The 60948-nt window shown below is 40.3% G+C and overlaps 3 protein-coding genes and 1 pseudogene across 4 annotated transcripts in view; all 4 read left to right on the top strand.

Annotated features, from left to right (window-relative positions):
• Nucleotides 1-843: 843 nt before the first annotated feature.
• LOC114685121 (zinc finger protein 124-like) lies at nucleotides 844-27732 on the top strand. Its single transcript, XM_028859740.2, has 4 exons — nucleotides 844-1143; nucleotides 22048-22174; nucleotides 22386-22443; nucleotides 26226-27732. The coding sequence occupies exons 1-4, from the start codon at nucleotides 1072-1074 to the stop codon at nucleotides 26281-26283; spliced, it is 315 nt and encodes a 104-aa protein (XP_028715573.1). The 5' UTR covers nucleotides 844-1071; the 3' UTR covers nucleotides 26284-27732.
• LOC114685120 (zinc finger protein 431-like) lies at nucleotides 22968-25205 on the top strand. The gene has a single exon (XM_028859738.2). The coding sequence runs from the start codon at nucleotides 23334-23336 to the stop codon at nucleotides 24591-24593; it is 1260 nt and encodes a 419-aa protein (XP_028715571.1). The 5' UTR covers nucleotides 22968-23333; the 3' UTR covers nucleotides 24594-25205.
• A 506-nt stretch (nucleotides 27733-28238) lies between the features above and the next one.
• LOC114685125 lies at nucleotides 28239-29329 on the top strand (annotated as a pseudogene).
• A 10328-nt stretch (nucleotides 29330-39657) lies between these two features.
• Nucleotides 39658-60948, top strand: part of LOC114685119 (zinc finger protein 136-like) — a 25180-nt gene continuing 3889 nt past the window's right edge. Inside the window, exons 1-3 of one of the 2 annotated variants that reach the window (XM_028859737.2) lie at nucleotides 39658-39819; nucleotides 58876-59002; nucleotides 59189-59246. In XM_028859737.2, the coding sequence (XP_028715570.1) occupies nucleotides 39817-39819; nucleotides 58876-59002; nucleotides 59189-59246 (188 nt within the window). In that variant the 5' untranslated portion in view covers nucleotides 39658-39816. Of the gene's footprint in view, nucleotides 39820-44610; nucleotides 47643-58875; nucleotides 59003-59188; nucleotides 59247-60948 lie in introns of those variants that run through there. The other variant, XM_028859736.2, reaches the window with a different exon arrangement.

Below are 60948 nucleotides of genomic sequence, written 5' to 3'. Positions count from 1 at the left end.
CAGCAGTATATTGAATAATAGTGGAAAAAGTAAACACCCTTGTCTAGTTTTAGAGAAAACACTTTATTTTTTCATCATTTAGTTTAATGTCTATTGGATTGTCATATTTATCCCTTATGTTGATGCTGCAAGTCACAGGAAAATGTAATAGAATTCAACTACTATCACTAAAGCTACTACTTGGAAAAGTCAAGGACTTTTCTAAAGGTCAAGGCATGCCTTAAGTCTTGGTGATATTTTACCTTTTGTATATATATATATTAGATGGTTCCTACAGTGATTTTCTTGTAATGCTATGCATGCTTCCAAGAACTCCTAATTGTATTATCTAAAATACCTATCAAGCATCCAAGGCCAAATGAAACAACACCTGTCTACTATGTCAGGCAGATAGCTTTATTTCTTGTGCAATTTAGGGTGAGACCCTCCTTCCTTACAGCCTTACTAATAGATCTTTAGATTTTGGGTTTTGTTGTTTCTTTATGTGGCTTCATGATCAATGTTTAATCAGTGAACCACGAATTCAAGGCCAGCCTTAGATATTAATTATGAGTTCCAGGCCAGCTTGAGCTGGAGGAGGTAGGAGATGCATAGAGCGTTAAAACCCTGTCTGGGGAGTTCTGCTCTAAGAGAGAAATCCTGGGATGAGAAAAGCTGTGGATGGAATGTGAGTTTATAATTTTTTTTTATTTATTTGGTTGGAGATTACACATTCCTTCACTCAAAATTATTAGCGTGGTTTCTAAGTGCTAGCCAATCAGGGATGCATGGGCGTACACAGTTATAAAATGTCCAATCAGAAGCTCCGGTGGGCGGAGCGAAAAGTCCTCCGCCAACCATCTTTCTCTCTGGCGCCATGGCACATAGTGGCCGCTGTCCTGTTGAGTTTATTAGTCCGCGCGGCTCAGACACTGGAGCTTTGAGAATGCCAACTCTGGGAGCAGTCATTGCGGCCTCAGGAGAGATCAACAAGAGCTGTCCTATCTGGAGCACGGGAGTGGGGCGGAAGTTCCTCACCCGCCATTTTTCTTCCTGGCGCCGAGGCATTCGCAATGCAGTTTTGTCAGCTGAATGTGTCTGGGTTGGCTGAGCCTCCGAGGCGGTGAGACGGCCGCGCACACGGGAGAGTTGGGTGTAGACTTGGTGAGATGCGAGTGCTCGAGGTGGGAGGGCAGGCCTGCAGGGGCGTCCCGATTCCTCTGCTCCCGGTATCCCTGCAGCCTGGCATGCTTTCCCAGCCCAGGTTTCCTCTTTTAGAGAGATCCGGGTTCTCTCTCCTCTGCACAGCTGTGCCCGGGGCTCCCAGCTGCGCTGCCCCCGGTGTGTGTGTGTGTGTGTGTGTGTGTGTGTGTGTGTGTGTGTGTGTGTGTGTGTGTGCCCCCGGGTGTGTGTGTGTGTGTGTGTGTGTGTGTGTGTGTCTCGTGTGTGTGTGTGTGTGTGTGTGTGTGTGTGTGTGTGTGTGTGTGCCCCCGGGTGTGTGTGTGTGTGTGTGTGTGTGTGTGTGTCTCGGCTTTCCTGTCTTTCGGGTTCAGGGGAAGCATCGTGTAAAAATCCACCACCCAGTTCCTTCAGCACAGTGCCTTTTAGGTTGGTAATCCCTAAATTTCCAGGAACTTGCCCAAACTGCCAAACTCAAGGGACCTACATACAGCTGTGTGCTCAGGAGGAGAGAAATGACCTGTTGTGACCAAATATTTTTCTAAAATCTTTGTGATTTTAAGAACGTGGTGCTGAATCTACAAACATGTCAGTGGTTAGGCACAAACAGCAGTGGAAAGAGGATGGTAGAAAAGACTTGATAAATGTTGGCACAGTCATTTCCTAGAGCAGAGTGTGTTCTAGGAAAGCGAGTTGTGTGCTGGCTCAAGTTTAAGTTTGGCGATGTTGAGAAAGGAGAGAAACAATGCAGTTTGAGTAGTAATTTTGTTTCTCTTGATCACTTCATCTAAATATTTGTCCATATCCCCAAAAGGAAAGTTTGTGTCAAGCCAAGAGCTTAAAACTGGGACCAGGAGGTGAGATTCATTTAAATGTAGGGAAAATGAGTGCTCTCAAAAACAAAAAGCATTGAGGGATGGGAGGTTACAGTCACTAAAAATAAAGCACCTAGGTAGAATTCAACATCTGCTGCTTTTACTTCGTACCCAAGCGGTTGTTGTCTGTATGTATTTTGTACTCGTTGAGAATGTCTGTGAATCTGTCAGAAAAGAACATTTCAGTTTCTTTCTCCCTGGTACAGAGAACCTAACTCCCATCGAATTTTCTGAGCAATAACGGTGTTTGGGAGTCTTTCTCCTAAACACCCTTTAAGCAATATTAAAATTACATCGTAAAAATACATAGTTAATAGATGGCTCGGGGTCCAAACCCTTCATCACTTCTTAATGGAAACTGGCTACCAGAAAGAGCAAACGGGCTTTGAACTAGCACTACAAATAGCATAGTAAGACTACCCGGTTTTCAGGACTGTTCTAAGGATGGACCACCGGAATTGAATAGAGGGACACCCAGCTGGTATTGAAGAATCTGTTAGTGTTCAAAAAAGAGCACTGATTTGCATTGAGATGTAATGTCAGAAAATGACAAATCTGAACCTTCAACTAACTAGGTGTTTCTTCACTTGCCAGTATTGATCCTGTGGAAGAGAGAGGTTGATACAGAAGAGTTGAAAGGGAGGTGTTTGGAGATCCCAGAATGAAATTTCCATTGAGCTCTTGTTTCTCTTACTGCCTGAAGTTGAACCACCCTGGGACATTATATGGTCTCTAAGCAAAAGAACATTTTTAACTTTTTGGATGTGGGTTCCCTTGTGAATTCTGGGTGGAGAAGATTGCTTCTATGAGCTGCTTTATTTAAGTTTCCTTGATAAAGACTTGTTAACAATATGTCATATCCATGGAGTCACCATATTGGTGAATCAGTTGGCTTCTATTGTGCCTCCCATCTTCAGCACGTCACCAAGAGTTTACCAGTGCATAGATGTTTTTAGACATTCTTCATAAATTTGTCATTTGTTTATCAGTAAACTAAAGTTTTTTTAAAAAATTTGAATAAGTTAATAGTGTTTTTTCTATATAATTAAAAAAAAAATATTGTATCCAGGTGTGGTGTCACATACCTGCACTCAAGAAGCAGAAGCAGGTGACTGAGTTGTAGACCAGCTTGGTCTGTATAGCAAGTTCCAAGCCAATCAGGGCAACATAGTAAGACCAGTCTCAAAAATGATTACTATTGTGTGAGTGTATAATATGTGTGTTGTGGGGAGAGCATGCATGCTATGGCTTGAGTGTGGAGATAAGGGAACTATCATATGGAGTTCCCGCTCCTATGTGTGAGTTCCAAGGATTGAATTCAGGTCACAAGACCACTGAAGCAACCATCTCTGTTGCTTCTAATATAACTTTTTTAATAGTATTTTTACTTTACTTTGTATGTATGTGTGCTTGTGTGAGTTTATGCATCCAGAAGCTCAAGGAAGCCAGAAGAGGGCATCAGATCTCCTGGAATAGGATGGTTTTGAGCCGCCACCATGTGGTTACTGGGAACTGAACCTAAGTCCTGAAGGAGCATTTACTGCTCTTTACTCCTGAGGTATCTTTCCAGTTCCTAAAATAACGTTTGTATTATTTTTATACATGCTTTTTTATACAAAGCTATGAAAGCTTTTTATGAGGATTCTTTGACTCAATATCTTTCACATATGATGGTAGATAAAATTTTGGTTAAGTCAGTTCAACTACTACTTTCTCTGCTTGTGGGACTTAGCTTGTTTTGAATCTTTTTTTAAATAATTTATTTTATTTTATGTGCACAGATATTTTGCCTGCATGTATATGTGTGTGTGCCTTGGACCTGGAGTTACAGACTTGAGCTGCTATGTGGGTGCTAGGGATTGAGCCACCTCCTTGGCCCCTGTTTGGAAACTTTTTACTGTGTTGATAATATCCTGACTTTTATGCTTGTGTCCATAAATTTTTTTTCACAAATTTTTATACACAGTGGAATTTGAAAAAAAAAAAAAAAAAGGTGGATTTTTGATGACGTAATTAAAGTTTAGTAGAAATTTTTAATAGTCATTGAAGTTATCTGATCTTCCATTGATATAGATAGATAGATAGATAGATAGATAGATAGATAATGTGTGTGTATGTGTCATTTTCTAACACTTAAAAAAATAGTGTATGTGTGATTTTTTTAAACACTTGAAATAATCTATTTTGTCTATCTGTCATTAAACATAATTCAATTGTAATTTATCTTGCTTTTACTGATTATTTTTGGCGTTCAGTAACCTGCTTATGTGGCCCTTTATGGTTTATGAAATTCTCTTTTTCCATTTCTGCCCCTCTCCCTCCCTCTTTCTCCTTATACTATGGTATTGTATTTTTAATTTCAGATTTAATCACTTACGGTTTTTATGCAACAAAATTAATATATATATGTATATATACATATATATGTAGTCCTTTGTAATCTCAGAACAACCACACTATTTTTCAGAGTTCTTATTTTTTGACATATTCTATGTAAATAATATGAAGGAAGACTGTCTTATTCCTATCCAATACTGATGCCTTTTATTATTCCTTGCCTTATACTTTCTTGGAGTTTTAAATTTTGTATATGTGTGTTTCTGTGTGTGATTGTATGCACATGTGAGTGCAAGTACCTAAAAGTCCAGATGATGGGACTGGATCCTCCAGAGCTGGAATTACAGGCTGTTCTGAGCCAACTGGTCTGGGTACTGGAAAACAGACTCTGGTCCTCTGGAAGAGTAGAATGTAATCTTAACCACTGAACAATCTGTCCATCTCTCTCTACAGTCATCTGATCTTAGAATTTTTGTGCATCTATACGATTAGATGATGGATTCCATACATTTATTTTTATGTATTTCTCTATCTCACATAATTGTGTAATTCTTATTTGGCTGTGGTATGTAATTCTGTTTAAACAATGTATGGCATCTGGAATTATTGAGATTTTTTTTCATATGTATTTACAAGAAGTATGGGTTCTTTGTAATGCCTATGTATAGCCTAAGTTTCTCCTGTCCCATCCAGCCCCACGGTCCTGCAGCCTCTTATAAAATAATCATTCAGGGACTTAATATTAATTGCAAATTATATAACCTGTGGCAGGCTTCTTGCTAGCTAGCTCTTATAACTTAACCCATTTCTATTAATCTATGTTTTGCCATGTGGCCATAGCATTACTGGTCTGCTGGCATCTTGCTGTTCCTTGGGCGGCAACTGGCATCTCTCTCTCTCTCCTCCTTTCTTCTCTCCATATATCTGTATCGGGGACTATGGGGGTCCAGCCCCTCGATAGTCCCCTCCCAGGGTCCAGGAAGAATCTACAACCAGCTGAAAATTAATCTTCGATGAAAAGAAATGAATCTATATACACAAAACTCCTTAGTTCATACACTTTATTTTTCTGTGATAGTTCTCTCTCTACACCGCTTCTATTCTGCTCTCATGTCTAGCTCCTTTCTTGCCTGATTTCTCTATATTCATCTACTGTCCCCTCTAGGTTCTATCTTAATTCCTTCATCTAGTTCTGTCCCTTCTAGGTTCTCATCTATCTAGTTCTTTCCCCTATCAGCTCCTTTCCCATCTCCTCCTCTGTCATCTGGCTCTTCCTCATCTTGTTCTTCCCCATCTGGCTCTTCCTCATCTTCCATCTCATTCCTCTAGTCCTCTCTTCTAGCCTTTCAATCTAGTTCTTCCCCATCTCAGTTTGTTCCTCTCAAGTTCTTACCCATCTAGTTCTTCCATTCTCTTTTCTCTTCTCCTCCCTGTACCCTGGAAGTCCCGGTATATAAAGGGAGGGTCCAAGCTAAATTGTGTAAAGCTATTACCTAACATCCACCTCTCCTAGGCGGTGTCTCCTTGTGGAATTTACCTTAAATCAGGAGACTTGCCTGTGGGCTGCTATCATTGTTAGTCCTCTGAAGTTGGGCACCTTCCTGGGCGGTGTCTCCTTGTGGAATTTAGGTCAGGAGACTCACAGTTGGGCTGTTATCATTGTTAAGTTGGGCGCCCACCTGGGTGGTGTTTCCTGTAGTCCTTGAAAGTGGCTAAGGGAGATAATCTGATTCCAGAGAAAGCCTTTCCTGAGGCTGTTCTCCATTTGGTATTTACCTGGAATGTGTATGTCCAGAGAGTGATCAGTCCACACTGTTAGCCCTTCTTAAGGAAAAGTAAACTGGAAAAACTATGAAGGCACACATGATTTTCATAACAAAATACAGCTGATATATAACAAGCCAAGTAACACCAAAAATTCCTTGGGATTTGGCTTCCTCTGGAGGAATTCCCTGATTCCTCCAGGTAGTGACTTTGCCATAACCAGCTGAGTTCTTATGATATATTCCTGCGGCCTGCAGCATATCTGTTTGGATTTCCTGCCTGCCTCTAAGCTGCCTTGCCATAGACCAATGCAACTTCATTCATCAACCAATCAGAGCAACACATATTCACAACATACAGAAAGAGATCTCACAACACCTATGCTTTGTTTTAGTGTTGAGGCAGTATGGGATTCACAGTATAAATTAGTCATTGTTACCTCTCTATGTCCTGGGAGGGGCTTGGTCACAACTGCCTAGGGTAATTACTTACAATTATTTCTGTTTTTTTTTAAATAAGGTTTTTTTTAAACATACATACATACATACATATATATATATATATATATATATATATATATATATCTGTGTATGGGATTGTGCCCATTCATGTAGTTGTCAACTGAATCTAGAAGAGGATATTAGCTCCCCTAAAGCTGTAGTTACAGCTGCCTGTAAGCTGTCTTGTGTGGTTGCTAGGAACCATACTCAGGTACTCTGGAAGAGCAGCAAGCTCTCCTAACCACTGAGCCATTTCTCCCTCTCCCAGTTTTTTTAATGTGTATACTCTTATATTCTTTGACTGCTTATGAGTTTTTGTTGTATCCTTGTTTGTTTTTGTTTGTTGAGACAGGATCTTTTGTAACTCATGTTGGCCTTGAACTCTGGAAACTCTTCCCTCTCCTGAAAGCTGAGATTACAAGTGTGCACAGCCATACCTTTCTTGCCTACGATTTCTTACCAGGAATTGTTTGATTTTTGCCCCATTTATATATCTTTTTTTAGTTACTTTAGCCAAATGAGGCTTATCAATATTTTTAAAGGTTCCCTTAAATATATATGTGTTTTACCTGCATGTATGTATGTGTACTGTAGCTGAAGTTTTCTCTGGTCCCGCCCAGGCCTGCAGCTGCTCAGACCCAAATAAACACACAAGGCTTATATTATTTTCAAACTATATGGCCTAATGGCTCAGGCTTCTCACTAGCTAGCTCTTACATCTTAAATTAACCCATTTCTATAATTATATACTTTTGCCACATGGCTTGTGGCTTATTGGTACTTTAATCTTGCTTCTCCTGGCAGTGGCTAGCAGCATCTCCTCAGCTCTGCCTTTCTCCTTCCTCTCTGTCTAGTTGGAATATCCTGCCTAACCTTATTTTGCCTCACCCTTGGTGAAACAGCTTTATTTATCAACCAATCAGAGCAACACATATTCACAGCATACAGAACAACATCCTAAAGCAGTGTACTATGCACATGTCTAATCCCAATAGAGGACAGAAGGGTCTTGGATAGACTGTAACTGGAGTTACAGATGGTTGTGAACTGCCATGTTGATTCTGGGAACTGAATCCAGGTCTTCTGGAAGAACAGCATATTCTCTTAACCCGAGTCATCTCTTCATCCCCCGCCCCTGTATTTGTTGTTGTTTGGTTTGGTTTGGTTTGAGTTTTTATGTTTGCTTGTGCTTTTGATTTATTTATTTTTTTAAATAGGCTCTCTGTATATAGCCCTCACTGACCTGGACTGACTCACAGAGATTGGTTTGCCTCTGTCTTCTGAGTGCTGATCATTTTTTTTTATTTTTTATTTTTTTATTTTTTTTTTTTTTTTGCAAAACTTTCCCTGGAGAGATATGAGCAAATATCTGTTCATCCCAGATAGGGCACCAACAGCAAGACCAAAATGATGATGGTGAGGAGGAGGAGGAGGAGGACGATGATGATGATGATGATGATGATGATTCCAACCAAGTCTGCCTTGGTGAACCACTAGGTTTTCTGGGATTATTTATAGAAGTGTATAAGTAGTATATTGGGATTACTTATATAAGTGTACAAGTAAGCTGCCAGACCCTGGCTGCTTTATCACCAAAAAGTCCTGTCACAACTTGAGTGACATTTCATGAAAGCTGCATCACTCTAGTTCCCAGCAGATCTTGTTGTAAGTGGCTCCATACCAATGTCTCTTCTCTGCAGCATTTGTTTACTACTCACATAACCTCAGAGAGGGGCCTATTGAACCTTGTAAGGTCCTGTAGTTTGCTGAGTCATTTCTTATGAGTTTCCTGGATCTTACTCCTCTCCCCTAGAGGATATTTCCAATCCCAGGAAACGGCTGGATAACACTCAATTCTTCATAATTTGGCATTATTTTCTTCTTTCTCTCAACTTCTAAAGTAGAAGGTTAATCATTGTGTCAATATCTTTTCTTGAATTCACTTACTACTTTAGGTTTCATTTTCAGCTTTTCTTTTTCTGAATCCCACAAGTTCTGGTAATACACTGAATTTCATGTTGTTTGGCATACTTCAATTTTTCATGAGGTTTTTCTTTTCTGTTATTTAGAAGTTGACAGTTTAATCTCTACTTCATTTAGGTTTTCCCAGTTGTTGAAACTGGTTAAATTTCAGGGTTGAATGAGAAGATACACTTCACAATTTCTTTTTTTTTTTTTTTTTACATTTGCTTAAGAGTGATTATTAGTTCCAAGTTGTCTATCTTAGGGGAGATTCCCTGTGATCTTGAGAAGAATGTGTACTCTACCCTTGTTGATGGAGCAGTCTGAACTATCAGATGATACTAGTTCACAGATAACACTGTTGGTTTTTACTGTTTTGTTACTCATGCCCTGCTTTAGTTAGCTGTCACTTACTGATACAGATATGTTGAAGTCTCCATGTATAGTTGTGTATCTATAATTTCCTTGCTATTCTATGTATTTTTTACCACTTGTATAAAGGGGGTTATATTTTAAAAATTATATGTCTTCTTGGATAATTGTTGTATTATTATTTGATCCTTATATTTCTTGTAATTTTCCTTGAGCTACTAATGCATGTTTAATCTACAATTAATATATCTACCCCATGGGGCTGGAGATATGGCTCAGTGACAAAGAATCCTGGTAATTCTCCCAGAAGACCCAGATTTGATTCCAAGTACCCACATGGTGTTCACAACCATCTGAAACTCCAGTTCTAGGGCATTCAATACCTTCTTCTAGCTTCCTCAGGCACTTGGTATGCTTGAAGTACACAGACATACATGCAGGCAAAACAGTACACATGTACACATACACACACACACACACTCCAACTGTTTTTACTTATGTCTTGAAGTATAGCTCTGTATTATTATGGGTAGTATAGCTTAATCCATAAAACAAGACTCAGTTGTGGTGATATTTTGTTTGTAATCTAAGACATAAAGCTTGCCTGAAGATCAGAATGCAGAGCTAAGCCACTAGTTAGCCATAGAGGACAGGCAGTGGTGGCACATACCTTTAATCCCAGCACTTGGGAGGCAGAGCCAGATAGATCTCTGTGAGTTCAAGGCCACCCTGGGCTACACAATATTAATCCAGTCTAACAGAACCAAGGAAACAGAGAAATTGATTCAGAAACACAGAGCCAGTCTGTGATGGCACACACCTTTGATCCCAGCACTTGGGATCTCATGCCTTTAATCTAAGCACTAGGGAGTTAGAGACAGGAAGTGATATGGCTGGGCAGAGAGAGGAACTGTAGGCATAAGTTTCTCTCCAGCCTGCCTGTTCCCAAATAACTAGCAGCTGCTTCCCAAATAATTTTGTGTTGGGCATTTACTGCTGGGCATGCTACCCCTAAGTGTAGTTTCTATATCCAATGAGACTCCATTGGAGAACACTAAGTGGTTATCAATTGGAGATACCTTCTTTGTTAGGGATGGGGGATCATGTCCACTTCTCCTTCTCAGCACTGGGACTCCTTCTGGCTTGAACCTGTACAGACCCTGGGCATGCTACCCCAGTGTCTGTGAGTACATAGCTGCATCAGTCCTGTTGTGTCTGGAGAACACTGTTTCCTTGGTTTCTGTTTGCTTGTTTTCTAAAGAGAAATCAACAGATGGAAAAAGAACCTAAGAGAAGAGATAAGAATCAGAGGCCCAGTCATTCACAAACTTTGGAATCCCATAAAAATACTAAACTGAAAGCTGTAATTTATACACAGAGGAACTGCTATAGACCTGTGCAGGCCCTGTGCTTGCTGCTTCAATCTCTGTGAGTTCAAATGTATGAGCCTTGCTCAGTTGATTCAAAGGGCCTTATCTATTGACCTCCATCCCCTCTGGTTCTTACACTCTTTCCACCTGCTCTTCCATGAGGTTTTCTGAGCTCTGAGGGGAAGAATTTGATGAAGACATCCATCCCATTTAGGGCTGTGTATACCAGCGTATCTGTTTGTCTCTCCTCTTCCTCTCTTCCTCTCTTCCTCTCTTCCTCTCTTTCTCTCTCTCTCTCTCTCTCTCTCTCTCTCTCGCTCTCTCTCTCTCTCTCTAAAATGTCTGGCTGTGGATCTCCGTTTGTTCCCATCTGCCACAGAGGAACCTTCTCTGATTATGGCTGAATAAAGCGTTAATCTATGAGTATCACTACTTTTATTTTTTAAAGACTAGTTGTATTTGGTTTTACCCTACATCTCTGGGCTACCTAGTCTTTGGTTCTTATTCACCCAAGTAGTGTCAGGTATGGGTTCCAGAAGTTGGTTGGTTACTCCCAGAAGCTTTTGCCACCATTGCCCTAGCATATTTTTCAGGCAAGACAGCATTGTAGATCAAAAGTTTTGTGCTGTGGATTATGCTCATTGTTAATAATAAATAAATAAATAAATAAATAAATAAATAAATAAATAATCTGATTGGCCAGTAGCAGGGCAAGAAGAGATTGGGTAAGACAGCCTACACAGGAAGAATGATTGGAGGAAGAAGGGTGGAGTCAGGAGAGATGCCAGCCAGCTGTCCAGGAAGCAAGAAATGCTAGAGGATAGGTAAAGCCATAAGCCATGTGGAAATACATAAATTAATAGAAATTAGATAATTTAAGAGTTAGCTAGTAACAAGCCTGAACTATCACCAGAGCATACTAAGTCTCTATGTGGTAATTTGGAAGCAGCTGTAGGAGGAACAGGTGGTCAGGACAGGAAATCTCTGCCTACAGTTTAATGGCTGAGTTGGTGCTTACATTTCTTTTTTGGTAGCCTGAAGAGTACCTTCCCATACCAAAAGACACTACAATGTAGGGGTGAAGGTTCAATGTAGACACCAACTCGACCTTTCCATGTTCAGTGAATTGTGTGGGTGTTGTCTTCAGCAATAGGGCCCTGTTCTCAGTTTGTAGAGAGCAACCTATTGTCTTGGCAACAGCCTGGGTTGTTTGGGGATTTATTTCCATGAGACCCCTTTGGCCAACAACTCGATTGGATGTAACCCAGTCCCAATACTGAAAGCTTCATTTAGTGACAAGAGGTGGGCATTTGTGATGCCATCTCCCCATTTTGGAGACTTCTTTAGGATCACCTTCATATATTTTAGCAGTTTCCACTGTACTAGGATTCCACACTACCCCACAAATGCTCCTGAATTCTAGTTGTCTCTTCCAAAATGTACTCCTTCAACCCTATCTTCTCTTCCCCTCCCCAACCTGATCCTCTCATTCTTGAACCCCTGCCCCCAAGAAAAAGTTCTCTTCAATTAAAAACATATAGTATGAAATTTTTTAATAAAAACAAATAATTTTCAAACAAGGCTTTTAATTAACTGTAGTTATGATGTTGTGTAATAGATTATTGAATTTCTTCTTTCATCCCACTGAAATCTTCACTTCTTTGCACATCTCCCCACCTTGTGCCCACATCACTATATATTTAATGGTGCTTCATGTAGAGAACAAGCGGTTGTTACCACCTTCTAAATTAATTCCATACTTTTAAAATTAATGCAATCGGATAATTAACCTCAAATTTCTGTAGCTGTGGGTATGTCTGTGTGTGTGTGTGTATGTGTGTGTGTGTGTGTTTGTGCATGTATGAATGGGGGAAATTTGCTTCAGTGCATGATTGAAGGTCAGAGGATAACTTGGAGAAGTCAAGTTTTTCCTTCTACATCCAGAATATCAAACTCTGGTTTTCAGGCTTGACAGCAAGCACATTTACCCACTCAGCTGTCTCATTGGGCATAGACTATTAGTATTTGATTGCTGTAGTTGAGTGAATATATATATTTACAATAATCTGCTGATAGACATCTTTGCTGACTCATAGCTTGATTATTGTAAATAAAGTTATAATATGCATTTATATATAGATATAATATATTGTATATATTACTATAACTATTTTCTATTGAGTTTTTGTGTGTGTGACATCACTTCTCTTTATTACCTTAGAACCTGGTAGGGTTTGTAGATTTAAAATATTCAGTTAGTGCCAGGTGGTGATGACACATGCCTTTAGTCATAGCACTTGAGAGACAGAAGCAGGCTGATCTCTGAGTTTGAGGCCAGCGTGATCTACAGAGCAAGTTCCAGGACAGCCAACGATGAATAGAGAAACTCTGTCTCACGCCGCCCCCCCCCCCCGCCCCACCACCACCACCACCAAAAAAAGTCAGTTATGTGGAAACATCTAAAGCTAACCCTTTTGGAGTTTATACCTTTTAAACTAGTCCTCACTTAGCCTCCAGGAACTCATCAGGTATTACTTAGGTTTTTCTTTCATTGTTTTTGTTACAAATTTATTTCTATAAGTTCTGATTCTTCAGGTCTACCTCTTTATCTCCCCAAGTTTTGGACAGTAACTTACTTCTTGTCTGAAGTTGTTTTGGGTTTTGTTTAACTTTCTCATCAATTTCTGCATTTTATGTTCCCATTTTCTCTGCTCTGTTTAGATGCAACAAGTGAACTTGTTAACAGAAATACTTATGGATTTTCCAGTGTCAATAATGCCATTTACATTTAATCTAAACGCAGCTTGAAATAGCATTGCATGGTCACCGAGGCTATTCCTGACACCCTTTCTATGATTGAAAGTTATTATAGGAAATCAGGGGGAAAAAATACTTCAAGATACAGACACATTCAGTTTACTCCAAAAGCTCAGAAGTAATAGCAAGAATTGACAGTTGGGATTACATGGTACTGGAAAGAGAGCCAAAGTAGAGAGAGAGCCTACAGAATGACAGGAAATTTTGTCAGCTGTCTCGGAATTTGCTGATAGGACAAAAGGGTCTACTATATAACACACCGAGGCTGAATGTAGAGGAAGGAATGAATGCAGAGGTGTTGGAGAGGAGGGAAAGGAGAAATGAAGAGGGTTTTTGTTTTCATTGGGGGGGGGCACTGCAGGGATGAGAGGAGGATATGGGGGACTGGGAGGTAGGTGGCATTGGGGCACATGATGTAAAACTCCCAAAGAATCAATAAAGAAGTTAAACTTTAAAAAATATCTCCCTCTCTCTCCCTCTCCCTCCCCCTCTCCGTCTCCCTCCCCCTCCCCCTTCCCCCTCCCTCTCCCTCCCCCTTCCCCTCCTCTCTCTCTCTCTCTCTCTCTCTCTCTCTCTCTCTCTCTCTCTCTCTCTCTCGTGTGTGTGTTTGTGTGTGCGTGTGTATGTGTGTGTGTGTGTGTAGGAAAAAGAACAATTCTTGAGAGTTACTGCTACCTGCCATCTTCTGGGATCTGGGGACTAAATTCAGGTTGTCCGGCCTGTACACAAGCACTTGCACCTGCTGAGCTATCTTGCCAGACCTCAAGAACTCTTGAAACAGCCTCCTTGTTGAGCCTACCTTAAGCTCTTATTTCTCTTCTAACTGTTCATTTGAAACTATCTTCCAAGATAGGTCATGATTCCTAAGGACCATGTTCCCCTTTTTAAGACAACGAACCATCACCTTTTGTAAATACTGGAGGGCTCAACACAACTCTGAAAGATACACATTTAAATCAGGAGGTGTGGGTGCTGGTGGATTCTTCACAAGAGTGAGCACGATCAACTGTATATTTCTGGATACTTTCTCAACACATGTTTTGAGAATGACAATGGAATTTACATTCTTTTTCTTACTACTTAACTCCTCATAGATTTTTTTTAAAAAAAGATTTATTCCTGTGTGTGTGTGTGTGTGTGTGTGTGTGTGCATGTGTGTGTGAGTGTCCAACAAGTCTAGAGAAGAGCATTGGATTCCCTGGTCCTAGAGTTACGACAATTTACACTTTTTTGTTTGGCTTTCATAGTTCTTTATATACTTCTAGAAACTGATTCCCTGAGACAGCTGACAAAATTTCCTGTCATTCTGTAGGCTCTCTCTCTACATTTTTCTCTTACATTTTCTCCCTTACATTTTTCTCTACCTATATTCATGTGACTGAGTTTGAGTGGCTTTGCTAGAGTCTTCAAATGAAAAGTAGTTTTTCTTTTTAGAAGTAACTTACTGAACTTGACTGGGCACCAGAGACCCATGCCCTATGACTTCAGATGAAGGCCTTAGGTGGCTTGGAAAAGGAAGTCATGGAATGTCTTTGATTCTTCTTGAATTTAGCCCTGTAAGCATCCATGTGTGCCCACTGGGCACAGAAAGACCCTTGGTACTGAGAGACTGGAATATTGAATCCACATGCACTTGTGAGCGTGGTTATAGTAGAAGTGTTTAACCTTTCTTAGGTTGTAGCTATTCTTGCAGATAATTCTAGACATTGTACTGAAATGACAAATGCTTTCTTTTTGTTTTTGAAGATAATCACATGCAGAAAAGTAGATGATAATCATACTGTAAATGATGAAGGGGAAGGAGACGTTTATATGAGAAGCCATCTCAAACTTGAGCTGTCAGCTCCCTTGCTATAGCTTGAATACAGTTTGCCTCCTTATAGCTGGTGCTGACCTTGAACCCCTGACCACCTACCTGCCTGTGCTCCTAAATGCTAGGTTTAGAGGCTTCCACCAACAACATTGGCTTAAACATGTTCCAAACAAGAAATGCTGCTTGAAGTAAGACATGACAGGGACTAGTAAGATAGCTCAGTAGTTTAGAGCACCTCTTGCTCTTGCTGAGGACCCAAGTTCAATTGATAGCACCCATATGCTGGCTTAAAACCATCTGTAACTCCGGTTCCAGAGGATCTGACACCTGCTTCTAGCCTCTGTGGGCACCACCAACAGGACATATACACACTAACAAAATACCTTTTGCAGTTTCATTTCCTCCTGCCCCCACAACTCACTAAATAAATACATACTTGCAGACAAAACATACATATAAAATAAAACAAGTCTTGTTAAAAAATGCTGAAGATCATGACATTGTTTGGCAGGTGGGAAAGCCTCAACTGCCAAGTGTCTTAAAGCTTAAGCAGAAAGTTTTCTTTGTTAGGAGGTTCAAGTCAGAGTAAGAAAACAGTTGTGAGAGAAGAGGGAATGATTAGAGGGTGATGAAATCAGATCCTGCACCAGATACCATTTCCACCTATGGTCAGCCTGTTCTTAGGATAATGATAAAGAAGGGGAAGGGTGGGTCAAATATTCCAGGTCTGGAGGAAGGGAAGAGACTTAAGTGTGCTTAATAAGTGCTTTGTCTGTAGTGATCCATTAATCATTTTTGAGGCAAAATGTAGGAAGTTAGAAAGTATGCGTCTCACTCAGATATAGGTTTAAAAGGGTTGCAATAAGGCTGAGAAAGGTGGAGAATACTTTTAATCCCAGCACTGGGGAGGCAGAGGTAGACAGAGTTCTAAGCCAGCCAGAGCTATATAGTGAGACCTATCTTAAGTGTGGGAAAGATTAAATAACAATCTAAACATAATGAAAACAGTGCAGTTTTTCTTCTCTCCCTCTTTGGTTTTTGAGACAGAGTCTTCCTACATAGCCTGCACTGGGCTTTAACGTGAGATTCTTTCTGCCTTTGCCTCCTCTGTGCCAAGATTACATGTATGTGTCACTATGCCTGCCATGCTACATTGTTTAATAAAGTTTTTTGTATGAATTTTAACCAAATGTATACTCAGTATTAGTTTACTACTATTTTTGCAATGCATTTGGCAATCCCTTTAATATTTAAAGACTAGATATTATAAATTTTTTATTCATTTGTCATGTATACATTTGTACAGTGTGCAGTCCAACAGAGTGATCTATCCATAGCATACAGGACAATGGGGGTGCAGAAATTTTCAAGCACATACTAGCAAAATACCTCTTGCAGTTTTATTTCCTCTTGCTTCCCAAAACTCATTAAATAATATAGAGAATACACTTTCTCAAAGGTGATTTAATACTTCCAAACTAAGTATTTCCAAATTTCTAGAAGCTTTTTACACAAAACATTATGCCATTGCTACTATTAAATGTATCAAGCACTTCTAAACCTCCTGAAAGAATCGATTTTTTTATAAACATTTTTTTAAAGATTTATTTATTTATTATGTATAAAGAAGAGGGCGCCAGATCTCATTACAGATGGTTGTGAGCCACCATGTGGTTGCTGGGAATTGAACTCAGGACCTCTGGAAGAGCAGTCAGTGCTCTTAACCTCTGAGCCATCTCTCCAGCCCCAGAATCGATTTTATATATAATAAATTGTGTACTATGTACACAGAACTGATAAATAAGATCATATATGTAGCAGTGGTTGTAATATGATATGGTTTGTAAATGACATTTGGGCCTCTTCACTTCCTTTCTCTATACCTTCATACCACAAGATAAGTATAGGCATATAAGTAATGGTTATAAATAACTGAAAAAAAAATCATATCAAAAACTTCCTTATGAAAGATGAGCTTGCCTATGAATTTAAACACAAAATGCACAAAAGGTACCAATTTGGGGGCTGGAGAAATAGTTGAGTAGTTAACAGACCTTATTGCTCCTACAGGGGACGTGAAGTTAGTTCACAGCATTCATGTCAGGTGGCTCACAGTCATGTATAATTTTAGCTCCTAGAGCTCCAAAACCACCTTCTGGACATTGAGGACACCTGTACATATGTGCATATTTACACACACGTGCACACACACAATTAAATTTTGGTTGTTTTTTTTTTTTTTCAGAGAGCGAGGGTTCAAGACCCTGTGTATCCCTGGCTGTCCTGGAACTCACTTTGTAAACCAGGCTGGCCTTGAACTCAGAGGTCTGCCTGTTTCTGCCTCCCAAGTTCTGAGATTCAAGGCATGTGCCACTACTGCCTGACTTTAAAAAAAAAATGAAGTACTTGCTTTACTACTTTATCATACACTGGCAACCTTTTTATTATCTAGTGAAAATTTGAGCTTGCCCTGTATATATAGTATATGTACAGCAAAACAAAATGAATAAAACATTGAGAAAAAGATGGCATCCAAAAATGTCCAACTATAAGCACACTAGCATATCGCATTTTGCAAATAACTGAGCAAGTAGAGATCATATTGCTCACAGGGGTAGCTTCATGGTTCCACTCCCAAAAGAGCATATCCCATAGGACTTTTAACAAAAAGATTATTAAAAAGTGGCATTTAACATATGACGAGTACTTTTAAACTTCAAAACAGACCAGCTCTTTCTAGTAAGGACAGCAACCTTAAGTATGTACAACATATTAGTAATCACTTGAAAGTATCTTCAAAATACGAACATTCTAGTCTAGAAACCCACCATTCCACCAGCCCACAAAGGTTTTAAGGGTTTGGTCAAAAGTTTTAGAAGATAGTCTTTCCTAGAAATTTTGACACAAAATACAAGAAGTATTTACTGACTCTACTTTTGTTGCACACCAGCAACTTTTTTAGTATCTAAAAACATTAGATGTAAGTTTAGACTACTTTGTCTATGCTTACCTACACCCAAAATCACTGTATTGTCTGGTCTGCCTGGGACTTCAAAGGTCTAGGCTCTACAGGATTAAGATCAGGATCCTGCAGCCTGTGATGTCTGAGCTCTGAGAAGCCTCCAGATTGTTGGGAGAGTTCAGGGGAAAGGTTCATTGGTGCTTTGAGGCCTTTGCCTGGGCTCAAATTCAAAATTACTATAAGATGCACTTCTGTCCAGGATTTTCTCAGTTGAAATCTACCAGGTCTGGAGAGAAGGGTGTTGATTAAGAGCTTTAGATTGTTATAATTTCTCTCAGTTTTCGCCAAAATGGTCATAGCAGAATGCATGTTCTACAGTGCCTGCTTTACTAATATTGAACACTGCAAACGTATTTAATCTCTGGAGACTTCTTAGAATACCTATTTAGTCTGTGTTGTGTGTCAGAACATTGACCCAAATTTTGGCAGTGTGTACTCTACACTGATTAAGTAAATAGTTGCTTCATATGTTTTTAGTCATTACCTAGGGATTTAGGAAAATTCCAAACTTCTGTGGATTTCTGGAATGTTCTAGGCATATGAGGAGCAACTGAACCACTCAATTTTGTACTTATCAAGATGTTATGGGGACCTAGTGATTTGCTGTCCTTTATCCTGAATGGCCTCAAGATCTGTCTGTCTGAAGAAATGAAACACAATTAATGTTGCTTCACATGACATAGGACAGGACTGATGGCTCTCTTTTCCCTTCACTCTCCCCTCTCTCCATGCTACTTGAAAAATGAACTTTTCAGAATGCTTGTTTCAGACACACTGCCAAAAACCACAACTCTTTCATGTGGCAGAACCTATTCAGTAAGTGGAGAGGTGTACAGTGATACTCTAACAAGTGACTGAAGTTTTCTCAGTTCTTACCTTCTATTTTGGGAGGGTGGAAAGAGGAGTAGTATGACCAAAATGACTTTTTTATTAGTTCTTTAGAATCTTATACAATGTTCATATTCACCCCCCCCCCAGTTCCTGCCAGATCCACCACCACCACTTCACTACTGACCCAAAACTTTGTGTCCTCTTTTTTTTAAATGATCAAGTTCAGTTTATGCTGCCCATATATTCTTGGGCCCTTGGCCTTCAATTGCAGTGTGGTCAGCTTACCAGGGGATGCACTCTTAAAGAATCTTCTTCTACCAGAAGGAGAGCTAATATCTCCTTTGATAGGGGTAGGACTTAATTCTCACCTTTCCAACCATATTGAGATTTCATCTGGGTTGAGCTTGCACAAGTTTTGTGCATGCTGCCACAACCAAAGTAAAGTTGTATGCTCAGCTTGTCTGTTATGTCAGGAAGACATTGTTTCTTTATAGTCACCCACCACCTCTGTCTCTTACACTCTTTCTGCCCCCTTTTCCAAACTGACCCTAAGCCTTAGGAGGAGGGAGTGCAATTTAGATGTCCCATTTAGGGCTGAGCACTGATATATAGATATAGATAGATAGATAGATAGATAGATAGATAGATAGATAGATATAGATAAATCATTACAAGTCAGTTTAAACAGTGTCATTTAGCAGAATAATAGTAGGTTCTCCACTAGGGCCTATAAACTTTCTATACACAGGTTCTTGGTCCAATAATGGTGCAAAGTATAGCTTTTATCTTGTGGATTAAGACCTAAAACCAGTCAGAAAGTGGTTGGTGAGTCATATGTTTGTGCCACTATTGCACCATTGGGCATGTCTGGTTAAGCAAGTCCTTACTGCAGGTGGCAGTCCTCACACCGGGCTAAGATTAATGATTACTTTTCTGCTCTGGTAGAATGCATAGTACCTGCCAGTACTATGAAAGCTATCCTACAGGGATAAAGCTTCCAGGTCAGTACTAATTGATATCTCCCTCTTCTATGACTCAAGTATCTGGTATCTTCAGTCATTTTGCCTTACTGTCAAGTTTTGAAGGGTAAGCAATAGCATTGGCAACAGCCTGTAATGTTTGGAAGTCTATGGGACCTTACTGACCAAAAAACTCCAAAAGAAATAACCCAAGGCCTGGAGAGATGTATCTCCGGTTATGAGTACTGGCTGCTGTTCAGAGTACCCAGGTTCAGTTCTGAGCACCCACATGGTAGCTCACAACCATTTGTTACACTAGTTCCAGAGAAGCTGACACTTCTGCCTGGCCTCTTCAGACACTGCATGGCACCTGATACACAGACATATGTGCAAGCAAAACACCCATACACATAAAGTAAAAATAAATAAAATCTCAAGAAACAAAAATGAAGACACATTCCTGGCACTGTGCTTTTTATTTGTTAGTCTGAGATGTCTAGTAGGGGTATTGTTGCCCCATTGTACAATGACTCAATTGTAACTTAAAAAAATTATGAATATGAGTGTGTGTGTGTGTGTGTGTGTGTGTTATATGGTGTGTGTTCAGGTGCCCCAGGAGGTCAGAGAATCTGGAGTTAGTTTGTTGGCTCAGTTTTTCTTTGTGTTTTCTATTCAGGTCATCTTTCTTCTTTTAACAAAGGTTTAAAATGTTCAGGAGGGGCTAATCTATAGCAGGGTTGAGATATGATCTCCTCTGTTTATCTGGAAGTTAATAGTTGTTAAAGCTGCAGCCACTATTCTAGCTCTTCTGCTTTTTAGCCACAGTCTGGTACACAGACTGGCTTGTTTGAGGGGCTTGAAACAAGATTTCCCTGGTAGTATCAACTTATCCTGGGTCTCAAGGCTGAATAGGGCAACTGGAGGGTCCCAGTCAGGTAGCTGGAAGAACTTATCAAGCATCCATGGATCTTTGGAGTAACCCATATTAGAGGGGTTTGGAAGGAGAATACAGGTAATCTATCTGGGCAGTCTGGAAGGTCTGGTAGGGAGCAGTACCGTGAGATGTAATTGAGCAAGTATGAGATGGAAGGAGAGGGACCAGTTCTTATATTCTTGAAGAAGAGAATTCAGGAGATCCAGTTTCGGGACAGCCAAGCTTAGGTAATGAAGAACAGGAAGCTGGTAAAGATGTAATTGAACGGGGGCAGCAAAACTTGACAGCTTTGGCCACATGGTTCTGGAGTTAAAGATAGAAGAAAGGGGCTATGAAATTTGCCTCTGAGACTAAGGAAAGCTACTGAGGCCAGGCATGTGTCAGGGGTGTCTCTGAATGGAGGCTTAGAGAGGCCATTTCGTGAAGCTGTGAAGTTGAAGACTGGATTGCCTTGGAGAACCTAAAATGTTGGAGATGCCAGAGCCATGGGATACCTGCTGAGGAGAGCTGCTAATGGGGAGTGGACCCAGCCCAAGAGAAAGAAGTGTGTTGCAGGCAACAGAACTGAAAGGAGTTGGCGATCCGAAGAGTGTTTTAACATCAGACATGGAATTGCAGAGTTTGGAGTGTGCCAAGCTGGGTTTCAATCTTGCTTTGGTCCAGTATTTCCTCACTATGCTCCTTTCCCTGTGTTTTGGACTGTAATGTATATCCTGTGCCATTAAAAAAAGAAGATAATTCAGCCAAGGAAGATAGACAGTTTAAGCAGAGGTTGATTTAGCAAAGGATATCTTCCAAATAGAAATTGGAGTGAGCTGTCCCAAGGAAAGGGGCAACAATGTAGTACTTTCTGTATTGAAGATTTTAAAGAAAATTTTATGACTGTATTTATAAAGTGAATGACATTAATTAGGAGATGGCTTCTTTACCTTCCAAATCATGGTAGACTGGATCTCTTTTAGAGCGCGCACGTGTGTGTGTGTGTGTGTGTGTGTGTGTGTGTGTGTGTTTGCAATGTATATGAATGTATGTGCACTCACTCATGTTTGCATATATAGAAGTTACAGGTTGATGTAGGGTGTTTTCCACTATCACTCTGCCTCACTTTTAAATTTTTATTACATTAATTAATTTATTATGTGTATTTGTACATGTGTGCCACAGCATGCATGTGGAGGGCAGAGGACAACTTGGGGAGTTGGTTCTCTTCTTCTACCATGGGAGTCCCAGGAATCAAATTCAGGTGTTTTTTAACCATAAAATATGAGTTGATGCTAAATATACTGTGTTGTGAATCTTACCTCTTCTCTTGGGAATCTGTGGTATATTCTAGGAGACTATGACCTTTGAGGATATAGCTGTCATCTTCACTTTGGAAGAGTGGGCTTTGCTGGGTCCTTCTCAGATGAAACTCTACAGAGATGTAATGGAGGAAACTTTCAGGAATCTGGTCTCTATAGGTAAGGGTAAAATCACTCCCTATTTCTCAATCTGAGAAAAAGTCTGTCTTGCTCATCAATGCTGCTCAATGATTTGCAGTATAGAAAGGATCAATTTGGAGAATATACCAAGAATGGTCACATTATATGATTAAACTACTCAGAATCTAGTTTGTTTGTTTTGTTTTTTATGGTAGAATTTGTAGTGATTTTTCTGGTTCTGTATTTTTAGAACAAGCACAGGAATGCCAGAATATTGAAGATAACCACAAAATTTCCTGGAGACTAAGGTAATTTCCCCTTCCAAATTAAAGAGAAATTACTCAAGAATATAGGACTAAACCAATCAAGATGGCACCCACCTTTAATCTCAGCACTCCATACACAAAGGCAGGCAGATGTCTAAGAGTTATAGACTAGCCCCCATTTACATAGTAAGTTCCAGGTCAGCCAGGGCTAATGGTGAAATCATGTCTTAAAACACAAGAGACAAGACAAAGTTTAATTCCCAGCACCCACTTGGTGGCTCACAACCCTTTGTAACTCCAGTTCCTGGGAATTCAATGCATTCTTTTAGGACCAGGAAAGAAGATGGTATACAACCGTACAGGAAAGCAACATACCATACACATAAATAAAAATAAGTCTTTTAAAAAGTTTTTTTTTTTTTTTTTTTTTTTTTTTTTTTTTTCTCGAGACTGGGTTTCTCTGTATAACAGCTTTGGATGTCCTGGTACTTACTTTGTAGACCAGGCTGGACTTGAACTCAGAGATCCGCCAGCCTCTGCCTCCTGAGTTCTGGGATTAAAGGCATGTACCACCACTACCTGGCTAAAAGTTTCAAAAATACACTAATATATATGGAAATATTTCAAAATCCAAAATAGTGGTGACCAAAGCATTTTGCATAAATGCATATGTCATTTAACTCTGACATAAAGAAGCAGATATGGGGCTTTTTAAGCAGCTCAGCTGAGACCTTCAGAGGTAGGACTCAGAGGCTTTCAGTCTGAGGAAACAGGATCAGCTGAGGAGTTTGTGAGGCCTCACTAGCCACTTGACCTGCTAGTCAGAAGTGGTGCAAGGTCCTTCCAACAGCCAGCTTCAGGCTTGACTTTGAAGAGAAGGCACCAGTGGTTTTGTGTGGTCTGCTGCAAGTGCAGGGAGCTGAACAGAGAGCATGGACAAGCAGGGAAATCACAACATGAATGCAGTGACCTATGATGATGTTCATGTTGGCTTCACTTGGGAAGAGTGGGCTTTGCTGGATCCTTCCCAGAAGAATCTTTACAAAGATGTGATGCTGCAGACCTACTGGAACCTCACTACTATAGGATACTGTTGGGAAGACCATAATACTGATGAACATTGTCAAAGTTCTAGAAGACATGGAAGGCATGAAAGAAGCCAAACTGGAGAGAAAACTTCTGTATATATTCTGTGTGGTAAAGCCTTTGCATATGAGAGTCATCTTCACAGGCATGAAAGAACACATACTGGAGAGAAACTCTTTGAATGTAATCAGTGTGGTAAAGCTTATGCTCATCACAGTAGTCTTCAGATGCATAAGAAAATACATACTGGAGAGAAACCCTATGAATGCAATCAATGCGGTAAAGCCTTTGTTCGTCACTGTAGTCTTCAGATGCATAAAAGAACACATACTGGAGAGAAACCCTATGAATGTAATCAATGTGGTAAAGCCTTTGCCCAGCATGGTCATCTTCAAAGGCATGAAAGAACACATACTGGAGAGAAACTCTTTGAATGTAATCAGTGTGATAAAGCTTATGCTCATCACAGTGGTCTTCAGATGCATAAGAGAAAACATACTGGAGAGAAACCCTATGAATGCAATCAATGTGGAAAAGCCTTTGTTCATCACAGTAGTCTTCAGGTGCATAAAAAAATACATACTGGAGAGAAACCCTATGAATGTAATCAATGTGGTAAAGCCTTTGCACGACATGGTCATCTTCAAAGGCACAAAAGGACACATACTGGAGAGAAATTATACAATTGTAATCAGTGTGATAAAGTCTTTTCAAAACACATTAGTCTTCAAATACATAAAAGAAGACATACTGGAGAGAAACCTTATGAATGTAACCAATGTGGTAAAGCCTTTGTTCATCACAGTATTCTTCAAAGGCATGAAAGATTACATACTAGAGAGAAAGCCCATGAATGTAGTCAATGTGGTAAAGCCTTTATATGTCAGAGTCATCTTCAAATGCATAAAAGAACACATACTGGAGAGAAGCCCTATGAATGTATTCAATGTGGTAAAGCCTTTGTACAACAGAGTCATCTTCAAATCCATGAAAGAACACATACTGGAGAGAAACCCTATGAATGTATTCAATGTGGTAAAGCCTTTGCACAGCGTGGTAATCTTCAAATGCATGAAAGAATACATACTGGAGAAAAAAAACTATGAATGTAATTAATGTGGTAAAGCATTTGTATCACAGTCATCTTCAATTGCATTAAAGAACACATACTGGAAAGAAACCCTATGAATGCAATCAGTGTGGTTAAACCATTACATACACAGTCATCTTCAAATGCATCAAACAACACATACTAGAGAGAAGCCCTATGAATGTATTCAATGTGGTAAAGCCATTGCATATCACAGTCATCTTCAAATGCATAAAAGAACACATACTGGAGAGAAACCCTATGAATGTAATAAGTGTTGTAAATCCTTTGTATGTATCAGTAATCTTTGAAATAATGAGAAAAAGTCATTGCAGAAAAACACTAAAAATATAGTCAGTGTGATAAAGTTTTGCACTTTACCCAAGAGTAAAATTTTTGTGTGCATTGACTTTCTTAAAGCCTTTGCTTATCACAATAGACTTTGAATACCTGAAAATGATACTGAGGGCTATTTATTATAATGTATTTAGTAAAATCTTTAGCCAACACACTTACAGTCAGTTACATAACAATGTTTATTCTGTAGAAAGAAATTGACAGTGTCAACAAACTGTTCAAGCATTATCATGTCCGTTTTTATATTGTTTGCACCAGCTATCTCATGGGGAAAAAAAAACAAACTTATGAAGCATTATGTGTAGGGTAAAAGGGCCAGCTAAAGAAACACACCTTTCAACTAGAGCTAATGAAACACACTTTGTCCCTGATTCCAAAGCCAGTGAAAGATACACTGTGGCCCTGAAACCAGAGCCATAATTTTAAGAAGAGCCAAGTGAAAGAAACACACTTTGTCCCTGAAACCACAGCCAATGAAACACACTCTAGCTTTGACCAGCTGAGCATAAAACCAACCAATCCATGAGCATGAAATCCAGCCAATCTCTGAGCTTATTCAAGCACAGGGATTGAAATCCAACCAATTCCCACCCCATAAATCTTCTCCCTAGAAAAACTCTGCCCCTAAAAAGCCCCATATAAGCCTTGTGCGTGTTCAGTTGGCTGCTGCCCTTTTCCACACTGGCAGAGGCAGACTCTCTCCTGGATTCCTCCCTCCCCAATAAATATCTTGAATGAGTTTTGAGTGAAGACATCCTTTTGCCCAAGTGGATCAGAATATCCCTAGTGGATTGAAGCAGAGAAGCAATGGACACCTCTTCTAGGAAACTCCCTTAGGTGAGTGGAGCAGAGCAGCAACAGACATCTCTGCTGGGAACCTTTCTTAACAGAGTTGAGCAGAGCCCAGCTGTAAGGGCTGTCTCTCAGAGAGAAGCAGGATTGCTCATCCCGTAGGGATATCATCCCCCACTGGAACACAGCTTTTGATATAGCTTGACTTCCTGTCAGGATACCTTTCTCCTCACAGCTGTAATTATATAGGATACCTTCCATTCACAGCTGAAAGTATAGTCTAACTTCCTATAGACAGGGTACCATTCCTTCCAGAGATGTAACACTTGCACTATGAATTTAAACAGTAACATAACCCTTTCAGATATTATACTTGTCTTAAATCACATAGAATAACTAATTCATGTGTAAAACTATGAATTTGTATTAGTTCCTTTTCTGTTGTGATATAATGTCTAGGTCAACTTATAAAAGAGTTTAATTTGGCCCTTAATAACAGAGGGATACAGAATCACCATGAAAGTGGCATGGCAACAACTGTCAGATGTGGCAGCTAAAGCAGGAAGCTAAGAACTCATATCCTTAACTGGCAGCATGAAGCAAAAAGTGGGACCTGGAAATGTGTGGATGTAAATTCTCTAAGCTGGTAGGCCCAGTAACATATTTCCTGCTGCCGGGCAGCATTTCCTAATTCTTTCCAAATGAAACCACCAATTACAAGAATTGGTTTCTCAGACTCCATGCCTACATACTTGCTTTTGGTTACATAAAACAATTCATGGTGAAGAAAAACTGTGTAATAAGCCATTAGGTGCCTCAATACCTGTGTTACAAGAACAAATGCTTAAAAGAGAAAAACTTCCATGAATGAAAAATTGTTTTTCTAAAGAGTTGCTTTAATTGTAATTATGTGATGTCAGTGTTTGTTTTTGTGGGTGTGTGAATGTGCATGTTGTTCCTGAGAACATTAAACCCTTGGATCTTTTTGAATTATAGGAAGTTGTCAAAAATCAGACCTTGGTCCTGGTAATGAACATTTCTTAACTGCTCAGCCTTGTCTCTAGTGCTGTAAATATTTTAAAAACTATATCATTTTGAAGTGAGGAAATGGGAATAAACTCATACAAGAGAAAAACCCTACTCATGTAAATAATTTGGTAAAGGCTCTAGACATCAAAGTTGTCTTCAGCTTCAAGAACAAAAATCAAATTTCATTTGTTTTTCATTGTAGCCTTGAAGGAAGTAAATTACTTACCATGTTCATTTAAGACATGATTGAGATCACTGCATTGTAGTTTCTATTTTGAAACATTTGAGGTAGATACTCAAATGTGCTCTATGTGTGGCAAATCCATTTAGTGAAGTTTATTTTGTTCTCTTCATATTCCTTCTGTTGCTTTTGTTCATGTTTTATTGTGCTTTCACTTAGTGATAGGTATTTTTCTGCTGTAATGTATAGAATGGGATCCCCATCTTCTAAGTGGTCCATTGTTTGTTTAAATATCAGGCCGTGTGTGATTATACTTTTCAAGTAAGGGTGTCTATGAAAAGGTGGTGGGTTGTCATTCCTGTTTTTTGTTTTTCATATTTTCACATATACCCTTGTGATTTTGTTGTTTGTTATTCATCCTGGCTTGGATGTCAGTAATGATTCAGGGATACATTGCAACTCATAATCCTCATGTGTCTGTTTCCAGAATACAAGTCTAAGAGTAGATGATGTACTCCCAATGTGTGCTGTTTTGTCAACACAATTTTGCAATGTTAATGTTAAAATGCTTAATAGAAGAAAATATAAGAAACATTAAATGCCTCGTTATTGGGGGGGGGGAGGAAGCAGATATGGTGACATGCCTGAAATCTCTGGTGGTTAGTCTGGCAGGGGAGGTGGTGAGTTTATATTATATGAGGACCTCACCTCAAAAATACTAAGGCCTGGAGAGATAGCTTAGCAGTTAAGAGCACCCACATCTCATAGGCCACATCCAGTGCCCTTTTCTAGCTTCCACAAGCACTGAACTCATATACACATACACATAATTTAAATATGAAAGTAAAATCTTTAAAAATAATAATAAAATACTCAATGTTTAGAAAATAATTAACTTGATAAAAGTACTAAGAAACTCCATACAAGTACCAGTATCTCAATATTGGTTTTCTTATAGGTTACCTACATTCTTCTTTAAAAATTCCCAAACTGCATAAAACCAGCAATCCTTCTTTTTGCTTATGAATTATAAACAAAACTTTCATTTGTGTGTGTTATATGTACATGAATATGTGGGTGTGTATGCCAATGCAAAAGTCAAAGCAGGACATCAGATGTACTCCTCCATCAATCTCTGTCTTATTTCTTCAAGACAGTGTCACTAAACCAGAAGCTCACCAATTTGCCTAGGTGAGTTGGCTGGTGAGCTCTCAGGATCTGTCTCCACCCCCAACTGCTAGGCCATGCCTAGCTTTTACATGGATACTTAGGTCTTTATGCTTGCAGTGCAAGCACTTTTAACCACCAAGCCATTTCCCCAGCCCCAAACAAAATTTTAGTAATTTGCTTTCTCTTTTCTGCAGAAGTGAAGTAGTGCACAGTCTGGGTGAACATAAAGGTAGTGAATGTGGAGAAATCTTTAGCCAGATTGTAGGCTCAGTTGTGAACAAGAAAACTTTTCCTGGAGTAAAAAAGACATGTGCATGAAGATATGCTTATTGGTGATTCATCCCAAAGTGTACCTATTAGTGTGCATACTGGACACAAACATCATAAATATAAGCTATGTTGCAGAGGTCTCTATAAAGTTAAGGAATGTAGGAAAGCTTTCATTTATCCCAAATGCATTCTGAAGCATCAGAGTACTGGTGAGGAGAACACCTATGAATATAAGCAATGTGAGAAAGCCTTCCAGAATCAGAGCTACATTCAAATACATTTGAAAATTGTCAATGGAAAAAAACACATGTGTGTAAGCAATGTGGTAAATCCTTCATGAACCACAGTTTCCTTCAGTGTCATAAAAAGACTAACACTGGGAGGAAACCATATGTACAAAAGGAGAGTGAGAAAGCCTTGTCTAGTTTGAGTAGAATTAGAAGACATGAGAGAACTCAAACTGAAGAGAAACCTTACAGATGTAAGAAATGTGATAAAACTTTCAGTTATTTGAGTAACTTTCATGACCATGAAAGAACTCACACCAATGAAAAACCCTATGTATGTAAGCAATGTGGGAAAGCCTTTATTTACTATAATTCCCTTCAAAGACATGAACGATGTCACACAGGTGAAAAACCCTATGTATGTAAAGTTTGTGATAAAACCTTTACCAATCATAGTTCCTTTCACTATCATGAGAGGATTCATAGTGGTGAGAAGCCCTATGTCTGTGAATAGGGTAGGAAAAGTTTTATTTCCTCCCGCTCCATTTGAATACATGAACAAACTCACACTGGAGAGAAGCCCTATAAATGTAATCAGTGTGGTAAGGTGTGGGAGCCCATTTTCGTTGTTCCTAGTGGCTTTGCCCAGCAATTCCGCATAGAGGATGATTAGGACCATGGGCCTGAGTGCAGGCGTCTGAGATGGTCTGCACTTGGCTGTGCTGGGGGGGGAGGTCTTTTGCTCCACCCCCTTGGCATCTATAAATACCCTGGGGCAGAGACAGTCGGGGCCTATTGGAAAAGGTTCCAGGCCCTCTTGAGGCTATCAGTTATTTTCTATCTGTTTATCTCCACGATATTCTCAGCAATATAAATCCTTCTATCTAATATTTCCTTCTGCTCACACTCAAGAAAACTCTGGGGAGCTGTGGGGTTGGTGAGTTTTTAGTGTTAAAAGTTCTCTTCATCGCCATGCAAGAGTTCACAGAGAAGCAAAACCCTATGTATGCAAGCAGTGTGGAAAAGCCTTTACTGCTCACAGTTCCCTTCAATGCCATAAAAGAATTCACACTGGAGAGAAACCTTACATATGTAAACAATGTGGAAAAGCCTTTTCTTCTTTAAGTCATTGTCAAAGACATGAACAAATCCACTCTGGTAAGAAACCTTATGTATGTAAGCAATGTAAGAAAGCCTTCAGTACATGTAGTTCCCTTAAAAAAAAAAAAATGAAAAGATACATTGGAGAGAATTCCTAAGAATAGATTCTTCGAAGACTTCCTTATCACATAACATTTTTAGTAAACACAATAATATGTAGCAAAGAGAATAATGTCACTGTAAAGTTTGCAGACATGCTTCTAATCATCTTGCTTGAATTCACAAACATAATAGAAAATGATCTGGTAAGAAACTTGATGGGATGTGCAGAAGTCTTCAGTTCGACCATATTGAAGAATCCACTCAGTATTAAAACTTATCAAAGTAAAATAAATAACAAAAGTTATGGATTGTAGCAAATATATCAAATTTATAAAAGTCCCCTATTTAGTCAAGTCCTATAAAAATGTCTTATGAAAGAAAGGCTGATATAAAGTAACTTATATAGAATGTTCCAGAAATTATAACACCTAAAAAAAGTTATAAAAATTATGAGCATATTATGATTATTAGTCATTCAATATTAAAGTAGATTTATGGAATATTTATTGCTTTTTTTAAATGCAGGGGTTTTTTGTCTTTACCTATGTGTATATCTGACTATGTCTGCATATGAGCTTATGAATGCCAGTGGCCCTGAGGCCAGAAGAAAGCATCGGATTCCCTGGAATTGGTGTTATAAGCTGTTGTAAGCCACTTCATGTGGGCTTTGGGAACTGAATTCAGATCCTTTGTAAGAGCAGTATGTTCTCTTAAACACTGAGCCATTTCTTCATCCCCTGAACATTTTGTTTCTAATGGCAACTCTTTAGTTTTTTGGTTTTTGTTTTTTTCTTTTGGTTTTTTGAGACAGGGTTTCTCTTGTGTAGCTTTGCGCCTTTCCTGGAACTCACTTGGTAGCCCAGGCTGGCCTTGGACTCACAGAGATCCGCCTGCCTCTGCCTCCCGAATGCTGGGATTAAAGGCGTGCGCCACCACTGCCGGGCCTTTTTTTGCTTGTTTGTTTGTTTGTTTGTTTTTTAATATAGAGTCTCTCTAGGTAGCCCTGGTTGTCCTGGAACTCATTATCTAGACCAAGCTGGTCTTGAACTCATAGAGATCCACTTTCCTCTACCTTCTTATAGCTAGGATTAAAGGTGTGTGACATTACCCCCAGCAAATGGTCATTGTTGAAATGATAATTCTCCAAGGTTTGTTTAAGTGAAGGGGCTTCAGTTTGAAAATACTGACTTTTAAAGACAGATTTATTTATTTTTATTTTATGTGTATTGGTGTTTTTGCCCGCATGTATGTCTGTACAATGTGTATGCAGTGCCCTTGAAGGCTAGAAGAGGGCATCACATCTCCTGAAACTGGAATTACAGTGAGCTGCAATGTGGGTGCTGGAAATTAAACTCAGGTTTTCTTGAAGAGCAGTCAGTGCTTTTAGATGCTGAGTCATTTCTCCAACCCTATTAACATTTTTAATGAAGTCATGTTTTCATTTCATATTCAATCATATTTAATTTGTATGTAACTCAAAATATATGTCTAATATATAAGGCTTATTTTTCTTTTTTTTTTTTTAAAGTAACAGGTAGCCAGACATGGTCCACACAGCTTTAATTTCAGCACTTGGGAAGCTGAGGCAAGAGTATTGCCAAGAGTTCAATGAGTTCAATTGCCATGAACCTTGGCTATGTGATGAGTTCCAAACTAGTCATAAAAAGGAAAATGAACACAGTAATTTTCATTGATAAACCATTGAAAAATTAATATTTGTTGATTGTTGGAAACTTTCTACTGTCTGTAAGCAATAGTGGTCTCATTTTTTTTCCCCTCTCATCTTTATATTCTTTGTTATGGTTAATTTTCTTGTTTTGGTGACTATCTGAGAAACAAAAGGAGGAAATGATTTATTTGGGTTCATCATGGTATTATGAAGCAAAGAGTTCACATTATAGTGGTCACAAAGGTCTTTAACAGGTCATACAGGAAGAGTTCAGTACATGATGATAGAGCCCCAGGAAAACCTGACCAACCCACTTATTAGGTCAGAGTTGTCTTGACCCAGTCATTCTTTACAGATGACAAAACAAACATACCCAGATGTATGATTTACTAATGTCCTGAATGTCTCACAATTCAGTCAAGCTGATAAATTGTAGATTAACCTTAACATATAAAATGGTACTTGAATGGGGATTTTGTACTTTTTACTTCTGATGTTTTCCATAAGTTTTTTTTTTTTCATATTAGATTTCCTTAACTGTTTTAAACAGGGTGTTTGTCATTTATCAAATGTTGTCTTCATTTGAGAGAAAATTCTTGCAAATATCTCACAGTAGTAATGTTAGATAAAGTTTACATTATTGGCTTAAGTTTTCCTTTCCTCTTATATTGAGCCATTGTTAATGTGTGTTTACAAATAATGGTAAGGGGTTTTTTTTCACCTTGTATTTATTTCACTTTTCACTTATTTTTCTTTCGCTCATTCATCCAAAAGATACATTATGCTGGTGTAAGTGACTTCTTGCCAGAGAACACAAGAATCTTGCTTTTTGTGAAATAATATGTAATGAATTGTGCATCTGTCCACAAACCATAACTGAGAACATGCTTCAACATTAAGATCCTTCTTGATTTAATTTTTTGCAGGATTGGTATTCAGTTTAGAGGACTGAGTGGCTATTAAACATATGAGACACCCCCCTCCAGTTGATAAGCTGATATGAATGCAAGTCTATCTTGGGTAATCAGAATAGTTTTTAAGAGGCTGAAATAATGGGGTGAAGAAAAAAAGAACTAGGTCCATTATTGAGAATAAGGAAATATTGTTTTACAGATTTTAGAAATATACCTACAGAATGTCTTTTTGTGTGTTGATCCACCCTAGTCACTGAGGAATATTACTTTTTCATAAAATCTGGCCTTCCTATGAATATAAGGACAACCTCTGGACTTATAACATTATTTAAACACTTAAATATTTCCTATAATGTACATTGGATCCTGTCCTTCAATAAAAGAGATATATTTCAATTTTGGTGGAATTTTGTTTCAATAAAGCCAAAAAAAAATAAAAATATCCTAAGTTGAAAATGCACTTATTATACCTAACCTCCTGAATTTCAAATAGAGCCATGGCTACTTTGACCATGTCCAGATTACCTCCATTAGTCTATGGTTGAGTAAAAACAAACCAACACAATGTCAACTTTATAATATGTTGAAAAATTCAGTAATTCAGTGGATATTCTGTACAATGTGGTAGTTATTGTGCCAGATAGCAAGCAGACTGTACTGTCCCTGGATGCTACTGGCTAGCATCATGAGAAAGTAAGTATACTGCATATCACTTCTTCAGATATAGATGGTCCTTTGAAAATACAAGGTATTTCCTACTCAGTATATTTGTTCCATAGCATTTTAACAAGAAAAACTCACAAAAAAGACTACCAGGAATCCATGATTATCCTTGTCTCTGTTTAGAATATTAATACACTTCTTAGTATGCTTGTAATACTCCTTAAATTTCCTTGTAGGTTTAGCCAGAGAAATAGAAAAGAAGCCTAGGTAGGGACAGCATCTGTTATAGTGATTTATTTGAAGTAAGTGTCAGGACCTGTTGAACAGCACCTGAATAGAGGAGTGAGGATTAAGAAGAGACAGAGACATAAAATAGATTGGGGAAGACTGTCAGTGAATACTGCTGTCTCGAGTTTATTCTGCCCAGTGCTTATATACAGCTCAGAAATTAGGCAAAGGAGCATCAGCAAAGAATGCTACATTGTTGCAGACCTTTTTACCTGAAAGTACCTCAGATTTAAGTAACATTCAAATCACTTCCCTGTTCTCAGGGAGGTAACATGTGTGCTGTTTTTCTTGACAAAACATCCAGCAAAGCTGAGCAAAACAAGTATACACTTTTGACCCATCAGACCAAGATGAAGTCACTAAAGCTCCCACATAAGAGGACAGAGTGGAGGAAGAGATTTTAGAGGCATCAAGATTAACATGAAAGGGCTAGAGAGATGGTTAAGTGGATACAAGCACTTGTTCTTGCAGAGGATTGAAGATCAGTTCCCAGCACTCACATGGTGGCTCATCCTCATTCATAATTCCAGTTCCAGGAGATCTTGATGACTTCTGATCTTTTTTTTTTTTTTTTTTTTTTTTGGTTTTTCGAGACAGGGTTTCCTCTGTGTAGCTTTGCGCCTTTCCTGGGACTCACTTGGTAGCCCAGGCTGGCCTCGAACTCACAGAGATCCGCCTGCCTCTACCTCCCGAGTGCTGGGATTAAAGGCGTGCGCCACCACCACCCGGCGACTTCTGATCTTGAGCATCAGATACGTACCTGATACCATCTAGCTGGAGTTTAGTGCTGGGGATGTCTTTCTGTATGCTGTGAATGTGTTGCTCTGACGGATTGATAAATAAACACTGATTGGCCAGTAGCCAGGCAGGAAGTATAGTATAGGTGGGATAAGGAGAGAGGAGAATTCTAAGAAGTGGAAGGCTGAGTCAGGAGATGCTGCCAGCCACTGCCGCCATGAGAAGTAAGATGTAAAGTACTGGTAAGCCACAAGCCACATGGCAACTTACAGATTACTAGAAATGGGTTAATTTAGGATATAAGAACTAGATAGTAAGAAGCCTGCCACGATCATACAGTTTATAAGTTATATAAGTCTCTGTGTGTTTACTTGGGTCTGAGTGGCTGTGGGCCCTGACGGGACTGGAGAAATCTCCAGCTACAGTACATATGCACACGTGCAGCCAAGGCACTCACACAAAGAAATCCATTTTTTTTATTAAGATTAACTTAATAGAAAGCAATGACTAGACTGGAAATCTTCCTGACTGCTAACTGTAATAAAACAGCCTATGTACAAAGTGGATATGTAAAGTCTTCAACTCAGTCTCTTGGAACTTAGACCTAGGTCTTACTCTGGCACATTTCCAACCTCATTTGGTTTTCCACTTGAATAAACTGTCTCCTTTATTATCCAGGGGTCTCTGTCCAAATCACTGCTTGGAGACAGGAACCTAAAAATTACAGTGGGTGCCTTCCAAACTCAGAATTGTACCCTTAACAGCTAGTGAACAGCCAGCTAGAAGGAAAAACAGAACACTTTCAGATTTCTTCCTTAGGGGGCTTGCTGGCATATACTTTCCTAACACCTACCAGCTTCAAACAATGGTTATCTTGTTTGCATCTAGTCTTACAAACACTCCATGTGGAAAGGGGTTTGAAGTTCAGGATCCAGGGCTCAGTAGTTAAGAGTACTCATTGCTCTTGCAGAGGACCCTGGTTCAACTCCCAGCACCCATGTGGCAGCTAACAACTGCCTTTAACTCCAAGATCTGACACCTTCACATAGACATACATGCAGGCAAAACACCAATACAAATGAAATAAAAATAAATATTTTTTTAAAGTTCAGGACGCATCTCAGTGAGATGCAAGCAGCAACACATCAATGTGGAAAAGGAAGCCAAATCAAATGCTGTCTGAAAGCTAAATACTTGAACTCATCTCCAGGAAGTGATGTATGTCAGTCTTGAACAATGGGGTTCTTCCACAGCTTAGAACCACTAGTCAACTTGGCTCCCCACTCTTCTGCTATTCTTTAATTTTCTATGCACTTACTGCTCTTAAATTCTCCTTGTCTGTTTACTGTAGGCAAGACATTCCCTTGAGCATAATGCCCAAAAAACAACCCTCTATCCATTTGAACTTTTAACCTGAATGGTGACATAAAAGAAACACTGGACTAGTATCACAATGGATAAAATAAACAGGTGGGCAAAATGGTGTATACATTTAATTTCAGCAGTTAGGAGACAGGCAAATGCATCTCTATGAGTTTGACGCAGGCCTACTCTATACAGTCCCTGGCTACATAGTAAGAGAAGAGGAGAACAAAGATGCTATCTGGAAATTCAACTCCCCACCTTTAGTTCCTGGACGCTGGAAGAGGTCCTGGCCTCAAATGGTGGGGAAAAGCCCACCAAAGTCTTTGTCTTGGAGAGGAAGAAGAATCAGGGAGTCATCCATCTTAAATGTTTAAGTGAAAAGTATATTAATCTACCTAGACCTCTTTCCATTGTTTGTCTGCCTACCAAGGAGATGTCCAACTCCTAGCTTCTCATTGGATCCATCACTCTCAATGTCATCATTGAAAGCCAGAGGGCAAATGAGGAGACTAATAGATGAATTTGAATGGACATATTTAAATATCTGTAAAATATCATGACTTGGTTTCTTCTGGTTTCCTGCCTAGGGATTATGATGCTAATAATTCTTAATTCTTGTATTTACTTTACTTTTCTACCTACATCTGGCAGTTATAGGAATAAAATCATTGATGTACTCTCGGGGTATTTAAGATAGACCAACTAAAGAAGTACTCCAACTGCACACCTGACACACCCATTCAGCTCTAAGGAGCTAGATCAAGCATCACCCCAATTCTCTAAATGGAAGTTAGGGTTATCTCTTCAGATGGGGTAATGATGAGAACAAGAGACACAAACTAGATAGGCAGTTCAGAGCAGAGGCCCCAAAAGCAACAGTATCAGTAATGTCCTTAATTCTTTGGTCAGGAATGCTGGAAGGGAAGTCTGCTTTCTTATCTCCCTCTAAATGATTACCCCTACTGAAAGGCTATATGTAAGGGTGAAAAACTAAAACTTCAGTTCAGACATTAATAATCTCTTCTACTGGCTGGGCGGTGGTGGTGCACGCCTTTAATCCCAGCACTTGGGAGGCAGAGGCAGGCGGATCTCTGTGAGTTCGAGGCCAGCTTGGGCTACCAAGTGAGTCCCAGGAAAGGCGCAAAGCTACACAGAGAAACCCTGTCTCAAAAAACCAAAAAAAAAAAACCCCCCAAAAAAAATCTCTTCTACTGAACAGCTTTAGAACTAAATAGATAAATAAATGCTCATTATATCTGTCCTCCAATTTCAGCACATCTCCTAAACAATATTAAGGCTACTTCTTCAGAGCTGGGCAGCAGCAATAAAGCCCATTAAGGGAGAACTAGTTCCTTCTAGTCAAAAGGATGAAATATCTGGCCTGGGTAGAGGCCTAACATTCCAAGCTATTCAAAATAGAAAAGTTAATCTACTTGAGCCTGTCAATACCCTAACCAGTGGACCATATCTCATAAAGGTAGGAACTGATAAGTATTCTGAATCCCTGCTAATGGGTTTCTCCACTGATGCAATAACCCAAATCAAGCCAAATTAATAAGACCAGGTTTAATCTGAGTAAAGCATTCTTGAGTGATGGGTATGGGGAGCATCACATGGCAGGTCTATAGACCAGAGCATAAATATCCTGTAGGCACAGTCTTGAGGAGCTCTGGGGGAGAAGCCACCACTTGGTAGGCTTTCTGGGGGGCAGGGTTTGGAGAGAGAGGAGGGAAACTGAGGCAGGGTTTCCAACAGAACATCCCAACCTTCTTAGATATATAGGTGCTGGTTCAAATCTGGCTATTTCCTACTGTCAAGGGTGATGTGGGGAGGGGGAGTCGGGAGTCAGTGGGCTCACACTCAGTGGGAGGTAGTGTTGAAGAAGCATTCAGTTAGCTGACATCCTGGAGGCTTTGGGGATCTGTTTCTTGAGGAAGCAGAGAAGGCAAGTTGCTAAGAGATGGGACTAGGCATGGGGAGAGTGGAGACTGCCAGTAAGAAAGGAACAGAGATGTGCTCTGATTGTACTGACAAAGATGAATGCACAAGGCAGAGGAGCAGATAGGCCCCTTCACTGGGACAATTTGGAAAACTAGAGGGTGGAGGGCCCCAGTTGTTGGACAGACCATCTATCCTGGATAAGATGCCCACTTGAGCCTGGAGTGGTGGTGGTACCAGCACTGATGTCCCAAGAGCTTTGGGGGATGGCACATCAAATCAAGGGATAATGTGTTCCAGGAATACCTGAGCCATCATATCTGCTGTTTCTGTGGAGGCAGGGAGCACCTCTATCCATTCTGTAAAGGTATTAATAAAAGTTAAGAGATAACAAGGCTTTTTATGAGTGGGCATGTGGGTGAAGTCATCTTGCCAGTCATTGGTGTCTTCGGAGCTAGTATAGGGGCTGGTGTATATGGAAGGCCCCCTGCGAGTTGGCCTTAGCACACATCTGGCAGAAGTGGACCTGTGAAATATGGGCTCAAAATGGATGTGGTCAAAGAGGGGCTCTGGAGACTGATATTAGTTTCCACTAGGCCAGATTCCTTGATACAGTAGCAGAACTCTTCCCAGGAACAAGCAGGTGCCTATACAATACCTGGAACAGATTTATATCTTACTGTCATAGCAAAGGCTATGTCTTTGGGTTAAAACATTTTTCCTGGGGCCTGATTTTAGCCCAGTGAAACATACCTTTGAGTCTATTCTTAGAAGACAACCAGAGAAAATTTACTGAACAAAAGAGGTTGAGCAAGTGAAGGAGGAGGAGGGAAGGAGGAGGAGTAAGGGGGAGGAACAGAGTTGAACATACCTGCAGGCTTCCATACTCTCTTTAATGCTAACCTGTTTCAGAGGGGGAGGAGTTGGCATTTTAGCAGAGTTTTGCCATATGTGGCTGGAGACAATACAGGAACATTCCTAGGAAGGTGGGATCACCATAAGCCATGCTAAAGAGACCTGTAAAATAATTATCCCTCTAGCAAGATGCTGTACTTTTCCTCTCCAGAATTCCTGCTCCCTACTGCAATCCCTGCCATCCTCTCTGAGGTTCAGCTGGGTCAGGCTACCTTTCTGAGTTATGACCTGAAAAAGGTATTTTTTTTTCTTTTTGTTTCTATTCCAGATACTAGTCAGACACTAAGTATGCCTTTTCTGATACCTTTGCTGCCATCTAGGTGTTTTGATAGAGTTTGTTTTCTCTGCCAGTTAAAGTATTAGAAGTCAAGAAAATTCTCAAGTGCAACAAGTAGCAACAGAAAATCTTGGACACTGCAGACAGAATCATGTAAGAGTATGGGGAGGGGGTACACACAAAAAGACCCTTTGCAAAGCAGAGGGCCAGGGATGAGAAAGCTTTGAAAGCTCTTTTCTAATTTAGAGTTGTTCAGTTTGAACAAAGACAGGGAAACAGATACTTTGGGGTAAACATATCTGATCCATGTTGCTGAACTTGTAAGACCTCTCCACAGGCAGGGGGCCCTATTGGCAGGAATAAAAGCCCACTTCTGTCTCTATAAATATAAGGGGAAAGCTAGAAGTTTGCCATCTTTATTATTTATTTGTGGCCCCTCTTTCTATTTACCTATCAGAGATCCATCTAACTCCTAGTCTCTGGCTTTGGGCTTCCTTGCTTTTCCCATAAAGTTTCCCTCCCTGCCACGTGACTGCCTGCCTCAGTGTAGCATAACTCAAATGACATGCTTTATTTTTCTTCTTCTCTCCATTGTCCTACTCCAACAGCTGCCATGACTTACAACTTTGCTTCCCTGGGATTTTTTTTTTTATTCTAATTAAACTGCTTTAATTAGCAGAGCAAGTAAACTGGTTCCTGCACCCCTAAGACGTTATGATTGCTACTATGTAACTGCACTTTTAATATACATTGAATAACTGTATCCTCTTGGCATATTTTTCTTTCTTGACTAAAAATCTATGGACTGAGTGAAAGGGTAGGGAAAAGTTTTTGCTATGATGCAAACTACATCATCTCAAATTTCTGAAGCGTGACAGTGGCTGCCCTAGCTTGGCACCCCTTTTTCTATGCAGCTGGTCTAGGGACTCCTTCTCTAGAACTGTGGCTGGAATGTGATACTTGTGCCCCAATTATTAAAATCGGAGCTTACCATCATGCACAGTGTAGAGGGTGGGCTCTGACAGCTACCCAATCAGTACCGCGGAGCGCAGCACGAGCTATCCAATCAGAAGCGCCGGTTGATGGAGCGGAAGTTCCTCACCGGCCATCTTTCTACTTGCCTGGCTATTGTGGTGCTGTCCTGGCAGGTGAGGGAGTAACGGGCGGCCGTTCAGGGTCCGTGGCTGTTTGACTTCCAACACCAGAGCGTTCCTAAGAGCCTCAGGAAGCCTGGGGCTCAGACATGGTAAGTGTCCTTGCGGCCAGCTATCCAATCAGGAGTGCCGGGAGGCAGAGCGGATGTTCCTCACACGCCATCTTTCTTCCTGGCACGGTCTGGTCAGCTGAGAGGGGCGGGAACACAGTCAAGCCTCTGGCCGGCTGACAGCCGACCTCTGAAGCTGTCTTGAAACGTTAAGAACCCTAGGACGCAGACGTGGTAAACGTCTGCAAGTATAGGAGTCACCGGGTCGGTGCCACACTTCTGCACCCAACCCTGCTTTGGGTGCTGCGGGCATCACGGTTTCTCTGCTCTCTGTGTGGCGGACCCCAGCGGCCTACCCCAACTTTTGCAGAATTCCGTTCTCCAATCTTTACCGCAAGACCCGTCCTGAAAAGTATATATAGTTGAGCATGTTAGCACATGCCCACAACACTGGGACATGCGAGAAGATAGTGAGTTGAAGGCCACTTTGGACTGAACCCCACATTCTAAGCCTACCTGAGCTAGCAGCAAGATTCCGTCCAAAAAAAGAGTGATGTAGACATTCAGTGCTTTTGGATTAGTTAACTTGGAAATAGATTAAGAAGCTCCATATTCTATCCCGGTGTTCTGGTCTATAATTATACATTATAACCCTCTTCTACAGTGATTTGTTATTTTACTTTCACTGTCTAAAAAAAAAATTGAGCAAAATATTGGGAACCATATTTACTTAATTTTTGCTTACTAATTACCATAAAAATTGTCTAGTTTTGCCTGGTATAGTGGCTCATGTCTTTAACCTTAGTATTCAGAAGGCAGAGACAGGTGGACCCCTGTGAGTTCAAGGCCAGACTAGTCTACAGAGTTAGTTCAGACCTGAAATTCCAACTACTCAAGAGACTAAAGCAGAAGGATGGCAAGCTCAAAGCCTGTCTAGGCTACAAGAATTCCAGGCCAGCTTGGGCAATTTAGAAAGAGCGTGTTTTAAAATAAAAAATAAAAAGAGGAACAGGGGATGTACTATAGTGGCAGAGAATATTTGCCTAGAACTAGATTCAATACCTAGCACACATAGGAGAAAATGATATTTTTGAACATGAATGGAATAAATACTTGGCAGGATGTCTGGAGGACAGCTAATACCAAAACTATGGTGTTAATATGGGTTTGTTGTTGTTTTAAGACAGTGTCTTATTTGCTTGCCTGGAACTCACTGTGAAGACCAGACTGAACTAGAATTCATAGAAATTTACTTGCCTCTGCCTCTTGAGTGCTGGGAATAAAGGTATATGCCACAAAACTCAGCCAAGTATTCTAAATACCCATGTACAAATGTCTAATGTCCTCAGTCATCTGGGAAGTTAATTCTGAAATTACAACAAGAGTGATGTAGTGGCATGGCTTGTAACCCCAAGTCTTGGAAAGAAAGAACATCACAAGTTTGAGGCTAACCCAGGTTACATAATAAGACCCTATCTCAAAAAACCATAACCATAAAAGTGGCAAACCACTTTCATCCCAGCATTTGGGAGGCAGAGGCAGACAGATCTCTGAGGACAGCTTGGTCTACAAAGTGAGTTCCAGGATAGCCAGGGCTACTCAGAGAAACCCTGTCTCTAAAAACAAACAAAAAATAACCATAGCCAGAGCCCAACTAGTAGATGAGCAAAGACTACCAAAGCTGTCCAGCCTTCATGTTGGCAAGGATACCCTCCAATGGGAGTGGCAGGCCCATAATAACTCAAAGAAACATACCCCAAAGCCACAGTTCCATTTCTAATTCTAGAAATTTATGGCAGAGTTCCCATTTGTCCTAAATAAAGAGATGGAGACATTTAGTACTGTTAACAGGATGAAATAAGTAAATTGTCCATTTGTAAGATGTAAAGGAAGTTAAGGAAAATAAATGATAACAGGAGATGATATGGAGGTTGGAGTTTCATCCTTTCAGTCTGGAAGTGGTGGCACACACCTTTAATCCAAGCACTTGAGAGGCTGAGGCATGTGGGTCTCTTAAGTTCAAGGACAGCCTGGCCTACATAAAGAGGCTCTGTCTCAGAAATAAATTGAGATTTCTTTCTTCTCTATGCATTTGCAGTGTGTAAAAAAGTGAGAGTGTCATTGTTGATCATTTCTGTTACCATATCCAACACCTAATTCTATACCAGCACTTGTTTTTGTGTATTTATGAGCAGTGTGGGGTGCTTTGGACAGTCTGGCCTGGCATGACTGTCCTGATACATTAAAGATATAAAGCATACATATAATGTATTTATTTCACTATTGTTAGTTGTTGTCATGCTTGTATTAGTTGTATTAGTCATTTTTCTCTTGCTGTGATGAAACATCATGACCAAGGCAACATATAGAAGAAACATGGTTCCAGAGGAATAAGAGTACATAGTGGTTGGGAAGCACAGTAGCAGGTGGGACTCATGGAAACAAGAATAGGAAGCTGGGGGCTCATCTTTACATGCAAGCATGAAGCAGAGAGAGTGAAATGGAAATGATGGGAGGCTTTTAATTCCAGTCTATCCCCTATCTCCTCTAGAAAACCCATGCCACCTAAACCTTCCCAAACAACTCCACCAACTTGGTATCTAAATGCTTAAGACTATAGAGGAAATTTCTCATTCAAACCTCCACACATACATGTAGTATGTAATTCTGAGTGTGGACATGAGAGTCTGGAACTGAGCTTCCTCTATAATTTGAAACACAACTGTCTCTTTAATATCATTTGAAGATTTTCCAGCACATTTTTGTGTTTTACTACACTTTCAATCAAATGCACCCTATTGTCATCCCATCTTTTGACACGTTCTCACTAAGTACTCTGGGTTGGCCTGGAACTAACTATGTACACTATGTACACTAGACTAGCCTCAAATTCATAGAGATCCTCATTATATTCTCTTATGTCTCTCCTACCCCCATTGATCTGTTTTTTCTCAACTAGTACCTTCCCAGTTTCTATACCACTAAAGAAAATGTCTCTTCCTCCCCTAGCAACCATACATAGAGATCCTCAAGGAGTAGATAGGCCTCATGAGCTTTTCCTCCTTAGCTACTAGTTAAAGACCTATAAGTCTTCAGAAGTCTCTCTCCCCTCCATAAAAGATGTTGATCAGCCCAATATTGTGCCAGTATTTTGTAGGTAACCCCAGCTGCTGTGAATTCAACTTCATGGTATTTAGATAGGAGAAAGAGAGAGAGAGAGTTATACACACATGTATTGCAGAGGCCAGAAAAGTACATCAGGTGCCCTGCCGTATCACTCTCTTGGCCTTTTTCCTTTAAGACAAGGTCTCACTGTACCTGAAGTGAAGCTGGGAGTTAGTGTTGTCTCAGCTTCCCCACAGAACTGGAGTTATAGGTACATGATGATCACAACTCAGGTCCCTGTGCTTATGCAAGCATTCTTACCCACTGAGCCATCTCTCCATCTAGTAAGTAGTGATATAAACCATACCCTTCAAGCCTCGGAGTTTTTCCCAGCTTGTGAAATAGTTGTGGTTATTTGTACATCCAGTGCTGTCCCATTGTAGCTTTTTCCTATGGATAGAACATAATCTAGTCTACTCTGATTTCCCCCTTTGAAATACCAAAGGAAGTCACTTACCAAAGCAGTAATTGAGGTGAGCATCAGCGTGTCATTTTTTATTTGAACAATACCTTAGTGGGAAAGGGTATTGTGTTTTGAATGTGAAATGTCCCCCATACTTCACGTGATTAAACACTTGATCTCTACCCAATGGTATGCTTTGGGAAGGTTGTTGAACCTTAAAGAGGTGAAGATTCACTGGGTGAACTGGAATACTGGAGGTGGGCCTGAGGCTTTATTGTATGTTGTATAGCCCACTTCCTCTTCACTCTCTGTTTCCCGAGTGTGGATGCATGTGACCACCCAGCCTCCTGCTCCTGTCACAATGCCATCTCTGCTTGCTGCTTTGTCTTCTTTGCCATGATTGACAATATTCTCTGAAACTGTGAGTCTGAGGCCAGCCTGGTATACATAGCAAGGTCCACATCAGCCAGGGATACACAGAGAAACCCTTTCTCAGAAATAAATAAATAAATAATAAAAACAAAAACAACAAGCAACTTGAGAGAATGGTTTATTTTCTTCACAAGTCCAGGTTACAGTTCGTTCTGCAGAAAAGGAAAGGCAGGGAACTTGAACTGGATAATCACATCACACTCATAGTCAAGAGCAGAGAGAAATGAATGTATTTATGCCTACCATTCAGCTAACTTTCATCTCTTACCCAGTCTGGGACCCAACCACAAGGACTAGTACCACTCACTTTTAGGCTAGATTTTCTCACATCAGTTAACACAACCAAGACACTCCCTCACAGACATGACCATAGAACAACCCAATATGGTCAGTCCTGCATTGAGACTTAGTTCCCAGGTAACTATAGATTTTGTAAAGTTGACAAAGCTAACCAACACAATGCCCTTAAACAGAATATTGGCAAAAAAAAAAAAAAAAGGCAGTTAAGACTGTACTGATGAGATTTTAATCAGAAGTGAGGACATCTGATTGGAAATGGGAAATTATCATCCTCATTACGAATGTCTAAAAGTATGGAGAACAGAACTTCAGAATGATGAACTGGTATATTTAGAATAAAAGGTCTCAGCTGTTGTTTGGGTTGCTGCATGACTTCCATTACTAGTGAGTGAAAATGAGGACATGACTGCTCCAGGGTGTGGTTGAGGAGAAGGATTTTATTGTAGATATTTCAGTCTGAGGCATCTGGAAGGGTGCAGACTGAACCAGGCCATGAGAGAAAAAAGGATGGGGGGGAGAGATCAAGAGAGGAAGAGAAGAGAGAAAGAGAGCCAAAAAGACAAAGAGACAAAGGGTGAGCCAGCAAGGAACTAAGAGGCCAAGAGAGCACATAGAAACCAAGAGAGTGTGTGGCCAGGAGGGCTGGTTTATAAAGGATCAGAAGTTCTGGGAAGAGAAGGGAAGCCCAGTCTCTGGGCTGGAGAGATTTAGAATAGGGGGTGGTGTGAGAGGTGCTGGGAGGAGCCACAGGTACTGAGTGAGACTTGACCCAGGTTATTTTTGGACCTGAAAACTGGCTTCTAAGGAAATGCATAAGGAAAGAAGGGACATAAAAACTGTTACTGTAATCAAAAGGGAAGTTGAAAGTAAAGATCTGGAAAATTCTCAGCCTAACTATGTAAAATATAAATACAGTATACTTTGAGAACAGCAAGTAGCGTCCAATCCACCTTACCTAGTAGATTTGGCTAGAAGGAAGCCTGGTGCTATTCATGAAAGATATGGAAAAATGACCTTGAAGGCATTATGGAGATTTTCAAAACTCCCCTTCCCATATTTGCAAATGCATGGATTATTTTGTTCATGTTGTTTGTGGTGGTGGGTTTTTTGTTTGTTTGTTTGTTTTATTTTACAGCAGTATCTCATTATATAACCCAGGCGGTCCACAAAATAATAGTACTGCTTCAGCCTTCTGAGTGCTGAGATTATAGGGATGTCATGCCCTTGATGCAGAAAAATTTAACATGAGGGGAAGGGGTTAACAATACCAGCTAACCTTGAGACTAAGGCCACTATAAATCTGTTTCTTTCTGCTGTACTTGAGTTAGTGCTTACCTTCTGTTTACTGATGAGAAATCACAAACAAATCTCAAACTATGTTTCTAATACTCCAGGTCTCCAGAGTGTAGAAGCTGGAGAAAAAGATAAACTTCTCCATGTATATTCCAAGAAATCTCTCCAGCGTTCCTAAGGCCAAGGCAAAATTGTATGGTAGGAGCAGAGCTATCAGAGAGACTCCCATTCCTAAGGCCCAGGCAACTTGTAGAGTTGAAGCTGTTGCAGTCTTCAACAGTACAGTGCATGGGTGGTCCATGGAAGAATGATCACCATTGATACCACAGAGATATAGAGCCACCAGCATGCAGCCATGCAACACAGTTCTGTGGCAGACACAAGAATATTCAATGCATGACAACTAAAACATTTGCTTCACCTCCCAAAGGGTTTCTAACAAGTCTACCCAAGTTTTGTGGGCTTTGAGCATGACCAGTATCTTCTGGTCAAACTGTCCCAGTATGGCCAGCAAGTCCAGCTAACTTTCTTTTAATATTTCCTTGCTTGCAATATAGATTCTTCAGTTTCAGTCCAACTGGTATCTGAAAACATTAAATGAAAATTTCTAGAGGTAAATATTAATAACTTTTAAGTTGTGGGTAGTTCTGAGTAATGTCATGAAATATACAGCAATGCTAGTCCAACATTTGCCTCATATAATCTCATTATATAGCAGCTATGTGACATCATATCAGCCCAAGAAGAAAGATGAATGCACTGTGCTGTGACATACTGAGACAGAAAGAAACTGCTATAGTTCTGTTTCCCTATTATATATTGTTGTAAATCTCTTCTTGTGCCTAGTTAGCAAATTAAAGTTTCTTGTATGTATAAGTAGAAAAAAACATATATTAGGCTAACTACTAGCCACTGTTTTCATGTTCCACTGCAGGTCTTAGGACATATCTCCTTCAGATGCTGGCCACTACTATTTCTTTATTTTCTTTTTTTCTTATTTATATTTTTTTACAGTTTCATTTTTGTATATTTTGATCTTTTTCACCCACCATTAGGTCATCCCCATCCCACTTCTTTTGAACCCTGGTTTCAGCAAGTTCCACTCCAACTCTGTTTTATTTTTTGTGTTTGTGACCTTATGACCTTAATTATGGTTACTTGAATGTACATGGGTGAGAGTTATTTTCTGAAGCATGGGCAATGTCTCAGAAGACAATGACCCTTTCTTCCCCAGCAAGCCATTAATTCCTCATAGTTCCTCTAGAAAGGTGGGGCCTAATTCTGGAATGTTGAGAGGCCCCATTTTCTGCAAGTCTTGTGCAGATAACTACACTACTGTGAGTTCATGAGCTCAACAGCTGTATCATGTCCAGAAGATAGTATTCACAATATTACTTCCCATCCTCCAATACTTGTATTCTTTGTATCCTTTCGCAATGTTCTCCAAGCCTTGGATGGGTGACACAGACATCCTGTTAAGGGGTGAGCATTCAAGAGTCCCTTATTCTCAGTATGTAGACCACTTAGAAGTGTCTATATTAAATATCACCCACTGCAAACAGAAGCTTGTCTGACCAGCAGTAATCTTCTCTGATAGCATCGCTAATCTGTGAGTATAAACGTAAATATTTATAAGACAGCTTGACATTATATTCATATGACAAAACAACAGAGCAGTTCTCCTTCAGGGCCCATGACCTCCCCACCCATAGACTTTTGAGCAAGTTTACACTATCACACATTGAGTCCCTTCCTGGAAAGAGGTCTTAAATGAAATCAGAAACTTCTTTGTTATAACCATACCTTCCATTCCACTCTTTACACCAAGGACACATCTTGACTGACCAGTCGATATTGTAGATTACAGGATTCACAACTGGCTAGGACACTTTGCTCTCAGCCGCAAAGTTCTGGCTTGATTTTTTTCTAGGGTTTGGTTGGTTGGTTGGTTTTTGCAACCAAATGGTGTGTTGTCGTCAGCATTAGAGTCCTACCATTTAGTTCTAATGGTCAACCAGAAGCAGGCCTCAGGCCAACTAGAAACCTAGAAAGGAGGTATAAGATGTGCCTAAGTTTGTGGGAACTGTCAGTTCATGAGTGCTGGTGGGCGGGGCGGAAGTTCTTTACCCGCCATCTTTCTTTCTGGCGCGGTCATAGTAGCGCAGAGGTCCTGTCAGCTGAGGAAGTCTTGTGGGTCTCAGCCTCGGTAGCAGGGAGAGCTTCTACCCGAGGAGCCGTGAGGCCGCAGGAGGCCCCCGGCGGCGGAGACATGGTGAGCGTGAGGCGGGTATGTGAGGTGGGCGGTTCTCCCCGACACTGCTGGCACGCGGGAGCTCGCGGGAGCGCTCAGTCCCTCCGCTCTCTGGACGATGGGACTCCCCTTGTACTGAGCGGGACTCAGTTGCACTGAGACCAGGTTTCCTGTCTGCAGCTCAGCCCACGCTATGCCGGATTCCTTCACATTATGGTGACAGCCATAGGGTCCTGGAGGAAGCTTTTGCCTTTATGTGGAACCGTGGGCGGGAGCTGCTGCGGTGCTGGGTCCCCGTCTCTGTGTTCTGTGGCAGTAGTTTTATGGCGAGTCTTTCCAATTCCTGGGAAAGGACATCTGAACTCTATGACCTTACCCATGCAGCCCAGTACTGTATGGAAAATAAATCTCCATGTATCCTGTCATTTCCTCATACTGCCCAACTCATTAGAAAGAATCCAATGTAACTGTGCTGTTGGAGTAGGAGAAAACTTGCGCTCCTCTCTGACGTCATTGTTATTGTCCTTTGACCGTTCTTTCTTTGGGGGTGGGGAGCGGGTTTTCGAGACAGGGTTTCTCTGTGTAGCTTTGCGCCTTTCCTGGAACTCACTCTGTAGCCCAGGGTGATCGTTCTTCCGTTGACAGTGGTTTTAAGATTACATCCTAATTGGAGGAAGACTTGATTGTAAAAAGTATTGCAATAGCAATAAGTCCCAGCTCTTAAATCTCCCGTGCATTCCAGTAATTAGGCAGAAGGGAGCTTAGCGTTACTATTTCCAAATAAATTGGAGTAGAAAGAAAGTGAAAGGGGAAGGATGAGGCACTTTCCCCTTAGGTCATCCTGTTCTTTGGAGGACTGTCAGGGAAAGGTGGTGTGCTGACTTTTGCTGAGACTGGGTCAGAGATAGCAGATGTGAAAGAAGAAGCTTGGCTGGAGAAAGAACAGATCATTCAGGAAAGTTTGCTTAATAAGTATTTTGTTTTCTCTGTTCAACTCAGCCATATATTTTTGGGACATGTGAGCATTTGGGTTTTTCTTTTTTAGAATTTTGTTTATGTGTATGAGTGTTTTGCCTGTGTATGTGTATGTGCACTACATGTGCGCCTGGTGATCACAGAGACCAGAAGATCCTCGTGGGACTAGAGTTACAAAGATGGTTATGAGCTGCCTTGTGGGTGCTGGGACGAAAACTCAGTTCCTCTGGAAGAGGAGCTAGTGCTCTTCTCAACTGAGCCATCTCTCAAGCATATGACAAATGGGCATTTGTAAGGTTTTTGTCTGGACTGGTCATAGATTTAAAGGGTCAGGCCTGGAAGTAACATCATCTAAATGTAAGGGAGGGAAATGTTTCTGACGTACAGAAAGTATTGTGAGAGGGAAGGTCAGTAATTGCTGTTTTCCAGGATTACATGTTTGGGTAAAACTCATCAACTTAAGTAAGCCATTTCTCTTTTCTACCGGGCAAGTGGCATGCAGTATAGTCAGAGTATAATTTGTACCTTGTCCGAATGTCTGTATTGAGCAGTCTGAGGGAAAATTACCTCAAGAAAAGGATTTATCATTTTTGCAGTGTATTTATGAATAATCTTAAAAGTCTGTTAGTGTCCCAGATTCTATCTAGGACATAGGAATGTCTTTGGATTGTTTTTTCTTTTCTTTTTATTTTTTTAATTAATATTTTTTCTGAGACAGGGTCTCACTATATATTCTTGGCTGGCTGACCTGGAACTCACTATGTAGATCAGGAGATCTGGATCTCATGGCAGTCTACCTACCTCTGCCTCCTGAGTGCTGGGATTTAAAAGCATGCATGCATCTTTTCTTCTTAGCTAAACCTTTCAGGCAACATTTGACCTCATGTTAATTAGACACTTAGAGTACCACACTTTGATCACTTTAGGATGAGGAGAGGGATCAGACAGAGCAAACAGGTACCTTGGACTATTATCTGCAGTGGAAACGGTATAGTGGAATTGAGCCATAAACCTGTCAGGGTTTTTTTAAATTCATTTATTTATATTTTATGTATATAAGTATGCATGTATATATGTATGTATGTCACATGTGAGGCCATTGCCCACAGTGGCAAGAAGAAAGCATCAGATCACCTGGAATTGGAGTTATGGTTGTGGGGCACCATGTGGGTGCTGGGAACCAAACCTGGGTCTTCCTTAAGAGCAGCAAGTGCTCTTAACCACTGAACTCTCTCTCTCTTATCACTGCAACCCTTAACATTAGTGTCTCTCTCTCTCTCTCTCTCTCTCTCTCTCTCTCTCTCTCTCTCTCTCTCTCTCTCTGTCTCTCTCTCTCTCTCTCTCTCTCTCTCTGTGTGGGGGGGGGGCATATGTGTTACAACATTCATAGGTCAGAGGACCATGTTCAGGGAGTTTGTTCTCTTCTTCCACTATGTGGGTTCCACATAGATCTTTCAGGCTTATGGGCAAGCCCCTTTACACCTACTGAGCCACCTTATTGGTTGGAACTTCTCAGGATTGTGCCAAGTGTAGGTGTCAGAATTGAATTGTAGGACATCTTATTGGTATTGGAGAATCTGGTAATGACACTGATGTCATAAAATGCCAGCACAATTGAGAATCCTCATCTAACTGTGTGTGTTTGGCCACTCCTCTGAATTGATTTTGTACAGGAAAGAAGCTATTAACACTGAGAAGTGGGGGAAGTTGGGTGCAGTTTCCAGAATGAAGTTTCCTAGATGCTCAGGGTTTCATGATTTACTAGAAGTGAAGCACCCTGGCCTACACCTATGTAGTGACCATGGTTTCTTTTTTGTTTTGTTTTCTTTTAGTTTTTTTGTTTGTTTTTCAAGACAGGGTCCTTGCTGTCCTAGAACTCACTGTATAGACCAGGCTAGCCTTGAACTCAGAGATCCACCTGCCTCTGCCTCTGGAGTGCTGGGATTAAAGGCATGCATCACCACTGCCCAGCCAGTGACCATGGTTTCTAAGCTTAGAGATGGGTTCATCCTTGTGAACTGGGGGTGAAACGGGCTATTTCTCTGATCTCATCTTTTGTTTTCCTTGTAGAATTGTGTTTCTATAGAGTAACAGTTTACAAAAACATCTTTTTAATTTCTTTCATGATTTGAGTATAAAATGGTGATATATAAACCTATGTGTGGGCACACACTTGCAAACCATGTATTTAGAAAGTTTGAGGCAGCAATGTTGTCATGAGGCTGAGGACAGTTTTATCTACATAGTAAAGTCAAGTTCAGCAAGTGCTCCAGAGCAAGACCTTGTCTCAATACTCTCTCCTGTACTTCCCCCCACAAAAAATGGGTGATGCTCTTGGTAAGATCCTGAGTGGATAGAAAGCTGGGGTCTGAAGAAGTAAGGAAATCAGAGGATAGAGGATGTTTGTGAAGGCAATTCTCCCCTCCTACCTTCACAGAGGTATAGACATTAAATTCAGTTCACTGGGTTTTCTTGGCAAGCACTTTCATCTGCTGAACCATCTTTATAGTCCAAGGAAATCTGCCCCACCCCCCACCCCCACCCTGAGACAGGATTTTTTTTTTTTTGGTAGCCTTGGCTGTCCTAGAAACGAGCTCTGTAGACCAGGCTGGCCTCAAACTCAGAGATCCACCAGCCTTTGCCTCCCAGATGCTGGGATTTAAGGCATGTGCCACTACCACCTGGCTCCAAGGGATTCCTTAAAATAAGGTTAATAATCACTTTGAATGACAGCATGTATATTCCCATGAAGTCACCCTGCTGGTGAATAAGTAGGCCATGGTCATTTCCAGAGACTCACTTTGATTTCATTCCACTCCTTACATACAGGAGATTTCTCTTTTTCTTTTCTGTTTTTCCTTTTTAACAGTTTTACAAACTGTCACTAGCCACATTTCATTTGGTTTCACCTCCTTTGAATTTTGGATGAAATAATAGTGCAATTAATATGGTTTTAAAAATTGTGGTTTCTTTGTTAAATAAAGTCTCTAGCAGTTATGTTGGTATTGGAAGCTAAATTTATAATAAAACCAGCTCACTCCATTTCTCTGCTTGTTATATTGGGCTTGTTCTGTATTTATTTTTGTGCTTATTTGTGTTTATTTGGTGATGTTCATAATATTATTTTGTTCCTCTGCATTTTTTTCCCTTTCACAGTGGGAAATGTAGGTGATTTCTCAACTATGAGTAGATTCAAATTTAGCAGGAAATTTTGTAGTTTATCATTTCATTTTCATAGATGTGTATTGTGTTATTTGACAATACTTCAGATAATCTACTTCATTGTCTAGTATTAAACATAATAGTGAGGGCAGGCAGTGGTGGTGCATGCCTTTAATCCCAGCACTCAGTTATACTGGTCTCAGAATGCTTCTGTTGGCCTTTTCCTCAGGACAAAACTGTGGCTCTCCATTGTTAGCTCCTTCAGCTCCTGTTTTCCCTTTGCCCTCTTGTCTTGACTTTAGTGAGCTTCAGGCAGCACTATGTAGCCCTCTCTTCTCCAAGAATTGGAGCAGGGAATTTCTCTTTATTTTTAAGGGGTTATGAAGGGGATGAGACTTACTTGTTCCCTATCACCCTTCCTTCTTTTCTTCCTTGCCTTATGTTTTCTCAGCACATTGATATGACCATAGGATTTTTATTCTTTGTAAAGATTTATTTTCATTATTATTATTTGGGGGTGGGGGTTGGAGTCAGTGTTTCTCTGTGTAGCCCTGGCTGTCCCAGAGCTGGCAATGTAGGCCAGGCTGGCCTCAAACTTAGAAATTCACCTGCTTCTGCATCCTGAGTGATGGGATCAAAAGCTTATGCCACCACACTTGGCTTTATTTTGAGAGAGAGAGAGAGAGAGAGAGAGAGAGAGAGAGAGAGAGAGAGAGGTGTTTGTCTGTATATGGGTTCAGGGCCTGCTGAGGCAAGAGGTGTTGGGCCCCTTGGCGCTGGAGTTACAGGCGGTTGTTTGCTGCCCAATATAGGTACCAGAAACTGAACTTGGGTGCTGTGCAAGACTAAAGTGAGCTCTTAACTGCTGAGCTATCTCTTCATCCTCAGATTTTTATTCTTTAGCTTGTTGAGATGATGGACTACATTCTTGGTTTTAAAATATTTTATCAGTCTTACATGTTTACAATAACTCCAAGTTGGTTATTGGGTATAATCCTCTTTATATATTAAAAAATGGAATTTACTATTGTTTATTTATTTTTTCATCTTTTTGTCTGGAGAAATTTATGGTTTATATTTCTTGTATCAGCTTCCTGGTTTTGTTTAATTTATGGATTTTGGAAACAGGGTTTCTCTATGTAACAGCTTTGGCTCTCCTGGAATTCACTTTGTAGACCAGTCTGGCCTTGAACTCACAAAAATCTACCTACTTCTGCCTCCCAAGTGCTGAGATTAAAGGTGTGCACCACTATACCAGGCTTTATGACTTTTTTTCATTTTGGTTTTTATATAATAGTAATATGGATCTCTAAATAACATGAATTAGTGTTACTGCTACTTAGATATTGTGGAAGAGATTATATATGTTTGATGTTATATTTTCATTCATTAAATGCTAAGTAGAATAAACCATTGAGAACATGTGAGGCTTATCCTTCCTGCTTTGGACAGTTATTTATTACTGCAGTGCCCTTTTCATAAGCTCCACTAATAAATACCTTATGTGAGCTTTTGTAGTGTTTCTTCCCAGAATTAGTTTCTTTCATTCAAGTTATTAAAATTGAGGATGGAATGGTTCTTAACACTACTGTCTGGTTCTTTTAACATCTATGGTATTAGTAGGGGCATAATTTTCATTCTCGTTAGTGATTTGTATGTTGTTTTTATTATTATTAATATTATCTGAGACAGTATTTCACTATGTAGCCTGAGCTGACCTCACACTCACAGCAGTCCTTCCTTAGCTTACAAGAGTGCTAAAATGATGTGTGAAACATTGTGCCCAACTGTGTTGTCTTTTATTTGGCTTATCTAAATAAGATTTCTATATTTTGAATAATTCCAAAGAATCTGCTTTTAGTTTTGGTAATTTCCTCTATTGATTTGGAAATTATGATTTCATCTATATATTCAGTTGTTATTTTCCCCTCCTTTATTAAAGATTATCTTATTTCTATTTCGCTGATTTTTGGAAGTGAATGTTAAAAGATTGAATTGAGATCTTTTTTTAGTGTATACATTGACTACTTTGTTTTGTTTGAGATAGGGTCTCACTATATAACTCTAGCTGTCCTAGAACTCACTCTGCAGACCAGCCTGGCCTCAACCGAACAGAGATCCACCTACCTCTGCTTCCCAAGTGCTAGGGTTAAAGGAGTGCACCACTATGCCAGTTTTGTATTCACGGCTTTTAATTCACATTGCTTTTTCTGCATCCTAGAAATGGTGTTTAGATAATACCTTAAGAATCTAGCCGGGCGTTGGTGGCGCACGCCTTTAATCCCAGCACTCGGGAGGCAGAGCCAGGCGGATCTCTGTGAATTCGAGGCCAGCCTGGGCTACCAAGTGAGCTCCAGGAAAGGCGCAAAACTACACAGAGAAACCCTGTCTCGAAAAAAAACCAAAAAAAAAAAAAAAAAAAAAAAAAAAGAATCTGTAATACTGATGCAGTAGTTCATGAATTCCTTTAGGTTATATTTATCTTATGTATATAGCAAAATTGATTGACAGGTATATATGTGCATTCGCGTGTGCGTGCGTGCACATAGTGTTTTCTGTTTATTTGATTTGCTTCCCCCTGCCATCCTGGGGTTTGAATTACATCTATGTATGTATTCCTGGCCTTTAGAATTTCTGCTAAGGAATCTGCTGCTGTTGTGATAAGTTTGTCTTTAAATGTGCTTGTCACTGTTCTCTCTTGCAGATTTTAATATTCTTTCTTTGAACTGTACTCTGATAATTTAACCGTAATGTGTTGATTCTTTTCTGTTCCATGTCTGTTTTTCTAAATACCCCTAGTGCCTGAGTGTGTATGTTATTTCCAAAATCTAGGCAATTTTCTGCTATGTTTCATAAGTAAGCTTCAGTCTTTTGAATTTTTTCATGTGTATGAGTGTTTTGCTAAAAGTGTGTTTGTAGCATGTCTGTGTAACACTGTGATGGTGAACATTACATTTAAGGTTTTAATTACTATGTGCATGCCTGGTACCCCCAGAAGCTAGATGAGGGTGAATAGAGTTGCAGATAGTTGTCAGCTGGGAATCCAATGTGGTTCTATATGAAAGCAGAAAGGTTTGTCTATTATTTTAAAAGATACTGCTGGGCTAGAGAGATAGCTCAACAATTAAAAGCATATCCTGCTTTTTCAGAGGACTCATTTGGTTCCCATATCCATTAACCCTAGCTGCTCCAGAATCTGAGGAGTAAATGATGCATGTTCAAACCCAGTGTGGCTTATAGAGTGAGTTTAGGCCAGCTTACATATTTTGGTGAGACCTTGACCTAAATAAAAAGTAAAAAGAGGGTCATGGGTACAACTCAATGGTAGAATGCTTCTTCTGCATGTATGAAGCCCTTGGTTTAAATGCCAGTAGAGGGGGGGAAAAACCTCAATAAATAAAGAATAGTAAAAAGTAGAATGAAGAAGGAAAATAGAAATAAAACAGTTGGATGAGAGGAAGGGCTTGGAGATTTAGCTCTTTGATAGAGTTTATTCCCAACATCACAAAAGAAAGGAAACGCTGAAAAATGACAAAGAAAAGAGAAATTCCCATTAAAGACTAAAAAAAAAAAGGAAGTGATTTTAAGATCCATTTGTTATTTATATGTATGTATTTGTCAGCATGTTTGTTTGCACACATTTGTGCAAATGCCTGTGGAGGCCAAAGAGGGTGTCACAATCTCTGGACCTGACATTATAGGTGGTTGTGACCTTCCAATATAGATGCAGAGAACCAAACTCATTCTCCTCAAGAACAGGAGGTGCTCTAACCACTGTGCAATCTCTGCAGCCCCAAAATTATTTACCTTATTAAGAAAAAAAAAAAAAAACTAGTGAGACATAAAAATAATAAAAAAAATAGGATAGGTGCTGGAGAGATGGCTCAACAGATAAGACCACATGCTGCTCTTGCAGAAGACTCATTTGATTCCCATATGCACGTTTGGTATCTCCAAATGGCCTGAGACTCCAGTTCCAGTGGAGTCCTATTTCTCTAGCCTCCTTAGGCACCTGCATTCAAGTGCATGTACCCCTCCATGTGCGCACGCACACACACAACACACAAACAATTAAAAATAAAGTAAGTTTTGTTTTGTTTTGTTTTTAAGTGGGATAGACAGAGACCCAATGCAGTGACAGATAGGAGTTACCACCAGTCTCCAGGGTGAGGTCCTATTCTCTGGCTTCCACCTAAGGCAGGTGGGGTGCTACTTGCCACTCCTGTTTCCACTCCACACTGTTTTACTTCCTCCAGTGGGGCACTAAAGAACTAGCCTTGCCCCTTCTTCTTTTGCTCCTCCCTGCCCTCCCCCCAGGTTCTGGTTCCATCTTTTCCTCTGTTCATAAACTACCTCTGGACAGTTGAATTGTTTTTTGTTCCGTGCTCATTCTTAGATACCACCATTGCTTCTTCCGCAAGCAACAAACGTTTATCCTCCTGTTCTGACTGCATTCTCATTTCCGACACTTCAGGGAAGGGGGGTTGGGGAGCAGCAAGCTGGTTACTACCCACCCCAGGGAAGATGGGGCTCTGCCACTTTAATACTGGAGCAGAGTAATGAGAAGGGCCGACTTTAATGGGGAAAGTATATATGGACCGCCTTCTTCCCTTGTTCTGGGGGGGAGGAGGGGGTGTGTGTGGAAGGAATTTGTCCTACCTAGGGCTTGCCGTATTTGCAGTTACTTGAATAAAAAAAGTAACCTTTTCTGGGCAGGGTGTGGGGCGTGGAGAGTTATCTTGAACTCATTGAGTTCCATCTAAAATTTGTGACACTATTCCTATTATTTCATTGTTCTTTGGCACTATCCATTTTTCTTAAGTAATGTTATTACCTTAGTAAATTACTCTCTGGAATTCCTGTGATAAATACCATCGGACTAGCTCAATAAAGATTCATCTTCCATTGGGGACTATGGGGCTCCAGCCCCTCGATAGTCCCCTCCCAGGATCCGGGAAGAATCTACAACCCCCTGATAATTAATCTTTGATGAAAAGAAATGAATCTATGTACACGAAACTCCTTAGTTCATACCCTTTATTATTATTCTGTGATAGTTCTCTCTCTACACAGCTTCTATTCTGCTCTCATGCCTAGCTCCTTCCTTGCCTGATTTCTCCATATTTGTCTACTGTCCCCTCTAGGTTCTATCTTAATTCCTTCATCTAGTTCTGTCCCTTCTAGGTTCTCATCTATCTAGTTCTTTCCCCTATCAGCTCCTCTCCCATCTCCTTCTCTCTCATCTGGCTCTTCCTCATCTTGTTCTTCCCCATCTGGCTCTTCCTCATCTTTCATCTCGTTCCTCTTGTCCTCTCTTCTAGCCCTTCAATCTAGTTCTTCCCCATCTCAGTTCGTTCCTCTCAAGTTCTTACCCATCTAGTTCTTCCATTCTCTTTTCTCTTCTCTGTTCTCTCGTGCCCTGGGAGTCCTGGTATATATACACTTACAAGCAGTCATCCCTTAGCAGTGCATAACCAGGCTTCCAGGGTCAAATGTAGGGGTGATAAGAATCACATAGGGAGGCAATAACCATTAATTATCATTTGCAACCCCAAAGGGAAGTGACCAATGGGGAAATGAATTAACTATAGGCTAAATTCAGGTAATATCTAAGAAGAGGGCTCTTATGTGCTCAACTATAATCTTAGAAAGTGTTAAGAATCTATAAGTTGCTAGGTCAATGGGAGAAAATAAAACTGTCTTCTTTTTTTCCCTGTGTCTGCTATCTGTTCAAGCTATCTGCCGTTTTTTCTGCATGGTGGGGGAAAGTGTGCTCAGTCGCTAGGCAACCTGTGTACAGCTAGATGCCTCTGGTGATAGTTAAAGGCAGATCTGGAACTGGAAGTAAGGTTTGGGAAAGGAGGAAGTAAGGCTTAATTGGCACATCCGCCAGGCCTTCTCAAACAGGTAGCCAGTCTGTTCTTAGAGAGTACAGAAGTTATCTCTGATAAAGTACTTTCCTCCATCTGGGGATGGACCTGGCCAGATGCTGCTAATGATAATTACAGGGAGGCTTGAACTCGAGTTCTGGCTGAGCATAGCTGTCAGCGCAGAAGGTTATCTAAATATTCCTAGAAGTGGTTAGGTAAGGAGTTAGCGGTCAATAACGTTGGTAAGGCCGTAAGAAAGGAGGGTCCGAGCTGAACTGTGTAAAGCTATTACTTAACGTCCACCTGACCTAGGCGGTGTCTCCTCACGGAATTTATCTTAAATCAGGAGAGTTTGCATGTGGACTGTTATTACTGCTAGTCCTTGAAAGTGGCCAAGGGAGATATCTGATTCCAGAGAAAGCCTTTCCTAAGGCAGTTCTCTAAATACCTGGAATGTGTATGTCCAGAGAGTGATCAGTCCACACTGTTAGCCCTTCTTAGGGAAAAGTCAATTGGGAAAGCTATGAAGGCACACATGATTTTCATAACAGAAGACAGCGGATATATAACAAGCCAAGTAACTCCAAAAACTCCTTGGGATTTGGCTTCCTCTGGAGGAATTCCTTGATTCCTCCAGGTAGTGACTTTGCCATAACCAGCTGAGTTCTTATGATATTCCTGCGGCCCGCAGCAGTCTCCCAGATGACACTTTGAGGATGATCAAATAGTCTGCCTCTGGTGAACATATTGGAAATTTTCAAGCATTTAGAGGGAAAGCAGGAGTTAAGCTAATAGCACATTGTATACAGAAACTCTATGGGAACATTTTAACTCCCAACCCCTGCTGAGGTCCACCCCAAGAGCAAAAACCAGCAAAAATCAAACCAAATCTAGAAACCAGCAAAAATCAAGCTTTGGTTTCAGTCATCTCTAAGAATATGTGGACTGAGTAAGGATAGCTAGTGATAGCTATGTGTGCAGTAAGTGGCAGGACTGTTGTGATAATAATCCAGGTATACCAAGTGCAGATGGATCCAGTAGCATAACTGGTGTTCCTGTTGCTGCCCTGTTATTTAAAAGAGTTCCAATTCAATACAGGAATTGCTGGGTAAGAGGGAGAGAGTATGCATGGTGAAAAAGAGTGTCATGATCTTTAAAGGAAACAGCACCCTGTGAACTTCTTACAGAGTGCATCTACATTGCAATGCTATGAATCTTACTCTTCCTCCTAATGTGGGATGTTTTAGGACTGTCTAACTTTTGAGGATGTGGCTGTGAACTTCACCTTGGAGGAATGGGATTTGTTGAATCCTTCCCAGAAGCAACTCTACACAGATGTGATGCAGGAAACCTTCAAAAACCTTGTTGCTATAGGTAAGAATGAGGTTATTTCCTCACTTAACAATGAGAGAACAAATCTGTCGTACTCACCAGTGCTGTTCAATGAATACCAAGGGTGACATGTGATGAATATACCAGGCATAGATAAGTTGTATCATGAACTTACAGAAGTTAATATTATAGACTTCATAATGATTTTTTTCTGGCTCTGCATTTTAGGACAAACTGAGGAAGGCCAGAGGATTGAAGAAGATGAACATTTTAGGAGAAACCTAAGGTAATCTGCCCCTCCAAATGAGAAGAATATTGCTCAAGCATGTGGGAATCAAAGGTAGAGAGATTGCTCAATAGTTAATAGCCCTGGTTGTTCTTATAGAGAACCAGGATTAGATTGTCAACACCCACCCACATGGTGGTTCATAACCATCTATAATTCCAGTCCCGGGAGATTGGACACCTTCTTCTCACCTCCTCAGGCACTGTATGTAGGTATTACACAGACATATATGTAAAGCACTTGTACACAAAGGGTAATTTTTCAAGAATATAGAAATGACTAGAAATTTTAAAAATAGGTCAACCAAACAAATATGCTCAACTTCAAAATAATTTTATCTCAAATAATTTTATATAATTTCATAGAGGATTGGTGACATGTAATACACCATCAAGATAATAAGTTGACTTTCTGATAATCCATTATACACAAAATTTGTTTCAAGTTCAAAATTATTTGAAATTATGTGGTCTGGACAGATAGATGGGTCAAGTGGTAAGAACACTTGCTGTGTAAGCATTAATACTTGAATTCAGTGATCCCCAGCACACACATTTTAAAAAAAGAAAAATGGAAACTGGACTATCCCTGGGGCTTACTGGCTATCAGCCTAGCTGGGAGGGTGAGAAAGGTAGCATGAGTTTCAGATTCAATAAAATAATCCCTGTATCAAGGGGATAAGATTGAAAGTTGTAAAAGAGGGGGGCTGGAGAGATGGCTCAGAGGTTAAGAGCACTGACTGCTCTTCCAGAGGTCCTGAGTTCAATTCCCAGCAACCACATGGTGGCTCACAACCATCTGCAAGGAGATCTGGTGCCCTCTTCTGGCCTGCAGTCATACATGCTGTATACATAATAAATAATAAATCTTTAAAAAAAAAAAAAAGAAAGTTGTAAAAGAGGATACCTGGTATTCTCATTTGACTTTCTAATGCACATACGCACACACATACATATATACATTTACCATATAACTCACAATAAGTACCGATGAGATGGCTCAGTAGGTAAAAGTGCTTGCCACCAAGCCTAATGACCTGGGTTCCTTCCTCGGAACACATATGGTGAATCAAGAGAACCAGCTCTTACAGGTTATCCTATGATATCTACATTGAGGTAGTAGCACATACATACTCACTCACCCATAACCACACACACACACACACACACACACACACACACACACACACACACAAGCACACAATAGATAGATAGATAGATAGATAGATAGATAGATAGATAGATAGATAGATAGACGGACAGACAGATAAATGTAGGGGGTTGGGGATTAAGATCACCAGTACTGTTCTTGAACAGAACCTGAGTTTGGACAGACAGACAGACAGACAGACAGATAGATAAATAAATGTAGGGGGTTGGGAATTAAGATCACCAGTACTATTCTTTTTTTTTTTTTGGTTTTTCGAGACAGGGTTTCTCTGTGTAGCTTTGCGCCTTTCCTGGAGCTCACTTGGTAGCCCAGGCTGGCCTCGAACTCACAGAGATCCACCTGGCTCTGCCTCCCGAGTGCTGGGATTAAAGGCGTGCGCCACCACCGTCCGGCCTTTTTTTTTTTTTACCAGTACTATTCTTGAACAGAACCTGAGTTTGGTTCATTCCCAGCATCCTTGTACTCTATCCAATTCCAGTGGATCTGAGCTCTTGCCTCTACGGGTACCACAGTTATGTGCACATACCTACAC

This window comes from Peromyscus leucopus, chromosome 22 (genome assembly GCF_004664715.2).
Source record: "Peromyscus leucopus breed LL Stock chromosome 22, UCI_PerLeu_2.1, whole genome shotgun sequence".
NCBI lineage: Eukaryota > Metazoa > Chordata > Mammalia > Rodentia > Cricetidae > Peromyscus > Peromyscus leucopus.
This window is presented reverse-complemented; position numbering and strand designations above follow the sequence as displayed.

Coding starts and splice junctions, on each gene's coding strand:
- LOC114685120 (XM_028859738.2), top strand. CDS start 23,334: ATGGACAAGCAGGGAAATCACAACATGAATGCAGTGACCTATGATGAT.
- LOC114685121 (XM_028859740.2), top strand. CDS start 1,072: ATGTGTCTGGGTTGGCTGAGCCTCCGAGGCGGTGAGACGGCCGCGCAC. Junction 22,175..22,385: donor CAGGAATCTGGTCTCTATAG/GTAAGGGTAAAA, acceptor CTGTATTTTTAG/AACAAGCACAGGAATGCCAG. Junction 22,444..26,225: donor AAAATTTCCTGGAGACTAAG/GTAATTTCCCCT, acceptor CCTTAATAACAG/AGGGATACAGAATCACCATG.